Source organism: Molothrus ater, chromosome 1, assembly GCF_012460135.2.
Source record: "Molothrus ater isolate BHLD 08-10-18 breed brown headed cowbird chromosome 1, BPBGC_Mater_1.1, whole genome shotgun sequence".
In the NCBI taxonomy this organism is placed as follows: Eukaryota; Metazoa; Chordata; class Aves; order Passeriformes; family Icteridae; genus Molothrus; species Molothrus ater.
The window spans coordinates 87,002,722-87,074,810 of NC_050478.2; the positions used below are offsets into that span (position 1 = coordinate 87,002,722).

The 72,089-nt window shown below is 41.0% G+C and overlaps 1 protein-coding gene across 1 annotated transcript; it reads left to right on the forward strand.

The window, feature by feature from the left end:
• Positions 1-843: 843 nt before the first annotated feature.
• On the forward strand, positions 844-31,115 carry INO80C (INO80 complex subunit C). The gene is made up of 5 exons (XM_036378630.2): positions 844-1,103; positions 21,123-21,230; positions 24,143-24,254; positions 25,955-26,022; positions 30,388-31,115. The coding sequence occupies exons 1-5, from the start codon at positions 969-971 to the stop codon at positions 30,517-30,519; spliced, it is 555 nt and encodes a 184-aa protein (XP_036234523.1). The 5' UTR covers positions 844-968; the 3' UTR covers positions 30,520-31,115.
• Positions 31,116-72,089: the final 40,974 nt, after the last annotated feature.

Below are 72,089 nucleotides of genomic sequence, written 5' to 3' on the forward strand. Positions count from 1 at the left end.
TCTATAAACGTGACCTAATTTTTATGCCCAAATATCAACTTCTTGGACCTCTGCCTCTCCGCAAGGCATGTGCTGGGACAGGATTGCATGCAGTTGGAAACCTGGCAAACTGGCACTGCGTACAAGCAGCTCAAAAAAAACATGGCAATAAGTTGACCAGCATGTTGAATGCAGGTGCATGCAAGCGCAAAGCTCAGAAGTTTTCTCAGTCACTAAGCAGTTTAAGAACTGTGCAACATCACCTCGCCACCAACCAGTTCTCTGGGGCATGGTGTAAAACAGCACACATGGTAAGAGGACCATGAAAACTCTTTAGAGCACAGTCCAAATCCCTTCAAATCTATTCTACTATGCTTCTCCAGTGCAAAACTATTCCACATTCCAAGAGGAAAAATCACTAGACCAGGCCACTAACCAAGCCAAAACATTGTAGAAGCAACCAAATCTTAAGCAATACGAGTTACCCAGACAGGCAATCACAGTATCAGCCAGCTGTAGAAATTTTTAATTTTAAATTTGCATTTTCAAAGGTTACACAGTTAGAACCATAGAATTGTCAAGGTCGGAAGAGATCTTTAATATCATTAAGTCCAACTGCAAAGGCCTCTGTGCTATAAATGACTCAGACCCAGCGCCTTTTGCAGTCCCGCTCACCCTCTCCGGGGAGAAACCCCTCACCTTGGCACACTTTGCCACCTCCCACGCTCACGGGCTACCCCGGGCCGAGGCTGCCACCGCAGCCAGGTCTCTCAGTAGTGGCCCATGACACTGCAGGGCAACGAGGAGGCGGCAGAGCTGCTTCCTTCCGAGCTCTACGCCTCACAAGCGCCGGCCAAGCCCCGCTCGCCATCGGCCTCCCCGACCAGGCCCGACCCGGGCCGGGCCATCACCGCGCATGCGCGGCAGCAGCACCGCCACAGCTGCCGGGGGACGGGAGCGGTCCCGGCCCGGGCGCGGAGCAGGGCGGCATGGCGAGCCTGGTCCCCGCCGCCGCCTCGTCTCCTGCCGGGGCTGCGTCGCGCAGCAAGAAGCGCCCGGCGAGCCCGGGCACCGGCGGCGGCCCCGCCAAGAAAAAGAAGGCGACGGCGCCCGGCGGCTCACAGGTAATGGTGAGAGGGGGGCGGCCGGCGCGCATGCGCGGTAGCGGCCTGCCTTTGCCCGCCCTTTCCCGCCGTGCTGGGAGTGTGTCCCGCAGCCCGTTCCCGCCGGGGCTGTCCCCGCTCCCGGTGCCGCGGGTATCGCGGGACACGCCCGCCTTCCCCGGCACCCCTGCCTCTTCCGTCCCGTCCCGCCCGTGGCCGCGCTGGGAGCTGCCGAGCCCGCTGCGGTGTCCCTCGGGCCGGCGGGGCCCTTCAGAGGTCGGGACGCCGACTGTGGGGCCTCCCTTCGTGCCGCTGCAGCGTGGAGGTTGTGTCCCCTCCCCGCCATGGGCGCAGCTGGGCCGGTGGCGGCGTTCCCCCCCTTCCCCGGGCCGGTGTGCTTAAGCGGGATGCCGTGGAAGGAGGCTGCGTGTGTGAGCACCGAGATACCGCGTGTGGTGACACACACGTGTGGTGGGCGACACGTCCTGAGCAAGGCGCCCCGCAGCTCTCTGTTCCCTTCCTGCATTCGCCTCCAGCAGCAGCAGCTCTGTACGCGGGGTTGTGCCAGCTCTGTACGCGGGGTTGTGCCGTGCCCGAGCTCCCTGCGTGCCCCCACATTGACAAATCTCCGACCCTGCGTGATGCTGATTTCAGTGTGAGGCAGCCGAGCTGTGGCGGAGGAGGGACTAGTGCTGGACAGAGCACGTTCCAGCAGCTGCTGGGTCTGCTGTGTGCAGTGCACATGGCCTTCTCTCAGTTGGACTGAGTGGATGGATAGAAGATTTACATGTGAAATAAAGATGTAACCTCAGAGCCTGAGTTTTGGGGAACAGGGTCAATCAGGGAGGGAGAAGGGATATTAATGTCAGTTTGTCCTAAACTCTAAACCTCAATCCCAGTGGGTGGTGCAGCCTCATTTTCTGTGTTGTGTCATGCCAGCACCCATCCCCAAGTTGATGTCGTCTGCCTCTTGATGATGAGGTGTAGATCACACCATTATAGAAATAAGCAATTACTCAAAAAATTCTGTTCTTCATCTGCCTCTTGATGATGAGGTGGCATCTCATGCTCCAGAATGAAGTCCTAGAAGATGTTCAGAGTCAGTGTGTACATGACATCTGTATAGACTTGAGATGGTGTTATGTCTTGGATTACTTGCAGAAAGATTTTGGTAGCTACAGTGGTCAAAAGACGGTTGGAAAAAATGGCAGATTCGTTTCTTCCCCCTAGAAATGATTCTTGTCAGTAATATTTCATGAGCTATAACAGTAGCATAGCTACAAAGTCTGCCCTACTCTCAGTTAGGTTGCTTGTTTTCACATCAGGAAAAATACTCATGCATTTTTCAGCAATCTTCTCTCCAGGCAAATAGAAGCCATTTTGCACGCACGAGAGCACAGACACAAACTCTTCCTCCTTTGAACGATGCTCTTGTTTTCACCCCGTGGTAGTTACATGGTTTCTTTTCTGGTGGGCTGATCCTAGGACGGGGACTACACACCACAGTGCTTAATGCCACTAACAAACTGCGCCACAACTGTGAAAAATTACTGCCTGACATGATCATGTTTGACAACTTTTTCAAGATGTGATAGAGATGATGATCTGAATTTTCCAGTGTGGAGCAGTCTGTTCTGTGCATATGTGTGTATGTGTGTGTATGCAGATATAAAGCATTATATATTGATATCTAACTTAAATGTGTATAAAGGAATTCGTGCTTAAGACTTCCCTTCAGCCTCTAAAACTGTTTTCCAAAGTTCACACCAAACTTAATCTTGTGGACAGTTTCCAGTGTTATGAGACAATCCATGATTTCTTACTCAAGCTGGGTTTCAATACTGTGTGACAAACAGTTTTTGTAATTCTTCTCACAAGTCATTTCAGTGGAGAAAGAAGTATTTTCTCAACACAACATCCAAGTCATCGTACGCATTCATTGACTTCAGCAGTGCAGACCAATCCCACAAGGAAAATAAAAAAATGCCTCGGAAAATGTGTAACCTCAGGAATGGGACAAGAAACAGCTCATTCTAGCAATCTCATTCAATGTTGCTGGCTAGTTCTGGAGTAAGCCAGTTCAAACAGAAATTAAATGGGGGCTCTGCATGTTTTGAGTTAAAAATGTTGATTATGCCATAGCACACCAAAACATGTCATACCACAGCTCAGCATTAAATGGTTTGTGTTTTAAGTAAACTGACATTATTTCCTTGGTCAGCTAGCAGACTGCAGGTAAGATAATCCCTCCTGGAAGGTTTAAAACTACCTGCAGGGGTCAACTTAGATCTGGGGACCCCTTGTTGTATTAAGTAGTAACTTCTGCTGAGAACCTTGTGCTGGCCTATGTGACAATACACTTCACATTGTGCCAACTGTGAACATCCCCATGTGTCTGATTCCAACTTTGTGAAATTAAACAAAAAGGGATTTTTGTTAGTTCTGCAAATTGTATATTTAGATTTTCCCTCATGTGCTGTATGTCACAAGCAGCTGTCACAATGCTCACCCTGAAAGACACGCTGGTCTGGTAAAACTGCAAATTTCAAGAATGTGTTCATTTTTTATATAAAAAAATTACTTAAGAATAGCAGTGTAATCAACTAGTTTGAGTGACTGTGTATATCCTACAAGAAGGCAGAATTATCACACACCATACAGATTTTTATAAACCATATTTTGATTTTGTTTCTCCAACGTGTGAATTGCTACTTTCTCTAAGATACACCTTAGGAACATTACCAAAAAACATTCTTCATCTTTTCTTTAGAGTGTTGTGCTAGTAACACCAAGGTTCTGGGTTCAATTCCCATATGGGCCATTCACTTGAGAGCTGGAATTGATGATCTTTGTTGGTCCCTTCCAACTCAGAACATTCTGTGTGATTTGTGTGAGTTACCGACCCAAAGGTATTGAGTCATGTTTGTTTTGGAAGCACATTGCTCATAGGGCTTGTCAGTCATGTCTGCAGAAGGAGACACATGCTTTTTGGACATAATGCCTGTATTTACCAAATGTAATATTAAAAGTGAGTTTACAGGAAAGCATGATTGCAAATTGATTACTTCACTTTCATCAGCATTACACAATTATTCCTCCCATGTTGTTGTGCCACTGCAAAATACCTCAGACTTTGCTTCCGCCCTGTTGAGGATTATTATGTATATTAAATGGTAACATTAATGTGTCAAAACCAGTGCTGTGTAGTGATTTATACAGCACCATTCCCTTAGATATCCCTGCCCAGTGGTTCCCAGTAGCTGCTGATTCAGCTCCATCCCTGGCTGTTGTTCAGACTTGTTTCCAGGTCTCCTGTCTCATTAATTACTATCACTTAACCTGGGATAGAATCTCTGATACTGATCTTAAAATGCCACCAGTTGCTCTCCTTTAGTGTTCACACCATTATTTTTATAAATTATACTGCAACAGGAAGCTTTTAAAAGAGTATATTCTAGATCAAGATGTAAGTAATAAAGTAAAATGCTTTTTCCTGACACCTAACAATATTTAAAAATAGAATTTGCAGTAAGATAGGAGAATGATGTGGAAAAAAGTTTCTGATTTTATCATAGGAAAAATTAAAGAGAGAAATTATGCTAAATAATGTGGTAAATTAAATTTGCTTACATTATTTGTGAAATAACTTCAGACTTAAACTGGTGAGGTATTTATATTGATTTTATCTATAATTATTATTATTGCAGCAGTACTACTGATATGTCTGCTTAATGCTTTCTGTATTTCTCATTCTATGCTTACCAGCAAAAGCTATATAACAATCTTATAAAATAAAATCAAAATGGTTTTGTTACTATCCTGTTAAATAAGCTTGTCTAATGCACCACACAAAAATAAATGGAGTGACTCTGATACAATTAGAACTCCATTTTTATTTTAGATGTATCTGTATTATGATGTTTTTATCTCATAAACTGAAGATCATCAGATTTCACAGTTCTGATAGACAGCTGTAAGTTCAATAAGTTGACTTCAATATATACATATTAACATGGTTACTGTTATGTACTCAAAGGCTGCCCACTAAAGGCAGGGAGCTTATCCTAGTACATAAACAGCACAGAATTTGACCCTAAGTTTCAGTAAATTTAATCAATTCTCCTGTTATGCTGTTTTACCAAGCCTAGCACTCTTAGTAGGAAACCATCAAATCAATTTTAAAATATCTTTTTTTTTTAAAGAGCCCATTTGATCTGGATGTTAGTTCCTGAAAATCAAGACTAGGGTGAATGAGTTTAGCTACAGAATTGGCAAGTACCACTAGAGCTACTGAGCTGAGCTGCTGCTGTCACCATGTTCTGGGACAACCTCATAGAGGACCTCCTTCAGTGTGCACAGTATGACAACTCTCTGAGTGAAAATTAAAAATTACCTACTTACCACTTCAGACCTTGTTTACTGCAACCAGTATGATACCAAACTTATTCTAATTATTTTAGTATTAGGCTTATTAGACTTACAGACTTTCTGCTAGACCATATTAGACTTTCTGCTACAGAAAAGCATGATTCTGCTTTGTAGTTGGGAATTTAATAAATAAGTAGCATTTCTCACCAGTCCACCTGCCCTGAAAGACAGAAGAATCTGACACAGTATACTAGTAAGGAGATATAAGTGCATATCTATTTGCCAGTTTATTAAAAAGCTATAATGTCATTATGCTCTAGACTACACTTTTTGTTTTAAAACCTCTCTCATCCTGTAAGATTGTAACAAAAATGCATTAATTTAACCAGTGAAGCAGTTCCAGTCTGAGGCTACTGCTTGCCTGGAATAGTATCTTTAAAAGATACAATGTGTTCCCACGGGATGTTAATTCAAACCTAATTAACTTGATTTAAATGACACTTCCATTGGATAAAATACAGATACCATGATAGATTGCAGGTGATTGCTAGTTACTGATAAAAACTACTAAGGTGAACTCTTCAAGTTCAGCCACTTGCACAATTGTACCAAACCCTACCCAAGAGTTTTGGCTCTTACAAAACTGGCAGGCGGTTCAAAACAAATTGCCGTGTCTTAACAAGAGATTTAGCAGGTAGCATTTCAATTGGCAGAGCTATCCCACACATACTAACGCGCTCTGGCCTCACAGTACGTGTCACCAGACCACAGAGAAAATCCCCCAGACTTGCAGCTCTCAGATGGAAGCTCTCAGAGGGTCAGTGCTTATATCTAATCCTTTCAGAGTCTGCACCACAAAGATACTTTCTGCAACAAAGCTGATAGTGAATAGCTGCAATACTCTTCCCAAAATACATCTTATTTTCAGGCACTCCTCTAAGGAGAAACGGGATTATCCCGAAGCACCATTTTTTGTCACTTGCACATTTGAAGTTAAATTGTTAAAGAATGAGAATCCCTCCAGTCCCTGATGAGGAAAAATGGTAATTAAAAGACAAAAAGCAGATTTTCTACAGAAATCTGGCAAAATTTATGTGTGTTTTAAGCTTAGCTGTATTTTAAAAAGGGAATTGCTTTTCTAGAGCAATCTAGGTTAAAAAGGAAACTGTCAAAACAGAGCTAAGAATTAACTTTGCTTGACATTTATCACATTTTGAAGGCTTCAGATGATCTATAATCATAAAAGTATGTGAATTTCTAAACCAGACAATGCCAATCTCAAAGAATTACCTACCTCACCCAACCAAATGTGAATAGATTTTAGTTTTACAGTAAACACAGATGTGTTATGTTGTAGAAAGGCAAAAGCATATGTGTGTTGTCTTTTACTATGAGCATCAGTATGCTGGTGTCATGGGTTTTTTACTCTTCTTCACTTGTCCTAGCAGACAATTTTAATCTCTCCTTTAGTTAACATAAAATGGAGTCTTACTATGATCACACCTAGTTTCAGGATTCATAATAAACATGTAGGAAATTTAGGTGACTTAATAAAGATGGTTCTCCACTTCTATCACAAGGAGATAAAATAGGATAGGTTATTTTTTTTGAAGGAGAAAGAGCAATCTAAACCACCTCATACATGTACTTTAGCATGAAATTTTCTCTGGAGAGATAGTACCCCTAAAAAGTGATCTCAGAATCCAGTTAGTGCTGTAAAATATTCAGATTAACAAAAGAAAATTTGCAGTAACTTAACTGTCTAGATATTGTAGATTTGAAGTGGTGTTAGACTGTTTTTCACATTTTTCTAAAGTGCAATAATTGTGTTTGGTAGTAACTTCAATTCTTGCTGTAGCGAAGCATTTGTAAGTTATATCAATTATATATTATATCTGTTTATTTAATGTGTTCATTTTGGATTAGAAAGGCTAAAATAATTTATTAGCCAGGAGGGTTGTGAACACATTTTTCAAGCATTCCAAGAAAACAGAATGGAGAGATTGGCTGTTTATTTAAACCTGAAGAAAGCCATAAAAGCTGTGACACACTGTGTTGGGAAGTATTCCTGGCCCTGACACAAGAATTCATATCCATAAACAGTGTGTGTTGCCTCACTGCAAAGCACACCTGCAACTCTAAGAGGCTCAATTAGGCAAATGGATCAGTTTCTCATTACTGGAATCCCAGTCTCCTCCTATCTTCTTCCCTCTTATCCACCTCCACAAGTCTCAGCTGCATGCTCCAGCTGTGTGCATCATGCCAGCTTTGGCTCTCCCCAGACCTGTTCCCAGTGATAGAGGTCTGCTGTCAGGATTTGCAAACATTCCCCCTCCCCTGGAAGCTGCATTGCTGCTGCTGCCCTGGTGAACTGGATGGATTCCCAGGGAACTCTAGCAGCCGTGGGGTGTAGCACAAGGAAGAGGCACGACCAAGTGGCAAGGAAAACACTTGTCCACTACAAGCGACCTACTTCATGAGCTTGCATACTCCTAATTTCAGATTTCATTAGTTGACTGTAACAGACTAAATAAAATGCTTGGTTCCGTGTCCCTGCCTGCAGGAAGGCCTGGAAAGTGACAGCTTCAGCTGTCATATTGCTTGTCTGTCAGCCTCTAAGTCCCTCAGCTGATTCTGCTAACTGTGAGATGCCACCAAAATAAGTTATCAAGAAATATGTACTGGTCCTAATTATACTTCTCCCTGAAGATTTAGGAAACTCATTCTACTTGGGATTCAGAACCATGAACATCTGCCTTTTTGAAAGCAGGTATTATATCCTTTCTTTCAAAAGCAGAAGCACACTTATGCACTGACACTCGCTTTTTATATCATCTGTCCTTAAACTCCCTAATCTGTCCTCCACTTGATGTTACCTGTTCCTGCCACTGCCTGAAGGGATTCAAACCCTTTTTTCCCAAGCACACCCTAACCACTGGGCTAAAAGCAGATCTGGTGTGGGAGTGTGGAAAGGTGTTCTCCTCTACAGCCAAGGATGGAGGTTTGCTCTCTGCTCCAAAGAGAACAAATCCATAGTTTGGTAATAAACATGGTTATCAGAATGGTCTGCTTATGTATTTTAGGTCTTTATTTCTGTTACATGTTTGGTCTTATGATAATTTTAATACAAAAAACACAGTTCTGCAAACAGGGATCAGAACTTCCTTTCTAAACTCCAAACAAAAAGTGAAATCTAATTTCATCTAACGCCATCTAATAAGATGTGTTTATGTTGTAGTAAAAATGCAATACTGTTAATTCAAGAGACAAATTTGAAATGGATAGAAGGAAACTCTTTTGTGAGTAATACATACTTACACTGTGGCAGAGCCATAATTTTGGAAGGGGTGAATATCTGTGGCTACATGTCTTGTAATTGTCCTGCTCCAGGATGTAAGTACTGGCTGACTCAGGAAGAAAACCTGTCCTTGCTGATTAAAAGACCCTACTGTGGATAAGGAGTGTTTTTGAAAATTAAAAGATAAAATTCCTTTTATAAAGCATTGTAGGCCATTGCTCAGATTTACCCCATGAAAAGAGACTCAGTGTCATATTTGCCTCTTTATCATTTATTAAACAAAGTATGATTTGTTGTGTAACTAATTAATTTTCAATAAACACACAAAAATCCATGCTTCTGTGTACAACCTACCTAATATGTGTACTACATAAAACCTGATGTAATTCAAAAACATAGCTCATTCTGCAAACATACACAGGCCTAGAGGTAAAACCTTCTACACAATTTTAAGCAACTTAGGTTTTTGAGTTCTTGCCCTTGGAGTGTTGACATGCTTGTAGCTTTACTTACCCTAATGATCATAAGGATGCAGTGTGCTCATCATGACAGCCTTATATATTGCTTCCTCAAATTTTTACTTTTCTGAGTTAATGAAAGAACAAGAAGAAAGGCAGGAAAGGCTGAGACACCTATGATAGTTTCTGCATAAATTAGACAAGATTTACAGGTGTGGCTAGTGTCACTTAAGCAGTACAGCTGGAAAGCTCAAATCAAATTTCAGGCATTTAAGTGTTTTCTCATATTTGAAAGTGAAACAGCAACTTCCCAAGCTAAATATAGAACTCCTTCTTGGAGTTTGGTTAGATATGAATCAAGGAGACCATATTTGAAGCAAAGTTTATTGGCATCTCAGGAATAAAGGCAATATTCATCAGGCAAGGGAGAAAGTATTGTGAAAACACTCATCATTTGATAAAGGTGGAGGGAGTTAAAACCCTCTCGGAAACTGTGTGAAAGTTATGTGCCATAAAAAGTCTTTCTGTTGAATCTGTGGTGTATTGGTATGCAGTGCATCCAAAAAACTTGTCCTAATTTTCCAGATAAACTAGTACCTTTAATAAACGATTACTCCTCTACTTAAAAACTTTGCTACATTTATGCCCTGAAACCATCAGGACTACAGCAAAATACTGCTGAATTGGAACATGCGGAAATTAGGGCAGTAATTAATGTGAATTATATGACTGCTTAAGACCAAAAGAGCTTTTTGTTGCTACAACCAGTGTTTTCTATTTTATAAGATATTGATTTCTAGCCAAGGAGACGGAGAGCTGCACGGAGAGTTGTGCAATCTCTGCTCTTGGAAGTGTTTGGGGCCGGCTGGGGCAAAGCCCCATGAATCTAGTCCAAGGTCAGTTTTGACCCTGCTTTGAGCAGGAGGTGAGCTGGTGACCTCCTGAGACCTCTTCCAGCCTCAGTGATTCAGTGTTACTGTGTCACCTTCCAGATGTCGGATTGTGTGACTAAGATGGGTGTGTCCTCTCCCTGAACAAACAGTCCTACACCTCTGTCATAGGCAGATTCAAACGTGAAAACTACCACAAAAATCAACAACTCCATTTAGACAGTATTAAGTCTCCCTATACTGTAACAATGGTTATGTTTTAGTAGAACTGCTCTCCCTTTGAAAGGACAGGACAATGTTCTGACAACAAAATTAGCTGGTAAAGTCAGCAAACTGGAATAGAAGAAGGCCATTTTTACTTGATGTATGCACAGTGTACTCAGGCTCCTCAAACCAAAGTAGTAATCTGGAAAGGTCTTATTCTTTAATTGATTATCTTTATTTACATAGTCTAGAACTAGAAGTGCTAGTTTAAGTCTCACATTAATGACCTTGAATTTCCTCCAGTCAGAAATTCCGTTTTCATCTGACTTTTTGTTAAACCTACTTGTTGCAGCCAGAATTGCCTTTTTTTAAAGACACAGACTTGCCCTTTTTATGCTTTAAAATTTTATCTGTCCAAAAGGTATTTTTTTATTTGCTGAATAATTCATTGTGGGAAATGTCTTAAAACAGGATCCTGTTAAACGCACCACAAAATGTTAAATACTATGTTTCCCCCCTCACCTACAATTGTGGATGTGATACCAAAACTTCACTGATTCTAATGTAGTGGCAAGTCAAGTCTTTTAATAGTTCTGTTTTATTTCAAGCAAAAAAGGCAGTTGGGATAGAAGTTTATTTGAAAACATGAACTGTCTGGCACTTTTCAGATTTGCTGCAGTTCCTCAACTTCAATATATGGTATCAGGGTGAAGTGCCACAGAACTTGCATAGCTGAGTAAACAACCACCTACTTGTACAAATGTTTTTGCAGAAATATGTCAGAAATTTGCCTTCAAATTAGCTCTACCATACAACTCTGTCTTCCCTTTTTCTCCTGAGCAGCCTCAAAATAGTCTGCAAGAGATACTTATATTGCCTTATTTTCATCTAAATTAGAATTTGCCATATGTTTATTTTGGTTTAGTTGTCAGGTTGGTTTTTTTTCATTATCCAGTTAAATGTAGGTATCCATTGGATAATGCAGTTCTGCTGAGTACAGGAAACTGGTGCACTAGTCAAAGTTGGAATGGTGGGTAGTGAGTTTACTAGGAAAGGAAAGTGAATGCAGTATTCAGGGCATGTGCAACCAGATTTTTTTTGTCCAATAATATGAGACAAACAATAAAGATGATAGATTTAGCTTGAAGAAGTTTAAAGTCTGAGGTATAGTTTATATTCTTGTCTTTAAAAGACCTTTGGAGCATCAGATAAAATTACTGCTCTCTGATACATTATACCTTTGATAACTTTTTGGAGGTCTGTAGAAAGAATGTTTTTATTCTCTGTTCCTGTAGCATTGCAATGTTTCATAGATCAGTGTACCCTAGCTTTGTGTTTCTGACATGGTGTTTCAGTATGGCAATCTTAAATACCTGTGCACAAACGGAAAAACCTTCTTCTAAGTAACTTTAGACTGCAATGCACCATGGCAGAAGTAGTGTGGTTAGCAGAAATGAAATAAAACTACAATTTTAATATCCCCAAAGTGACAAGAAAAACAGAATCAAGTGCTAAAATGTACAAAAAATAGGGAAAATGCAAAAGTGAATATTTGTTTTCTGTACTGGTTTACCCAATAGTCCAAAACATTCTAAAGGTAAAATTTAACTCTTCTTATCCAGGTGTGTTTTTTCCTTAGCAAAATAGATGGAATAGGAGCTCTGAAAGATACCCCCTGTTTTCAGTTGAAACTATTCAATTGACTTTCCTTGAAGAAATGTTGTTTTGTTTTTCTTTGTTACTCAAGTGTTATTTCCCATCAGAATGGATGATGTTCTACAGAATAAACTACAATGTGGAAACTGAAGGGGTTTTTTTTTGTTTATTTTTTTCAGAATGAAATTAGTCTCCCATCAATCATAGGTGCTGATAACTTTTTGCTTTCCTTGTCCTTGATTCAGTCACGTGTAGATGAATGGACTTGGATCCTTCTCCTGCCTTGGCTGAAGGCTGTTACTCAGCACAGGGATTCTGGTATGCTCCCTGGGCAGCATTACAATGTTAATGGCACATGAGCATACTGGAATATTGTAATCCTCCACTCTTTTCTCCAGAAGTACTTTGACCTTAGCTGTTCTGTATCAAATGATGTATTTTAAACTTTAGGATGCAGTTTAGCCAAAGTCCTTGACTGATTTTTTTCTGATAGAGAAAGGAACATACTGGCAGTTTTTTTATAAAAATTCAATTGTGATTTACTGTAGTCTTTTTTGCTAGTATGCTTCCATCCATTTTCAGTCTTAAAGCCCATCAATTTAGGAGACCTTTTTATTTAGAGGGATCAAAATATTCTGTTAGCTGAGCTCACTTTTATCCTTGATACAAGTATGACCCAACATGTGCTTTTGGATTCTACATAAACTGAAAGTTTTAGCTCTAGGGCCACTTTGGCAGTGCCATTCAGCTTATGCTTATGAATAGTAATTTGTCCAAGTTACAATTTTCTTAATAAAGAAAACTGTCAAACTTTATAAACAAGGAGCAGTCCCAATCCACCAAATGAAATCTAAAAGTGAGAGATCCCTTGCTATTATTTAAGCCAAAGGGACCTTTGTGGCAAATGCAAATTAAACCAAGTTTTTCTGGGATAGCGTGAAGCTATTCACAGTTGTGTCCCAATTACATTTTATTTGAGACTTTTCCCCACAGGAAATAGTAATTTTTTTTCCTTTAAATATCTGTAAGTTATAAAAATTTGCCTATCACAGTACTTAAATGTCTTTAAATGGGAAAACATATTTGACATTTGAAATCTCTTGAGAATAAATCCAAGCTTTTTACTGAGGCTTGTCATCTTATTCTGTGTTTGACTGCTTAATAATTTTGAAGAGAAGAAATTGAACTTGAGTTTTTCTAGGTTTGTTTGTTGTTTTTTTTTTTTTTTTTTAAGTCAGCAGTACCATTATAAAAGGAGATCTTGTGTCATGAAATTGCTCTGTCTTTTTCCCCCAGGTTTTTAAGAAATGCTTGAGAGGTGGGCAATGTAATTAAAATCTTATTCTCCCTTTGGTTGCATTTTTAATTTTGAATTCTAACCCTCACACATCATAATAGAGCTTTGCATTAGGGTGTTTTATACCTCTATCAAAGTGACTAAAGTAATTAGTATTTTATACATTTTGGTAAGTATTTTGTCACTGGAACCACCAGTGCAGGTGAATGATAATGGTTTTATGCTCAGGCACTGACAGGACCCTAAATGAGAATGTCGCCTTTTAATCAAGAGCACTTGGAGTCTATGGTATTGAAATGCCCTACAGAGAGCATAGAAAAGCCATCCATCACTTTGTGACAGTCCAATCTTTTAGTGCATGAGTAAAATTTTATTCAGCCTTTCTGAGGCAGTTGGAATGTGAGATGTTTAACTCGCCTCTGAACAGCAGAAGTTCAAAAGCATAATGTCGAGATTGCTATCTGGGCAGCTTATGTGGCTTTGTGTATTATCTTTATTTATTTAAATTGCAATTGAAGTGTTTTCCATGTCCTGCTTTAAACACCTTCCCCCATACTCTTATATACCCAATAGCAGAGATTATATCTAAATTTTAGTCATATGTTTGAGTTAGTTTGCACAGTTGATTAACTCTTGATGCTCAGTGGAAATACTCAGCAAGTCAGAGGGAAAGAACCATTGCTTTAGGAAAGGCAGGTTTTATAAGTCTTGTATAGGTAAGTAGTACGTGACTCAAAAATCCTCTGGGAAATGGGTTAGAAGAAGTGCATTTAGTGATACGTGTACTTGGAATTGTAAACTATTATTATAATAGTCCAACAATCTCATTTCAAACTTTGTGCTGTTATGTTTGTTTTAACAACCCTCTTTCAGCTTTCTTGATAAGTGAAAACAGCAGTAGCATCTGAGGACAATGTGGTAATTTAAGCAAAAATATTTTTGTTGTCAGGCCTTTGGGATATTTACTTGTGATGTCAGTGGAAGCAAAAACCTATGCCAGGACCTTTGTCTTTTAAGATGAGTTGATGAAACCCACTGACTTAGATGGATTTACTCCCAATTTAAACTGGATACACAAATGACTTGCCAACCATAGTAGCTGCTTGAAATTGAGGACAAGGATCTGCACTGTTCTTATTAGCTGGATACTACTCAGGATTTCAGGGTTTTTTAAGTAAATTCAGTTTTTCAATGACCTATGGAACAGAATTTGCTGTGAATGTGCAAGATTAGGATTTGGCTTTTTTTTTTCTTCCTGGCATTTGAACATTTTCAAGCTGAACTGGTTTTTGTCCTATGCCCAAAATAAGGTAGGACCTTCTGTGAAGGGAGAACGTTCCTAAAATACTATTGTGTACCCAAATGCTGAGAGAGAAAAGGATGGGGAAGTTGCACTGTGCTTCATTTTAGTGAGTGGAAAGGAAGAGGGAAAAAGTTTTTCCTGCTGAATCCAAGAACTAATAAAATGCAACCAGATGAGGAAGACATGTTTATAAGTCTTACTGAAAAGGTCTTTGCAGCAAACCCTTCTGTCACAGACGTGGATAGAGTTAATCTTGTTCTAGACAGTCCTGCATTGTTACTGAGTCTTCAGTAAGTTTGCTTTCAGAAACGTAGCATGGTTATAATGTTGGCAATGAGAAATTTTTTAACCATCATTTTAACTTGAGCTTAAACACGTCTAATTCTGACACCTTTCTCAGTGAATTATTCCCAGCAATGTAGAGAGCTGCATTTTTGTCTGCCAGAGGGTACGTGTTCAAGTTTTAATGGCCCCTGTCATGTCATCATAAAGTTAAATGATTTAAATATTCAGAATGTGCAAGAGCCCGGGCCAGCCTTGTTATAGTGAGAGCTAATATATTAATCAAACAGCTTAATATATGTTCCAGTATGAGCAGTATTAGCTGGCACTCCGTTAAATAGCTGACATTCAGGTTCTACTCCCAATTTTAAAAAGTCTGCTCATATCATCGCAGCTGTCATCTAGTGACATTTGTGCTCTGTTTCCACATGGCATTCTCACTCACTGTAACTGTCTGCTAGTGAAAATACAGGTATTATCCATCGATTTTATAAATTACCATTTTCTTCCCTGGCTGCATGCCACAGCTCTTGTCAGGATATCACAGAACTTACATACAGCTAAAAGCCAAGTAAGTTGCCACAAGTTGGATATTGGTGCTTTGGAAGTAACCTACTAGAGGAATAATTAGACATGCACCACTATTGAAGCTGAGTTAAAGAAACATTGTAGTATTGTGATTATGAAAATCAGCTGCCAAAAGAAGGTGAAGGTAATTAAAACAATTTATTGAATTTCGCATAGAAAGGTTGAAGACAAGTGGGTTCCTCAGTAAAATGGGTGCTTGGGGCCAGACCCCTCTAATTACTTAATTTTCAATGGTGACATGCAACACTCTCATCATCACTATAAGACAAAGCCAGCATTTCAGAAATACTGAATGCAGAAAAAACCAAACCAAAATCCAACCTGTGCAGTCACTTTCATCTACAGTTCCTGTACTCAATATATTGTCAAAGCTAACAAATTAATGATTTGCAGAAAACAGAAAGAATCAATGTTTTCAGTATTGTTTTTGCATCCTTAAATTAGAAACTCCCTTTCCAGTTCTCATAGAATTTAGTTATGCATTTAAGTTTTGATTTACCAACACATTGTTCAGTTACCTTCTGTTTGTAAATTTTTTTAGCATGTAAAACTGTTAACACCTAGTGAAGCTGGCCACTGATGGTCATAGTATACCTTCAGTGATGTACAAATCCATTTTTTTTTTAAGCCATGACATGCATGGTGTGCAGCGACAGGATGCCAGAAATGCATGTATTTACATCTTGACTTTATGTTTCATATTTTCGTGGGTTTTTTAATACATAGTAAAATCCTATTAGTTTAAAATAATAAAAAAAGTTATAGAATATAATCTGAAAGCAAATAGGTAAGAAATTTTACTTCAGTATATATCAGCTATTCTGATATATACTGATGTTGTGCAATTTTAATCCTTGCTGGGGGATTAAAAAAAAAATTATGTGTGAAACGAGGACTTCCATAATAAGCTAATTTCACCTGGTATTTAGTGTCATTGCAGACACCCATCCCAAACCCCACAATGCTGATTCCACCTAGAAATAGCCAAAACAAAGAAATCAGCTTCCATGGTCTACCAGTTTTGCTTGTCCTGTCTAAATAAAACCAGACAGATGGCTCAGTCTTTGGAAATCATGTGAAAACATCTGCGGTAGGGAATTTGGAACAAAATATACACAAAACATTAATAGATCTACCAAAGCCTAATACTGAAAGTAGTATGTGAATAGCCAGCCTCCCAGTGTGTTTCCTCCCAGTACAGACAGCATATACAGCAGGGTCCAAACTAGGCTCATTCCTGGGGTTTGGCTTTACTCTAAAGAAACCAGTGGAAAGGTAGCAAAGCTTAGCTCAGGTCTCTTCCCCAGACTTGGCTGCTCGTAAAACAAACTTATTAGGACTCCCAAGTGTTTTGCTGCAGGTTTTCAGTCTCTCTCAAATTTTTGCTACCAAGTTCTCTGCCATCTTCCTCCCTTGAGTGACTGTCACCCAGTCCTAGAACACAACAGGGAGGGCATTGTCCCACCCAGCAGGGATGCTCTGAATACTCGATAGATGGTCCTGTGAAAAGAACTGCAAAATAGAAGCTCATCCCTTCACTATTTTTCTCGTCTGTCTCAGGAGGGATAGAGGTTGCCAACTTGCCATACTGTGGTTGTAGTTAAAATTCAGCTGCAGCACATAAACACAACTTTACAGAGGGAATAAAATTGCACAAGTGCTCCTGTAAGAAGTATTTGACCTGCTGCTTATGACTTTTAATACATGCCATTCCAGTCAAGGTAGTTCAGTGCCTGGGGATACTGGGAGGAGGAGGAGAAGAACAGAGAGGGGTAACATGAGAAGTGGCAACGTGGACTTCAGTGGGGATTAATAGCCACAGAAGGAGGTGCTGGGAGAGGATAAGTTACTGATAGTTACTGATGACTTAGCTGCAGTCTTTACTGCAGTGTTTTTATCCTTATTTGAGGTAAAACTAGCATAAGCATGTTCAGCTGTACTGATGTCACATCTTCATTTTTCCATGCAGGTGTAGCCTGTAAATGTAAAGCCACTCTAAAATCTTTGTTGCTATGATCTTCAACAGACTATGGAGAAAAACATACTGCTTAGTGACTAATGTAGCACAAATTCCCTGTAGCCCTAGTTACATAAACTACCATTTAAAAGACACAATTTAGTTATAAAGTACACGTTAAAAGCTGCTCTCTCCTTGAAGTGTATATTGAATTTCCCATAAAGATTGTTTACAAGATCAGTTTAAAAGAAACTTTAAAGACGCTTTTGAGCATTTCAGCCCATGGTTTCACCTTCTTTTCAGCCCCACAGCAAAGCATTTGGGATTATCCCAGGAGTTTGGGGATGAGGGAGTTAGCTAAGAGAGTGGCTCGGTAGGGAAAATGTGCTGGGGATGGGCTGTGGACTGGGCAGGAAGGGGAAGCTGCCCCACACGTGACTGGGGGTTACAGCACACATTGAGCAGAGCGTGTTCCCTGGTGACAGACACTTCCTCACTGTGCTCACGCCACCACCGTCACTTCGCAGGACTACAAAGGGCATTTGAATTCTTCCTGTTTGTTTGTCCCGGCACATGACAGGGAAGGATGAACTGTCTTCTAATCTAAACGACCAAGAGAACAAGCACATTTGGGAGAGATTTGTTCAACTGATATTAAAAGTTAAATATTACCTTTACAGTGCAGTAATTGTTCACTGAGGAATCTCTTTTCAGGCCGTAAATAGCAGTTTGTATTATCACTGTATTATTCACTTTCAGGAAATATGTGTTTTGCAGAACAAAGGTAGATCCATATCCCCTGCCATTAAAAAACTTTCAGAAAACAAACCTGAAAAATTACATGAAGTTTCCTGTGCTTTAAATCCTGATGTTTAAAACATAGGCCAGAGAGATTTGTAGATTTTATTGGCACTTGCAATTTGTGGCTATAAAGCTGCAAAGGATATCAGCTGAGACTTCTGCAGGCTGCACGGGACGAGCTTTTCAAAGCTCTGTACTGCCAGAGTTCACGCCTCTGTGCAATAGCACATTATTCGGGAAGCAGTGCTTCTGCTCAACTCTTTAATGTTTTTCCAGAAAGAGAAGCACATTAGCTGAGCATCTCTCTGCCATGGTCCTGTTGCTAAAAATCAGAGTTTTTGTACAAGCAGTGCTGAGTGAGGGAACTGGCATGCCTCTGCAGTATGTCTTTATCTCAGTTCCCAGCATTTAACTGGAATCATAATACTCAGTCTTATTTGCTTCCCAGTCTGTCACAGGGCTCTGAAATCATGGTATCAGCTGCATACCTCAGTGATATGAAAACTGCTTTACAGCCCTGCACCCTTTGCCTTGGACAGGAAACTGCTGCTCTCAAATTGTCCATGATAGATCCAGAGGCTACTACTGACATTATGTCTCACTGGCACTGGAGGGTGACGTGGGTGATCCCATGAACCTGATGCTTTGATGGGCAACAAACCCAAAAAGCAGCAGTTGCTGCTCTAGATTGTGCTGCCTCTGCCACCATGCAAGGGATACTGGCACCAACAAAATCAACATCTGTCCTGTAATGAGAACTAGCCTGACTCTTAGCAGCTCTAATACCTGAAATCCCTTAGGAGCTGGTACGGAAAAGAAACTACATATAATATTTACATTCAGGAATTGTCCTGCCAGGAACAATTCCTTACTTTCCTTCCCACTGCACCAGCAAGATTAGCACTGAATCCACACAGAAGAAACCACTGAAGACAGTGAGGGTAATATGTAAGTATATCCAGCTGCAGAAATTACAGACTATATGTATAAGTTTCTTCCCCTTTACTATTTAACTATTTTTATTTGCTGAGTCTCAAAGTACTAGCTACTATTTTGAGTTATTGTTGAAATACTACTCAAAGCCTGTTTCATAGAAACCAGAATACTTAGGAGAAGATCACTGAAGGGGCAAAAGCGATAAAGTAATTATCTGTAGAACTGGGTTTAAAACCAACCAGATGGTACCAAAGAAAAGGCAAGAATGCTTTGAAGAATAAATCTGAGTGCTGATTCTTCTACTTAAGAGAATTTACACTGATAATGAGCAGTATCAGAGATAATGAATTCATGAAAAATAATCTTGTATTTCAAGTTTTGTCTTTCTCAAAGCTGACTAATGTTTGCTGCTGAAATCTGAAGTGCTGGAAGCATGCATGTACAAGAATATACTTTGAAACCTAGGAACTCAGTGTATAAAGCCACTTTACTCAGGATTGATGAAGATATTTTCTCTGCTCACTGCCATATAATGTGCATGTTTCTAAACATCCATCTGCATTTGTTCTGTTTCTCTGACAGTCACTGCCTTTTAATGTTTTCTGTCCTCAATGGAAGAATCAAGTTTAAGCTACAGACTTCATGTGTTTCTTCTGCTGATGTTATTATTGCCTTATCTCCTGTAATATGAACTTACAGATTGAAAACAGATTATTTCTATTCATATTTTTATTTTAGTAAGGCACTAGAAACATTGCTTTTTTATTTTATACTTCAAATATTTGAGACCTCTCTTTGCTATGTTGAAAACAGGCAGTATAGAATGACTGGAGTATTTCCCCTAAGAGTTCAACTTGCCTAGTCCCTAATCCTGTAATTACTTCTGCATGTATTAAGAGTAAAAACACTTCCCTTGTAGTCACATGGAGAAAGATATGCTGAATCATGGCCTTTGCTCTATAGCCCAGTTTGTAGAGGTGCTTCCAATAAGCCACAAATAATAGCAGTCCTTTTTTTCATACTTAAATGAGTATTGTATCAACACAAAAGGTTTTTACAGGAAAGCATTTTTTCCCCTAAGTATTATCTGTCTAAACATAACATGAAAGAACATTTTAACCATCCACTCAGTAAATACTGACTTAGCTTTTAGCCAAGCTTTTATTCCAAGTAAAAAAAAAACAAGGTATGAATTCCTACTGACTAAACTACCAAACTCAGTGGCAAAATTTGCACCGACTTTGGGGTAGATGAGGATTTCAAATAAATATTTATGTGTGTAGCATGGGCTAATTCTGGTAATGTGGAGCCTTACAGGTCACTAACAAATTTTTAAAAACCCATAAACTCAGCCGTGCAGAATTATCAGAAATTGCTTAGACTGCCACACGACTTTTTTAGCTTTCCAGTCACACACATCTTTTCTGACTGCTCTTCCTGCTAAATAAGTAAACAAACCATAAAGAAAACCTAGAAAATACTAACTAGCACCAATGTAGATTTTGTGAAGCTTGCATATAAAAATAATATATAATAAAATACTTTTTCTCCGTCCTCGTTCAAGCACAGCTGGCACCAAGGATGAAGAATAAAATTATTAATTCATTTTTCTTTAGAAAGTTGATGAAAAGCCTTTTTATAAATTTTATATATTCCTGTTAATACTTTATACAGAACATTCTAAAAAAGTGTACATTTCTGCTGTTTTCGGTTGCACATACTCTGTCTTGCACTTTATCAAGTGAGATGAGGTGGCTTTTATTAATACTGCAGTAAACCCCATGCAGTTTTACTCAGTGGGCTTTGGCCATTCTATTCCTCTCCTCCCTTTTGTGTGTCAGTTGTAAATTGATTGAGAAATACTCTGTTTCATGCTTCCCCACTCTTGGCATACAACATCTTTAGATGCAAAAGAGATAGGAGAGCAAAAAGGCAGCAGATGCCTCCATCTCTAGTTAAACTTGCTCAGAGTAACAAGCACTAAGACTATTTTTTTCTGCAGAGTGCAGGTGGAGAGGCTGTGAGTGAAAATAAACTTCTGAACACAGACTCCAGCACAGGATCAGAAACTGCTGCCAAGCCATTACCATTCAAAGACCCAAACTTCGTCGTAAGTATATTCTTTGAACAATTTGAAATTTCAAACTTTTCCCATAAAATACTTAAATAGGATTCTATTTAACCATGTTCCTAGTGTAAATATTAAGAAAATAAGCTTAATAGCCAAATAAAAGGTTGACAATTTTTAAGAAATTAACCTCAATCCATGTAACACCATGGTCTAAAGTACACACTGTATTATAGCATGAGAATGGCATTGGTCCAGAGGCAGAACTGTTCTATTAAATTCTGGAACAGGGTGAGGAAACCTGTTAGGTATAGGTAAGTGTGGAAGTTTTATGATATAGTATCTCACAAACTACCATAGCTAGAAGGAACAATAATACTATGAATGTATGAATCCCATGTTCCAGTTCCAAGTCAAGGGAGGCTGCAAAGTAGTTGAGCTAGAAATTAGCCAGAGAGTCATTAGCAAATGGCATTTTGCTCTTCTTCTGGTCCCTGAAACTCTTAACAGATTTGTGGTGTCTTCTTCCAATCATGGCTAGATTTAGAAGCAAAATGCTCTGTGCCCCCTAGAAGTCTGACCTGCCAGCATGCAGTCATGTAAACACTGACAGCTGATGAAATGCAGGCTCCTATCACTCTGAGGGTTAAACTAGGAGAGAAGGTGAAGAAGATTAAATTAGTAATGCTGGGTTTGTTTTTGATATCTTTTTATCTTGCTGTGCCAAGGCCAACTCATTGGCACACTGTACAAATGCTTTCTAGACAAGCAAACCTCTCAGACTGCTGGTCCTAAGCCAGTACTTAGAAAGAAGGATTTTGTCCCAGATTTCACTCTGCATGAACAAGATACAATATCCCACAGCACATAATGAGTAATCAGGCAACGCACAGCTCACTAAGCACAGGTTTGGCAGGGGCTATGAAATTAATCTCTGACATGTGAGTTGCTCTACATCTGCTTTGCAGACAACTTCAGTCAAGAGAGGGGCATTCAAACGACCCTATACTTTGCTCACTAATCCTCCAGCAAGCACCAGCATCTTTGAGAAATGGGGCTTATTGCAAAAGCTCCTTTTGTGCCCAGAGGCATCCCATGTAGCTTCCACATAGGATTTAAATATCTATGAAGCCCTGAGCTGATCCTTCAGTTCTTAGAGGGATGTCACCATTTCCTAAGAGGCAACACTAATGTCTGCATGCTTAAAATAATAATGAATGTACAGGGTCTTTGGCAACCGCTGCAGAAATAATAGGCAGTTATAATAAGAACCATGAAATTGTCCCCTCCAATACAGTAACTAATTTGAGAAGAAATGCATTGCGTGTTAATCAGCATTTCATTGGTATGACCTGGCAGTAACAATTTGGATGGATTTTTGCATCTTTCCAGCCTAATTTGCCTTAAAAGGAAGAAAATAAATCAAATAGTGTCTCTCTCTCATATGTATGCCCAAGTTTGAACCATTAGCTCACTGCAGAGGATAGACTTGAGAGAAGAGAAGGAGGAAGAAATTACCTTTTCCTAAACTTTCTGATTGGAATTTACATCCTTTGGCAAAGGGTGAGGGGAAAAAGACTTTCTGACACTTGCGTAAAGCAATAGCTGCTGTAAAGCAGTAGCTCCACCTGTCCTAGCTCCAGCTTTCTCTGAACTTCGTTTGGTTCATATGTGCTTGGCAGTTGTTGCCTTTTCATTGTAGGTGTGTGAGGTGATGCTCAGCCCCATTTTCAGGAGGCATAAGTTCATATAAAAACAGGTTGGCTTTGAGAGTACTGAACAAAAAATCATTTTGCAGTGATTTGGGGGAAAATTCATGCAATGAATTTGAATTAGTGGTGTGGAAGTACGTGTAGTTTCCTCTCATGCTGTAGCAGTCTCTATTATGCAATGATCTTTAGATGACTAAGGTGTCACCCTCAGAGCAAATATTTGCTTCTGTCTTTTAAATCAGATATCCATCACCAAAACCCATTATAGCATCAGCTTGTGAGCATCTTTTCTGAATATATCTTATGTCTACAAAAAACCCTTTCTCATTGAATCCTTCCTCCTGTCATCCTCATCAATTTAAGTGGTTAATTTATAAACATTCAAAGCAAAAGTGTGTTTACAGAACTTCGCTGAGTTTCAATGAGACTCATGGGGCAAGTAGTAATTATTAACAGAAATAGCAACTTCTCAATTGTAAGAACATTTCTTTTTCTGAAGTTAAGCTGTAAATCTGTGTCCTTTGATCATTTAGAAGTAGTACAGTATGTTGTGCAGCTTCTGTCTCTGGAGGGACATAAATAAATTACTCTGTAGCAATCGCATTTGATAACTGCAGCTGCCATTATAGTACCTGTGGCAAGCCTTCCATTAGTGTTCCTTTCAAAATGCAAAATTGTCTTGGCAGCCAACATTCTATTTATTATTCTTTTTCTATTATTCTGTCTTCTAGCCTTTGATAGAAAAATAAAATTTCCAGAAAGTTTCTCAGTATTCATTACATTTTGCAAGATCAGTTGTGTTTTCTGCAGTCATGGATAGTTTGTAAAAGAGCTGCACCTGTAATTTGCCATAAAAAGGAGAGAGAAAATTTAGCTGTATAATCACAATTTTAGAAACAACTTCATAGTAATAACTTCTAATATGATGGGAAGTACATACAGAATCCTGTAATCTCAGGCTAAGCCTAACCACATTGATTTTCTATTTCCATGTAAAAAACAGATTTTAATTTCCTTCAGTTAATGGGAAACATAGAAGCTTTGACACAGTCCAAAAAGCTTTGTTTTTGCTTGCAACCAAGATTAGAGTGTACAGTATAGTAGCCTGCTGATGAAATAAGTGAGAATAACAAATGGTTCACAACAAGATGAGACATATCAGAAAGACTATGAAATAGAAGTGTCATGCTCTGAAAGAGTATTCTTTATTTTTTTCTCTAAACACCATATTTTTAATTCTAGCACTCCGGCATTGGTGGAGCAGCAGCTGGCAAGAAGAACAGAACATGGAAGAACCTAAAACAAATTCTTGCTTCTGAAAGGGCATTGCCATGGCAACTAAATGATCCTAGCTGTAAGCTGCTTAGACTCTTTGCATGTATTTATAAATAATAGAATCCACACAAATAACTTTCTTTAAAACTAACCTAAATTATTTCATCAGTGCATGCAGTATCCTGCTTGGACAGGGTCCAGTGGTACATTTAAGATTGCTCCAACTGCACTCATCAGCCCGAAGTGGAAAGTGGGGAGAAGCAAATAATTTGAAGTATCATGGCGAAGTTCAAATACATCTGGGGGGAGAGTTTAATAAGGAAAAAATATTTATCCAAACCAAGTCACAAACCCTTATTCCCAAGAGATTTTTGTCACCTTTTCACTGGTTAGGCACCTCTTCCTTTGTACAGTCCAGAGGTCTTTCGGTGGGTGGCTGCTACTTGATTAGCTATATTTGAGTACTTTTCAAATAGTTTCTGCTAAGCCACATACCTGCAGTAGCTTAGACCTCAGCCCAAGCTTCCTATCCAGCTCCTTATCCTAGATTCTTGGGAGATTTAAATCCTACATCCTCTCTTTAGTGCATCACAGCTGAAACTACACTATTAGCAGTGCTGATTAGCAGTCCTAGCTGGTTACATCCACAGGAGCAGAGTTACAGCAGTGGTCTTAATCTAGATACTCTTCAAGTCTGCTTATAAAGTAGGATACTATTGAACGTAGCTGCCAGCAGAATGCAATCCTCAGATTTTATTTAGGCAAGTGGAGGCATTTCAAAACTGAGAATATGCATTCGCTTTTTGTCAGACTTGGTGCTTTATCCAAAAATAGCTTGCCGTTTTTTGAAGTGTTTTAGACGCAACTGTTACAGAAAAATGCAGACTACTGTGTGTTCCTGGCCATTGTAACTGACAATCTGCTGATGTTGCTATTTCTACTCTGCTCTGTTTGCAACCAGAAATTTGCAGTATTTTTTATAAGAAGGAAGGAAAAGAAATTCAGCTTCATATTTAAAACCAGTTGTCTGTGGCATTAGGGTCTTTTGAATTATGAGATGATGGGTTAGAAATTTGATATGGATGGAGTGTTTGAATTGAACACAGCATCTGAATGAATTGCAAGGGAGATCAGGAAAGAGGAAAGAAATCATTCAGGTACAAGATATTTTTGTAAACATCCAAAATTGAGGATTTAACTACTTAAGCATACCAACTGTATCTTAAAAAATGTTTATGAATGATAATTGCTATCTAAAGGGCACCAAAGAACAGCAATTTCCAACCCTCAGTTTAAACATTCAGACAATTTTCTAGGTCATTGACTGGGCTTAAAGTGGTACATGCTTAAAGATTTAACTGATTTAAAAGATTACTTTGCTTTTCTGGATTATAGTATTTCAGAGCTGCAATCTTGAGCAATGTTTCACAGTCTTAACATACAGTATGCATTTGATAATGGTTATTCTTTGCATGTGACTGACTGCAAGGGAATTCATTAAGACTTGGAAGAAATAGACACATTTCAAATGTCTCTGGCATTTTCCTTCTGGAGAGGGCAGTTCTGCTTGCTGAACTCTATTAATAGATGAGCAGGATCAGGTTGTGATTTACATGCTAACACAGGGTAAATGTTGTAGAGGTGATTCTGCTTCATATTTCTTTGCCTTAGTGTTGCTAGTTAATAGAAACCTCAGACAGTAAGTTTATGTTATAGAATATATATATATATATACATATATATGTGAGACACTGAGTTTATGCCTTTGTTTCTCTCTAGATTTTAATATTGATGCTCCTCCTTCTTTTAAACCTGCTAAGAAATACTCAGACATCTCAGGACTTCCGGTAAGTATTTTTTTTTTTCCCTCAAAATTGATATCTCACCTTCCACAATGAAATAGTGCTGGTGCCTTGTTTTGTAAAAGATGTATATGCTGAAGTTCCTATTCAGAATTGGGCTTAATAATTATCCAGTGATTTATGACCAAACCCCAAATACTTGTCACTACATCACAAAATCCTTAGGTTGTTAACAGATGTCAGGACAGACTAAATACCTTGTCCTGCCAAGTAACTCCTCTGACACCTCTTTCTCACCTGTAGAATTTACATTGGTGCCCATGATTTCTAATTCTTAAAATAGCTGCAGGGAAAGCTGGTAGTCCACAGTCTCCATTACTGTTGACTTCTTTGCCAAGGTATACCCACACTGACTGAAACTTTCCATGCTGTTTGCCTGATGTGGATTTATTTCATTGTATCTTGTAGAGGAAGTTTTAAAAAGATGGCTCAGCAATTTTAAATAATAAGATTGGGCAAAATTTTATTGTTTGTCCTCTTTTCCACCAGGTTAAAAAAAAAACCCCAACCTTGTTATCACTGCTCTCAAACTTTGCCTCAAACAAATCAGCCTGAAACAGACACTTGGCATAGACTGTTGAGAATTTCAGATACGTCTATGCTTCAGAGCTGGAAGTTGAAGTTTGGCAGATGTATAGCCTGTGTGTCACAGATGGACTCTTTTACGTGTTTTTGTTAAAGAAAGAGAGAAAGGGAAAAAACACCAAACCACATTTGACTTAGATACAGTTTGCACATACTCCAGAAAGTCTTGGTAGTTACAATTTGGTGCCTGAATTCCCCAAGGTAGCTGTTGACACAAAACAGGAGTAAAGTCATTGAATTCTGCCCAGCAAAAGTTTTGCATCTCCTGTTGAAACTGTTCCTATGTTTCATGAATAATTTTACTTACAACAACACAGGTATTAGTTACAGCATATCTTTTCACTTTTCACCTTTTAACCAGTGATTTATTTTGCAGAAGTCTGTGCATTTCTTACAATTGAAATGAATGGGAATGTTGGATTTTGGAAAAAAAATGCTTAAGTAATGGTTACACTAAATAGATACACTAATGAGAACTTTGTAATATCAAAGAGCCTTGCACAGAATTTCTGTGTCACTTCCCTCAGTTTAATCTGCTTCTCACCCATAGGGCACTAGCCCTAGTAGCACCTTCACAGGCTTGATATCACCTCCTGGAGATGTCCTTAAAGGTACATATTTGTTATGCAGGTTAGCATACCACCCTGCATTCTGTGCACTGAATTAGGCAAAAAGTCCTCATTAGAACAGAAAATGGGTGAGCACTTAACTAAGGGCTGCCTTATAGCGAATATTTAGTGTAAGGCATCAAAGAATAGCTATAGCTCCAACTGTAATCCTGCACCTCCAAGCATTTGATCTTGATTTGGTAGCATATATTTTCTTAGACTTTATTTTTTAAGTAACACATTTAAATGAGGCATCTATGAGGTGGCATGTGTCCAGCCTGTGCCTCTGAATGTGGTTTGGAAAGGCAGTGAGTTGCTCAGATAAAGGTTGGTAACTGTTGGTGTTCAAGAGGGAGTGGAAAAGCAACATTTCCCTCACACATGAACTGGCAGACAGCAAATGGAAGAGAATGCTCACAAACCCAGGGAAGGTAATTCCCTCCAGCCAGACAGACTCCTGCCCCATCTCCAAGGAACCAGATAATGCTTTCCAGCACTAACTTTTGATGTATTTCAAAACTAATGAGTCATTGCACCTATAGTGAGCTGATGGTGCAGGATATAGATGAGAGTGGAGACCACATCCCTACCAGTGAAAGGTCAGTTAAACCTTAGGAAATTCTCTCAGTTCCTCAGCTTTTCTTTACCAGCAACTCTGTTACATCAGTGATTTAAGTACTCTAACTATTCTAGCTTAGTATAGATACTCTCTATACAAATCCATTCAGTGCTGCTTTTGTTTTCTTTTCTTCTCTTTCCACTTTTTCCCCTTTATTTTCCATCCCCTAATTGCACTGTGAGTCGAGTTTCCTATTTTACCTGGCCTGCAAGGTTTCTCCAGACTATGATAAAATTACCACATTTAAAAAACCCCTTTGTTATTAAAATAGCTGAGACAGTGTGCCCTTTAAATTGCTAGGCTAGAAATGTTTCATAAGAAGCACTAAATATGCTTTCAAGATCATGTCCTAGTAGGAGCATATGTGGGACAATAGAATATTGTAGAAATGTGGTATTAGAAAAATGCCCCTGTATTTTCTGTGTAAAATATAAAAGCATTTGTGTAAGAATATATTTTCTGTGGGAATGCTGGATTCCCCTTGTGGGGGGGGAAAGTATTCCTTAGCATTACCCATTTAGGGAAGAATTAAATTGTCTGCTAGGTACAAAAAGAGAAGTGTATTAAAACATTCTCAATCAGCATACTTGCTCTCATATTAGATGCCACAATTAAATTCTACTGATCCCTTCTCTTTCTGTGTGTAGCACAAATGGAATTAAATTTACCAATGGTCTCAGCAGAGCAGCCAATTTATATTTGTAAGGCAGCCTAGAATTCTAAAGCTATTATATGCTGTATTGACACTGCAAAATAAACCTATTATTTCCAAACTTGCAAAATGAATATTTAGATATTTTAACATTCAAAACAGAGTAATTTATTGTAAAGCAGATTAAAAAAAAAACCAAAAAAACAAGAAGCCCAAACCTTCAAATGTTACCATTTCTCTTCCTTTTCTGAAAATGGATCAGACCTGTTACTATAGAAACAGATTGAGATACCTAGTTTATTGTACTTTAAGAGCATGTCTCCATGGCCTTTGATTTAGTTTTTAAACATGACAGAGATTTTTCTTTGCAAATTCATCTTAATTTTATATTCTAATCTCTAATTATTGCTGGAGTATTGGTAAAGTTTGTTTTCAAGCTGAAGCCATGGCATGAATGGCTGGTTATGATACATGAGTGTCTGCAAACAGTACAGCCCAATACATAATACCAGAACAGTCAAGAGCTGCCATAATATTTTTAACCTAGATCAGTGCACAATACAAATTGCAGATATTGCTTAGTTACTCTATTACAGAATTATGCACATTTGAAAAGCAGTCTAATTGCTGAGCTTTTTCTTACATGAGGCCAGATGTAAAGAGTGAAATAAAAGTAAATTTATACCTGCTGTATAAATTTATACCTCCTAATGTTCTAACTTTGCCATTTGTTTGAAACTTAATTGATGGCTTGAACTGTTAGCTGACTACATTTAATTAACCTGGCAGCATTTCTTTGTAAAGAAAACAAAGCTACAAGTAACACTAAATTTTCCAAGTCATATCAGACCAAATGATTGGCTGGACTGTTACCATGGTCAACAGGTGCCTTCCAACATAAAAATGTAGAGAGCTCTGCACTATAACTGTGTGGCATGGGGGACTACTCCAGCTCTTTCTGGCCTTTCCTATTTTTAGTATCAATGCCTTGAGGATCTCAACTGCCTGTGCCTTGCAGCCTGCCACCATCTCGTGCTAAAGAAAGGCACAGAAGACACTTTTGGAGCCTTGGCAGGCACTTGGTTATCCAGTGCTGAAGAGGCAGGGATTGTCCTGGAGGCTGAGTGTGGAGAGGCAATGCCCTGATGCCCGCCTTCCCCCAGTGCAGCCTCCTGGCCTACCCCTGAGCTCAGCCAAGCTCCAGGTTTCTGTAGCAACAAGGAAAGGGAGAGGATAGAAGGAAACTGGCACCACTCCCAGGCACCCAGGGTCCAAATATAGCAGAGGATACGAGCGTAGCCCAGGGTGAGCTGGCCAGGCTGCTATCCTGAAAGCAGGCATCTGGAGCAAACCACAATGCTGGGTTCAAATCTCTTATCAGTTCAGTCACAGAACCATAAGCTGAGACTCCCTAGCTTTAACAACCACTTTAAAGTAAATTAAAAGCTAAGTTGTATGCAGCAAGAGAAAGGCAGTCCAAAGCTATCAGAGCACCCATAATTCAGCCTCTTTGTGGGTAATTTATTGGCAACAGCCTGACTCTTTGGAGAGCTGCCTTGAGAGAGACTGCACAAGGCACAGAGTTGCTAGGGTGAGTTTAGAGAGTTGAGGAATTTCTTTTGCACTGTGTTTTATAGGAAGCTTACTTCAGCCGTCTGTTATGTTTAATGCATTTCTAATCTGATTTTGTAGGGGGTCTGTTAACTTCTCATAAGTCCTCACATGAGAAGAAAGAAAAAAAGACTTGTGGCCACATGGTAGAACAGCAGTGCTGTTGTTAGGAAGAGAAACTCACTGCTTTGTGGTCTTGTGATTAAGTTACTTATTTTGCTATTATGATTAGAAATTTTATTTGAATCATATCTCTACCATTGTTTCTTTTTCAGGCAAATTACACAGACCCACAGAGCAAGCTAAGATTTAGTACTATTGAAGAATTTGCCTATATTCGGATGCTCCCTTCAGATGTGGTTACAGGATACCTGGCTCTAAGGAAAGCAACAAGTATTGTTTCCTGAACAGACTAAATATTCTTGCATATTGCTTGTGAACAGTGCTCATTTGGAGTATCATGGTGGAAACTGACCGTGGGACTGAGATTTTTTAAAACTACCCATGGATTTTTACATCTGGAAGTAGTTGATGATACAGGCATTTGAAGAACATATGGATTTAATTTTCACAAATGCTGATATTTGTTAGTTTCCCAATTTGTTAGCAACTTAGTTTGGTGAACAGAATAACTTAGACCTGTAAGGATATGTATCTGTACTAAAATGTCTCATGTACTATAATTTATATTAATTTCTGTAAAGACAGGATTTCATCTCCACCCTGTATATTTTATGTACTACCCTGGCTCAGAAGAAACTGTCTTTTGATTTAAGGAAAAGGTAACAAGATATCCAAATGTCTTAACCTGCCTTACCAGATGTGCTTGCCACTTGGCTATGAAGTTGTCCCATCTGTAAAATGAAGCTAAAATACCCAGCAAGTGCTGCTGTTGTGATGACTTTTCAGGGTTCTGTGGCACTGTGGAAATGAAGACATAAATGTTTGTATTTAATTAACTGCCAACATAAATAAAGTTGGACTCAAACTTGCTTGTAAAATACATTGCTTGTTACGTGTTCATCTGTGAACATGTGTAACAGGATCCAGTCAAATCACTGTGTAACTCTTAACCATGACAGTTTTTGAGTGCTTCATTTTACAGCCTAAATATTCTTCTACCTTTCCTAGTGATTACAGTATTTATATTAATTAGTATGAAGAAAGTACTAATTTTCCAGTGTTTAAAAAAAAGGTAAGAAGCAGGAGTTCCACTCTCCATTGGCATTCTGACACCCAGATGGCCTTCAGCAAGGCAAGACCTTCTACATTAGAACACTGAACTTAGCACCATGAGACACCAAAAGAATACTTGAGAGCAACAGAACATTGTCATACTTTAGAAGAAGGAGACTCTAAGAAAGTTGGGACTCTTGCTGGGGGAATGGCTGACAGGTACATGCCAACACTCCAGCATAAGAATGACCATGACCTCCTGAAACTAAGTCTAGGGGCAAAGGGGCAGAGGGTTTTCTGCTTATTCTTTCTTTCTGTCTTCTTTCTTATGACAAGCTACTGTCTTCCCACTTCTGAGTCTTTGTCCCAGCCTTAAACTCTTGCTAGGTTGTAATCTGGACTCCAAGTTCAGTCTCAGCTGTACCTAGCCCCTAGTTACACAGCCTTCACTTCCACACTCCATCAGCAGTCCTGTAGTGGTGGCACTAGAACTGGCTGCTGCACAAGTTACCACTTGCTGTGGGAATGCTCTTGCCCCACGTGCAAAACTGCCCAGTGGAACACTGGTGCCATAGTTAGTCCTGGACTCCCCAGGTCCCTGGGGAGGTGAGGTGCTGGTCAGGACACAGCACTCCTGACTCAGCAAACTCCACCATCCATCAGGATCTTGTGCAAGGCACACTCTTCTCTTTGCCTGCACAAGCAGCACACAGTGGTGACTATTCAGTGTCTAAGCTGTGTTTTGAATGCATTTTTCTATAGACATGATAACAGTGAAGATTTTTTTTTTCTGATTGAAAGAATAAATATGCAGAGTGTATTAATGCTAGTTTAATTTCAACTCCAAAACAGGAAAAACAATAACTTTCATTGTTTAATGAAAGTTTGTGGGACTCATTCCTCAGTTTTTGTGATCTAATAATGCCAAAACCAAATTCTAGAAGTCTTTGACATGCTTACAATAGATCCTTCAAAGCCCTAGATATCTATAACGCTACAAGTGTATTGCAGTACAAAAAAGAATAAGACAGGATATCTCTCTGTATGCCAACAAGCATCCAAGCCACATTCTCTTTGCATTGAGTTTTATAATGGATATTTTAAACTTACATTACATAGCAAACATGTGTTTATATGATAAGCTTAACACTGATATGAAAAGGAAACACATAGAACTGCTGTAAGATCATTTTTGTTTTAAATAAGCAGACAGCAGCTCAGAAAATCGATTTCACAAGCTTGTACTCTCCCACAAATATTTTTAACATTCTTTGGGAATGACTGTGTAGGAGCCCAGGCTCCTCCACTGTCAGAAGTGTTCCTTGCACTCCCGCACTCTATATTAAGATGTTGCTTCTCAGCTAATTTCTCCCATGCAGTGTTTATACATTCTATTTTCAAAATCTGTCTCGCTGAATGAATCAGCATCAGAAAATCAAATACATCTTAAATTTGGCAAAAAACTCTTCTCTCAATGCTCTGTGTCCATATGATGGCAATGAGATTCCCTTTTCTTCCCTTCCATATTTCTTCCCTTGTTGGCTTTTTGTTCCTAGTCAGTAGTCCCTCCCTTTTACTCATTAGGTTGTGCAATGGTCTAGCCAAGAGTGATGAATCAGCCACCAGCACCATTCAGCATTATATCAATCAACAACAGCTTTCTATGTGGAACAATCAAACCATGTTTCATTTAGCAGGAAGCTGAGGACACAACAGATCTAGTGGCCAGCATGTGCAATGGCATTCAGTCCTGCTGGGTTCCTTTTGAATTCTACTCTCATCAGTGCCTTCTATGAGAGAACTGAGCAGTACCTCCCTTGCTTTATTTAAGAGAAAATATGTATGAGTGAAAAGCTTACCTGTGCCACAGAGCGGTTTTAAAGTGTTTTATTGACAGTTTTAGAAGAAGTAAAAATTGAGAAGTACATTTATGTGTAAAAGTACTTACAGGATATTATCTAGATAATCATACATGAGTTGAATTAAAATTGAGAAGAGGACAAAAGGGAAGCTTTTAAAAGAGAAACAGCAATGAATACCATTTGAGACTTGGGGAGAATGTGTTTTGGCTAATAGCACTGCCTTATCACTGAAGCAAAAGCCAGCAGTCAGGGTGAGGGGTAATCTGTTAAGAGTACAACCATTACTGAGTGGGAAGTATCACCTGAGTGCATTACTTCACACAGACCATGGATGGTTCAGCCTCACACACATTTGCATTGTGATGTTCCCAGTCATTCCCCTCTAAGGGCCTGCAGCACACCAGTTGCTAGGTGCCCACAGAAATCCCACTGCCATTAATGAGAGGTGAGCTTGTCCTGCAGCTCTCAAGGTGCAGTCCAACTGGCAGAGCTTTAGCCTCAGTCTTGTTGGCAGGTGGAAAGCACGTTTTCCATGCCTCATTTACCCTATCCCAGAGGCCAAGTTCCTGTTTTCCTGTGCAGCTTCCTGCCCAGCACACGCCCCTGGCCCAGTAAACACTGGAGATGGGAGTTGTCTCCAGCCTACCGTGGGGTTTTCTGTTTTTGTTCAAGACTGCTGTAGCTTTGGGTGGATCTGCTTGCCCCCAAGGCCAAGACAAAGCAGGCAGCTGTTGCCCCAGGGCAGCAGAATCAGCATGGCTGAACTGCCTGGTGTGGCCCTGGTGCTGAGCTGGGGCAGGGGCTGGGCCTGTGGGGCCAGGGACTGCAGAGCCAACTGCTCCCAAGGAAGGCATCTGCTGGGAGCTGTGACAGGAATGAAGCAATCACAGCCACAGCTGCTGCCTCTGTGCTCTCAGAGGAAGGAAAACAGGGTGCTGGAGCTCCATGGCTCTTCCCTTGATTATTCACTGCTGTTTCAAACAGCAGGTGTGTGCCCATGGAAACTTCCTGCCCCAGCACTTCCCTCTGCTGCATCTGAAGTAAGAATGACCTTGGCCTCACATCCTAGAAAGCTGCAAAATTCAATTGAGAGAGGCCTTGGGCCAGCTCATTTTGGAGCCCCTCCATTTCACTGTCCTGTATTTCTTGGCTTTCTCCCATCATAGTGTTCTAGATCCCTATGGAATTGCTATATATGGGCTTCCGTGGAGGACAGGAGGAGCAGTCATACTCAAGGAGATGTGCCTTAATCTCCTTTGACAGAGGAAAATTAAAGTAAGCAAAGGGGAGGGTTTTTTACTATTGCAAAATATCAAACTGAAAATTAACCAGTATAAGCTTAAAAAGGTTTTTCCAAGTCCACCCTGTTCAGAAAAAAAGCTTGAAAATCATGATTACAATCATTTTCCTGAAGGGCTAAGTAATCTTTAATAAATTCATGCAACAGTAATTTATTACTAGAAAACTAACCAATGGATTTTAAGGTCTCTTATAATTTCTAATAATGTGTGTGGCTTACATTCTCAAATAGCACATAGTTTTTCTTCCTGAATCACTTCAAGAAAGGAGAGTTCCACAGACTTGATGTCAGGTTTCAGGAGGAAAACCCGGACTTAGTGCTCATTTAAACAAAAGTCAAGTGGTATCTGTGTTGTTACTGAACATTCAGTCACACTATGGTGGTCATACCACTAATACTACAAGTCAAGAAATTCCTTCATTATTCTCTTTTTATAGTTAGTGTTCCCCAATGAAAGACCACTTTGTCTGTGGTCTGTGGATGGGTGGAACATAATAAAATAATACATCTTCAGGCAAGAAAAACATTTTAAGTCCATTTGGTATCTGTCAGTATTGCTTGGCTGTTTTTTGTATTACCTGAGAAGCTTAACAAACCCAGTATTTTCAGGTGATTACACTACTGTAAATCACAGCCTACAGACAGCAATAGCACTAAGCTCTTGGGAGAGGTAATAACAACAACTAACAAACACTGTTTGAACTACTGTAGTGGTTTAGTGCTGCCTGTGTAATTGCACATGGTTTATGACTTATGAGGTCACTTGTACAGACCACTGCTGTCTCTTGACACTGTAGTCTAAAATCAATAATCTCTACACAAAAAGCATAGAACTAGTGGCCTAGACAGTGAGCTGGGGCTGGCTGTGTTTTCTGTTTACCAGTGTGTTCTCCTGTGGGCAAGAGCTCCTCTCAGGTATTACATGCTGACTCTTGTGGATACTTGACTGCAGCATTGCACCCAGCATTGCAGCCCAGGAAACTGCATCTGCCTCATGGACTGCCTGAAGCCTTCTCCAATGTCCCCAGTCTGGGATGTCAACACTACCCATGCCTCAAGTGCAGAAATCGTTTACAAGTCAGAGCCCATGTGAACAGTGTCCCTTTTCTCAGCAAGTCTTGAAGCCAAAGCACAGTTTTGTAAAGGAGAAGACAGCTGCCTACCTGTACATGGGAAGAAAGTGTTTCCTGCCTCATCATATAGAAATAAATGGGGTGTGTGTGCATTCAGTGCTGCTGTACAGAGCTGATAAATGTAGAGCAATAAACCCTTGTGAGCAGAGAGGCAGGCCTGGTCTGCTTGGCTGATGCCTGGTATGAGTTGGGCACCGAGCAAGCAAGGTAATAGGGAGTTTTTGAATTTTTGCTGAAATCCTACTTATATCCTGGGGAGCAGCAGCTTCTCTCAATTCTCTTCTCCCAGGAGGAAGAAATGCCTTTAAAAGGACACCATAAATACACATACATTGCCTACATACTGTGTCTGGTCATTAGTTCCATGACTAATGGATAAAGACAATGCAAAGGGGACAGAATTAAGGATCTTTAAATAAATTGTCTGTGGGCCCAAATCTTGTTCTTGCAGCGGAGGCAGTGTGAGATCTGATAATAACCTTAATGAAGAAGAATCTCAGGAATTTCAGCAAGATTTGGACATAGACTAAGGTGGAAGGACAGGAAGTAGGACTGTAGAAGCAATTGCCCTGACAATATAAGGCTATGTTGAAGAGAAATCATTTATAGAACACTCTGTGGTGTGATCTGTAATCCTCTGAAGTAATACATACAGCATTATGGTGGCCTTAATATTTGAAATAAAGAATATAAATAGAGCTTAAATGACCACTTCAAACTGTGCCTTTTAAGAAGGTGTATATATGTCATAGCTGGTGATGTGAAGTCAATGGCTGACATCAGTCTCATGTGCACAAGTGGCAGCAGCTAATAGGCACAAACCTTATTCTCCTCCAAATAAAGTGGCTTGTGTTACTGAAACTGGTGGTAAAGCATAATCAACCAAAGATTTCTGGCCTCTAACAACCAAGAATTAATTTGTTATGCTTCATCTCTTCTACCAGGCTGTACAAAATCAGAGAGCTAAGAAATAAGTACCAGCAACTCCTTTCCAGTGTTATGTGAGCCCTTCCCATGAGCTATGCAAACTGAGAATTACCATCACCATTTTAGTGAGGTACAAGGTGTTCTGTGTCCATGGGTTTGGCCCATGCCTCCTGAACCCTTGGGAAACAGCACATTTGCTCCCACTGTGAAACAGCCCTGAAACACATGAAACAGCCTTCTCCACATGGGTATAATTTACCTAATTATGAGTTGGAAGCCAAAATCTCTGTGGACCTTGAAATGTCATTCTGAAGCATCACACCGGGACAGGGAGTGCAAATGCCATTCTTCCTGTACATTTCCTGTATACAATGCCACTGGGACCCACAGACTTCTCCAGAGCCTTTAGGCAGTAACTGTCACCCCAAGGTCTGTTTATATCTTTCATGAACAGTAGGCATAAGCCACAGGGATGATTTCTGGCAGAAGCAGTGGAATCCTGCTCTTCCACCTTTCACACACATGCCTTGCTCCCTGCACTTCACAGATTCTTGGTTAATCCCTCCAACTCTATGAATCGGAATTGCATCCACTGCAAAACAGTTATACACAACCCTGGAAGTTCAGACATGCCCCAGAGAATGGGAGAGCTTCTTTCAATCTGTTAGCTGAAAGAAAGAAGCTGAAAGATGAGAGGACCAGGCTGGGTGCAGGGAAGCATCCTCACCCTGGGTGGTGGGGTAAGGAGAACAGGAGCTGCAGCAGCTGCAGCAGCATCCCTGCTGTACTTCAAACAAAGGCAGTAGCCTACAACAGCCTTTCTGCAGATGCAGTCTGGAAGAGCTGCCTCGGCTGCTGGGGGACAGACCTGGCACTGAGCTGCTCAGTTCTGCTGAGGCTGACATGCCTCTGGGCATGCTGAAAGGCAGGAGCTTCAGCTAGCTTGGTAACACCAATTCATGCAGTCAGCAGCGCTGTGAGACTAGAGGAATGCAGATTTGGGCATAGGCTGTCTAAGCTCCAGCCCAGATTCTATTGGGGATCTGCAGCTCTCTGAAGATTTGGGAATCAGTCTTACCAGTTCAGTGAATTTTGACTCAACACCTTTATCATCTGACCAGCTCACACAACACACACTTCTGGTCACCAGAAGGCACATGGTGTTGTGCCCAGCACTGGATCTGAAGTGGTGAAACATGAGCATTAGAGAAACAAAGAAAATAAATTAGGTCCGACAAGGGCCCTCTTATCATTCTCCCAGAACTTCTTTGCCTCTGAGGCCATGTCCCCATTACCTTCATGATCTGTGCTGCACTACCCTCTACCTCCAGCTTTTGCCAACTTGACATGGATAAGACATGGACAAGGTTAAAAATCCTGTCCTACCACATACATTTCTAAGGAGTTCTCAAAAGACAATCTGAATCCAGCAGTAAGGTGGGTTCTAAAAGAACTCCTTTGCACCTCTGTACCGCTATAGGTGGTAAAGTTTTGGCAAGAGGAAGGCTGCAGGCATGGCAGCTGTTGGAAGGGGTTCAGGGGCTGTTAGGACTCATAAGAATTACAGAATTGCAGTTCCCTGAACCCCTACAAATGAATGTTTGAAGTAACAGCTGGCTTTTGGGTCATACAGAAAGAGAGGCTTTATTTTGTCCTAAATAGCACATAGGAGTTTGATCAAGAACTAATTATATCTGAGGCCATGAAGTAATAATCTCCAAGGCATAATTAGTAACAGCACCTCCCCTGGGAGATGTGATTCCCTCCATCTCTTACTTCCCCTCCCTGCTCCAACAACCCCAATAAGCAATCAACCAAAACCCTTCACAAACCACAACTCTGTGATGTTCATCTTAAGAATGAGGACTGAAAAAAACATGACTGATTCAATAAAAGGAAAGAGTTTCTAGAGTGCCTAGAATTCACCTGCAGATCTGCAGAAACTGCTTGCTGAAAAGAGAAAAGAAGCACTATAAGAAGAAAACTCCCAAGTGAAAAGCAAGAAGAAATGCTGAAACCACAAGAAGAAAGCTAATGGCCCATTTTGCCAAAAAGACAGACTTCTACAGAGGATAAACAAAATGCCAGGGTGGGACAAAGCCAGAAGCTTCACCTGAAAATAAAAAATGTCTTGCCATGGGCCCAACCAGCTGTCCTAATGCAGGACAAGCATACTTCAGCAAGTGTAATTCTCCTGCCCAAGGCTTACAGTTACCACTTGAGAAACTTAAACCTTCTTAAGTAAATAAAGAAAAAGACACATGCACACACTCCAGGCTCATTAAAACCCTCCAGGCTTCACTCAAGAAGGCACATGAACACTTATTCTGTTCTTTTAGTGTTCCTGTACTTATTCTATTATTTTCCTGCCAACTTGTCTAGATAGGGATATTTGTCACACTGTAACTATATCTACAAACCCCGAGTGTAAAATGTACGTACAAATCCTGAGTGTAAATATATACATTGTAGAGACTTTGCCAGGAAGTTAATAGTGCATGAGCACTTCAGGCTTATCTCTAGGTAAGGACTTCCATTTGATTCTGCTAAAAGTAATTCTCATCTAGACCAGCCCACATCCGGAGCCGTGCATGCACCAACCTCCAGCCTTGGCCTCAGGCTCCTGTGGGAAGCAGTTCTGGGGATGGCACAGTGATCATAGTCACAAGAGTGACAGGAAGATTCTTTACTGGAAGATTTATTTTTCTTTGCTCCAGCTTCATTCACTTCACATCTCCATACAGAACCCCCCCACATGACATTTTTAATGGTACGTGTCATATAAAACAACATGACTGGAAAAAGCATCTGCATGACATAGGGTTGCACCTTATAAATAATTTATTGTAGTTAAGCAAAAGCTAGGGGTTAAACTTTGATTTTGTTTGCTAAAATATAATACCTGAAGCTGCTAATAAGTCACTAAGAGCTAATCAAGAGTCTGCCTATTATAAGAAATGTTACTAGGACCAGGACACTCAAGCAGTTTATGGCCATCTCAGTTATCTGGGGAAAGGTGAAATGGGTCTAAAGTTCTTGAAGTTTTGTGGGGTTTTGAGAAATCCAGACATGTATTTTAATATTTGGAAAATCCTGAGATCAGTAAGACTATTGCCTGCAGGATTTAACCACAAGTTGAACCTACCTCCTAGCAAGACTGAAAGTCTTAAAATTGCTATTAAAAAAAAAACCACCAGCAACAAAATACCCCACCAAATAACCCCAACCAAGCAAACTAAAAGACCCAAAACAAAACACAATCTTTCTTCTAAAAATGTGCACATAATAATGGGATTTGTGCTGTAAAACATTTATCTTTAAATGATAGAGTAGAATATCATAATTCATGCTCTCTTCATAACCAAGCTAACTGGATGTGTCACAGTGACTGATTTAAGTAACTTGCAGCTTTTCGCCCACTTGTCTGCAATGTGTGAGAGAGGTGAGAACATCTGAAAGGCTCTGCAAGACTCATAGGCTCAGAAAGCTCTCCCCCTGCCTTCTAGATGGTCCTGTCACCCAGCTACCATCACATCTACCTCTCATGGTGGGATACTTTTTAAACATGAGTTATGTGGTTCAACAAAGAGGTGCTGCATGTACACAGCAGTGGTTTTTGCTGTCGGGCACAGTCTTCAAAGTTTAGCATTTTCTCTCTTGTTACTTGTCCTTCTACATTTGAAATTCAGGAAAAATGGGAATGCAGGCCCAACTCTTCACAATATTTGAGATTTTTAATTGAGGGGGACATTGAAACAGCTCCAACACTGTCAGCAGGGACTTCCAACTAAAAACATAATAACACAATGACTTCCCTTTCGACGTAAGAATCAATCATGTCAAGCACTCAGATTTACACATCCATTCATATGTACTAATCTACACCACCCTAACTGCTTTACACATTTCTAGTATTTACTTTGGCTTCCTACATCCTCTGTTAATCAAGTCTTATTTTTTCCATGACACAGGCAGCTGTCTTGAACTTTTCTAGAAGCTTATTATGACACACTCTCCTTTGGAAATCAAATCATGGATGCACAGCTACTGCAATAGCTACAGTAGAGTCACTGCTCATTAAAAAGTGCAAATAGATGGATTGTGCTGTGTGGTGCAGCAGTGCTGTGGCAGCAGTACAGTACTGCTCCAAAATGAGAGAAAAACCTGGAAATGTTAAAGCCATTTATGGCACTTATCTCCAACAAGGACACTAATTTCAGGTAATTGGAACAAAGAACACAGTGTACTTTACTCTTTTTAAATCTTTCTGCTTCTAGACTGGGCAAATTAACATTGTTTTCTTACCACAAACCTCTGGAGACATCATAGTTTAAGAATGTTTTTCTGAACTCTCACGCTAAAAAGCAATCAAGCAGCTACTGAGCTTTGCAAGAAGGGGGTGGCATCTTGGTTCATAAATCCACCTTAAAATAAATTTTCCTGCAGAGAGCCAGGCTGGGTGAACTGAGGCTAAACAGAAGCACTGCAAAATCTTCTCCCCTCCATCCAGAGCCAGTGCAGCTCACTAAAGCCAGTATTTCACATGCACCATACTGATGAGCTTAGATTAAAAGACATACACTCCTCTTCAGCATGCCTTATCATTATCTAAACACCATATGCTGACAAGAAAAGTAGAGAGGCATGATGTCCCTCTCTCCTCCTTCTCCATACAGGGGGACCGCTTCTATTCCAGAAGGCTGGCCGGCTGCCTGCTGTCCTAGCCCAGTCCCAGTGCAGCAATGCGTGATGGAAGTTGCCCAAAACTTCAGTGATTGGAACCCTACCACAGAAAAAATGTATGTGCATGGCTAAGAGGGAGAGAAACAGAAAAAGGAAAGAAACATGACTGTCATCCAATCTGCAACACATTTCTCTGGAGAAAAGTAATTTTTCAAATATATTAACCATTATATTTGACTCTTTTTTTTTTCCTTCATCGTGGCTAAGTTTTAGTGGAGCAAAGCTTTAGTTCGTTTCTGAGAAAGGAAGCAGAGGTTTGCTGCCTTGGCAGGGGCAGTGGAAGGGGGAAAAACCTAGAAAATACCCTTTGAACTTTTCCAGCAGGCTCACGCCTGCCAAACCCACCCCAAGCCGAGAGGCTGCGGGGCAGATCCAGTGCTGTAACGCGTCTATGGGAACCTCCCAGAACACACGGATGCTGGGCTTGCTATCTGCCAGACAGATAAGTTTCCGGGGAAAACCCGTCCCTTCCCCCGCTTCCGTGCCTCCCGGCCGCCGTGGAGCGCAGTTCGGAGGGGACCTTACAACCCAGACTTTGAAGCCACTTTGTGGCTAACAGAGTACCTGTGCCCTGAAGTAGGAACTCCCTGACTGAAAGTTATGCTTGCTAAGATGTAGGGCACCTCTGGATGTGTGCAGTTTTGACTATGAACTGTTTCTCAGCTGGTTTTGTCTCTTGATTTTTGGTGTAGCACCAATTTTAATGTGTTTGCTGCCATCTTTTACCTGTTGGTATTTTCCTCCTGTGGGAGAAAGTATCAATGTTTTAAACATACTTGAGGGCAAAACAGAAACTGAGCTGTCTCAGCAACAGGGGCTGTTTCCTTTTCTGGATGGTCTACACATGCTGCATTGCTTTTAGTATTATTATTTGTATTATTCTGAATAAAATTAAATGGAGACCCCTACCTGCCAGGCCTGAGGCAAGCAATTCATGGCTTGAATTGGCCACCACACGTCCGACACTGCTCGTAATAATGATTCTTCTTTGCCAGCACTGTTTGATTAAGATGCAGGAAGGAGATGCTCCAATTAATGGTAGCAAATGCTGTATGAAAAGGCAAATTTCAGAAAGGGAAACAAAGCACAGTTCTTCCAAGTGGGGACCAGCTGAAGCAAGGCCTGCAGAGCTCAGCCTCAGTGGTCGCTTCCCTCCTATTTCCGTCTGCAGGCTCTTTGGCCAACATGAGGAGTGATTCACAACTTGGAGCTTGTGTCCCCTCACCCCCCATCTCTTTTTCATCACTGGTCTGGCAGGGGAAAGGCTTCCCACATGATCCTTGAGCCAAATCCTGCTGGAACTGCAGTTGTCTCATGGTGGTTTCATCCCAAGTATCTTAGCTGCTATGCTGCCTTCTGTAGTTAAGAACTGCTCACATTTTCTGTTTTCTTAGTAGAATGCATCTATTGATCGGCACAGTGAATCTGAGACTGGGAGCAGGATTATGGCCTGAGGAACAAAAAGTCCAGTATTGCACAATTGGTTCACAAATTTTCCAAAGATTTCATTTGTAATGCCCTCCTGGAGTTAAAGCAAATCCACTGCCAAGTACAGTAACTGAAGTATTCAGTAAGGGTAATTTGTTGTACTTGATACTTCTGACCACAAATGGATAACATTTCTTACAGTCTTTTCTGATGACCATGTGGTGGAAGAGGTTCAGAAAAATCATTTTTTTGCCTACGGCTTGCTGACGGTACCAGCATCTCCAAGAATTTTTGTTCAGGATTCAAATATGCTATGTGACTGGTCACTGGTGTTAAACAATATGGTTTCTATTCCCTACCCAGATTCTTACAGAGGCCAGGACTATCTGGAAAATATAAAAAGGCTCTGAAAGGAGGGAGAGAGTAAATTTTAGAAAATTCAGCAGTCTTCCCTCCTCTTGCAAAAGAAAGTGCCTCATATAAACCTGGACATGTGCAGTTCAGACTTGAAAATACCCACCCTTCTTTCTGTGCTTGCAGATACACCTTCCAAGATGATGTTTTATCAAGACATCTACTCCAAATCCTTCCTTGTACATGCATACCTCGAATTTTTTATTGCAAAATGTGCAAACAGGTGAATTTACTGCTTTGAAATACAAATGCCAACTTGAAGGTTCACAGAAATGCTTACTTTCATATGGCACATACTTCAAACTGCTTTACACATTTACTGGTTCTCTGAATGGGGTTGTCTGCTTTATATCATGGTGTGGCTGGCTAAGTACAGCACTTGAGGTGTGTAAGGGGCACAAGAGGGTCCAGGAGCCCAAGGGCCTTCTTGGTTGCTGGGAACTTCAGACCTCACCTAGCTCAAAGTTCTCTCGTTGACTTTTTGCCACCACAAAGAGCAACAATGAGCTGGAAGCAATTGAGGCCCTTTGATGTGGTGTCCAGACAGAAGTCTCCAAACTGGTGAGAAAAGTCAAACAGGGGGAGACTGTTGTCTCCTGTCAGAGATTTCTGTCTTCTGTGTTTTTCTGCTAAAGAATGTGTGTTTAATCTTGTAGGCAGAGGACCTTTCTTTCTCCTCTATCACCCATCTCTTCATCCTGCTTTTGTGCACCCTGGTATTCAGGTTAACAAGTTTTAAAACACATCCTAAGATGTATCCATTAGAAAACATGATTAACACCCAAATTCAAGCAAAAGCACAGTCAATGAACTAAACTGTCAGCCTGTCCCAAAAACCTTATCAAAACAAACTGTGTGCTGTCTGTGGCTGGAGGCAACTTTATATTTCATCTTGTAATGCAAGCTCTGTGACTTCTCCTTCTAAAGACTGCCTAGGATACTAAAACTAACAGCTTCCAGTCGGGTGTTATTTCTAAATCTACCAGTCAATTAACAAAGGCAAAACAAAACAAAACAATCAAACAAAAAACCCCAAAAACAAATGAAAAACCAAACAAACCCAAAACAAAACAAAAAGACACCTATATTTTGATTGTTAAAGCCTGTAGTCTGCATCTATGACTGGTGAATATGTTGTTTATTAACCTCCAAGCAGTAACTACTTTGCTTTCAAGCAATTTCATAGAATCACTAAGGCTCCCTTAGTGATTGGAAAAGATCTCCAGTATCATAAAGTCCAACCTTCGACTGAGCACCACATGCCCCCTAAACTATATCACCAAGTGCCACATCTCCTTGTTTACTGAATACCTCCAGGGACTCCACCATTTCCCTGGGGAGCCTGTTCCATTACTTAGCCACTCTTTCAGTGAGGAAATTTTTTCCAATCGGACCATTGCATGGTATATAAGGATTTGCAAATTTCTGCAGTGTGTGTGCAGCAGCCAGCACTGTTGTATTGGATAGTTTTCTGTAGCTTCACAGAACAGATAAGGAGCAGTTCATTTTGATAAAACCTCTAGAAACACAGTATTGTTGCTATTGGTCTTTAAGTGGTAGCTGGCTCTGAGTGCTGACTATCTATAGTAACACTGCATCAAGCTCAGCAAATATGGATAAAGTTTAAAAGTCCATGTTTCATTTATTTAGACTTGCATAAGCATACTTAAAATATAATCCGCCCCTAGCTTTGTATTTTTTATCTTGAAAACATATTTAGGCTTCAAATAAATATTTTCCTCAAGATACATAGGCTGCTGCAGAATATCAGCTGTAAGGATTATACATACAAGCCCTCAAAAAGTGAGGCAAATAACAAATGAGAAATATGCAGTGCTGAGAGTTCAGTACTGAAAAATAACCTCAATAAACCTTGGTTTACATAACCAGCTGTTGGGAAAGCATATCATATGTTGAAAAGAGATTGAATAACAAAACCTGAATCCTGTCTGCCTTTGCTACTTATACAGGTAATCTTCTGGGGAGCTCAGACTACTTAAATACTGTTATATAAATGAAACTGGAAGTTTAAACACCCTACATGGGTTTCACAACCTCTACAATATTTTAAATGCTTTCTCATATAAAGAATTTGGTCAAGCTAGAATATTATATCATCAAAAATTACATATTTCAAACCAAGATTTGGTTAATAACCCAAGCAAAATCTCTTCTGTATATCAGGTAACAGAATACACAAATTGAACTCTTTGAAAATTGTGAAAGAAGGAGAAACTAGTAAGCATGCATATTATCTGTACCATAAATTCAGTGACAATACAACATGTGGTATGAATGGAATCTATTATTAAAATACATTTCCTGGGCACCAAAGCAGAAAATGTGTTATCATTTTCTGGAACCAGTGTAAATAAATATCTTCCAAAGATTAAAACAATCTACAAGGCAACCTTCCTGTGTCTAATGGGACTATGTGTTTAACAATTTTTCTTTCTTCATATTGGTGTTTGAACTGGGTCACATACATTGCTCTTAAGGTGACAGTTTAGAACCTGTTTATAGATACTCATCCTGTCTACAACATCTTGTTTCAATTAAAATTTTATCTTGAAACAGGCAGAAGGATGGAAGTAGGGGGACACTGTTGTAGCAGCTACTGATGATCTATTAAAAGTTTTTTCTGCCCCTTGAATGGAAGGCTTATAGGAAAACACCAGCACTGAAGCATTGCCCTGAAAACCTGCAAAGCCTCCCTCTGTGGCAGGAGGACAGTCCCAGTTGCCTCCACCCCTTCCACTGGCACTTCATGCTACCCTGAGCCTTTTTTGAAGTAAGCTTTTGCTCTGCAGGCCCTGTTGTTCACATGCCTTTTGTCTTTTTATGCAATGCTTTTTGCTCCACTTCCCTGGGTTTTTCAGAGTGTGAGACCATTGTCTAGTTTAGAACAAGATTTTGCATTTCAGACTTTTATTTATCAAAGGGCTTTGTAGATTTCTGTTTCAAATGTGCTTCTGGGACACAGGTAGGCTCTTCTGAGTGTCACTGATCTCAGGAATCCTAGCTAGTCTGGGATATTTAATCTACTCCTGCAACTCCAGTTCATGTCTTCCAGTCACAGTGAACTCAACCTTCCCAATAATACTGCCACTTCTCCTTTCCATGGGTCTCCTCCCTGATATGTTACCTCTGACTGACTCCCAAGGTCCCTGGGTCCCCCTTGAGGAGGACTGAGATCTCACATTTCAGTCTGGCTGAGACCAACACATGTGGACATGAGCAGGGTCAGGGATAAGATAACATAGGAGGAGGAAAAATTGATAGAAACACCAAAAGGCCTAAAAGGATAATCTGTACATTTACAGCTATGGCACCCCCTTGTAAGAGAAAACACCTTCAGGTTGCATATGGTAGAGTTCACACTTTAAAATAGTTGTGCTCTTTTGAAAAAGGCAGGGAGATGTGCCTTGAGGCATCTGGAAACTCCCTCTGATGGAACTCCATTTCCACACAAGCAGACAGTACTTTAATATCTAGTGACCCTCTGCCCTCTCAAGTGAGGCTGAAATCAGCCAGCTGGTTCACAACCTGCTGGAGAAATGGTGGAGAGAACTTGCACAGTACAAATGTAAAATAAAACCCTCAACACTGCTGCTGTCAGTGCCTTCACCAAGCATTGGCAGTGGGGAGCAAGGGGATTCGGGAGCACTGTCCTGAGCTGCCAAGCACAAGCCTGGTCTCAAAACCACAGCTCACACCTCATGACAACAGGCACTCAGAGCTGCCAAAACACATCATACACATTTCATACCAAGCCTGAAGAAGAGAGAGACATTTGAGCATCTCTACTGTCACTCCTGGGACTCCTGATGGCCCAGGCCCCACACCTCTCCTTGCCTTGTGCTGCCCTCCAAGGTCACAGCAGCCCCCAGCTGACCTCACAGCTCCTGCATCCCACATGTGGGGGGTCTCACCATCCCAAGCCTCCTTGGCAATTGCACCCATCCCATGCTGGACCAAGTGCTCCTGTCTCCTCCTTCTGCCTCTTACATTACCCCAGACTGCCTCTTACATTATCCCCTCCTGCACACAGACACACACTCTCACATTTCCTTCCTCCATATTTCTGTCTCTGAAGTTAGACAATTTTAATGTTTTTATGTTAATTGCTTTTGAATAACAGCCTTTCTGGATAACAAAAGGTTTCCCAGAGTACTGGTTTCTTTGGAAACGTTCCCATGGCCAGCTACAAGCTGAAATAATAACAGTAATAGGAAAATTTCCACATAAGTATATAAGACTTTTTTCAACAACTGGTGAAAAAAGTTGTGGAGTTCTTTTTGGTTGTTTGGGGTTTGGAATTAGTTTGTTTTTTGACATTTTCAAGCAGGTTTTCCCCTCCAGCCTTGCAGTTCCCCCCTCCTGCCAGGACAAGGGCACAAAGCAGAGTCTTGTTGCAATTTGCTTCAAGAGAGGGAGAGGCAGCGACCTTGTTTACCGAGAGCAGCCTCAGTGTGTATGAGCAACGAGCTGTGTGGAGAGGCTGCCTGCCTTGGCTGCCATTCCTGTCTTGTTAAAGACCACAGGAAATGATGGACATTTCTAAACCGGAAAAATTTGCATGCAGGCTTGGGCTAACCACAAGAAAATAAAGCACATGGCAGGAATCACAAGGCTCATGGCAGAAGAGGAAAAGCTGACAACTTTTGATTCATGCACTGTTAAAGGTTATGATGCTGCCATCTAAAATTATGGAAATAAAGCCACTCTTTTGAACACTAAGCAGGTAGCTGCTTCAGCAAAAAAATGCAGGGTTTGCTCTTTCCATGTATTTGTATGTGAGCTGGTGGTGAAGTTGGGCTGCTCTCAAAGAGACAGTGACACAGGGCTGGAGAGGGCCAGCTCATATGCAGAGCATACAAGCCCTCTCTTGCTTTCCTGGAGCCAAACCATCTAGAGCACAAGCCTGCTGAAGCCTGCCTTGGTCTGGCTTCCATCTCCCTGAACTTCTGGAGTCTTAATGCCCCCTTCCTCCTTTATAAAGTGAGGGTCCAACAGGCAGGGGCACAGAGCTAGCAGTCCCATTACAGTCAGTGTGAGTGGGTGAAAGATGAACAACCATGTGGATGCAATCCTACCTTTTTGCCTTTTGCTCTGATAGCCACAAACTTGAAGATTTTCCTTTCAGTTGGTTCTTCTCAGCTTGTCCTGTCTTTCTCTGTTATGCTCCAGTTCCACAGACTTCTTAAAAATAATAAAGACAAGAAAAATAATTTAGAAGGTGTTGTAAAGAGAGGCATACTTTACACACCATCTCATTTCCATGTAGGATTTTTCTTACAGCATGCACATGTTTGTTAACTACTAAAATATCACAAAGAGTACAACCATTTCATATGTTGTGTTGGCAGAAAGAGAGGAAAAGCATTTCAAATCTTAGCTTCCACCAGTGACTGGCACACTTAGGGGCTTGGCAAGGAAAGGAACTACTGAACAACCTTCTGCCAGTGCAAAGATTTCCCCTGAGCTGGCTCTGGCATGGCTGTGCTGGGGGTTGTCTACACATGGGGCTGCCAAGAAAGAGGGGAGAATCATAGAAGGAAAGAGACCCTTAAGATTATCTAGCTCCATTCCCTTGCCATGGACAGAGACACCCTCCACTGGACCAGGCTGTTCAGAGGGAAGAAGGCTTTGCTCATCACCTTCGTTCCAGAGATCCCAGGCATGCACAGGGATGGAGGAAGATAAAGCAGAGAAGCACAGTGGTACTTGGTGCTTTACAAATCTCTACCTTCTGACAGGGTTGATGGGCTTCTTGAAGGTTTCCCAGCACACTGCCACATATGGGTACCAGAAAGAAAGTTTCTGTGTCCTCTACCAAATTTTTCTCGTGACCAATTATCTTAAATCACCGAGGGCATTAAAAGGAAAGAAGAAAGGAGTCCAAAGGTGAAAAAAGGACAGGAATACTTGCAAGATGAGAGAGAGAGAGCACACTGGCAAGCGACAGCTGTTACCAAATAAGCCCAAAAGGCTGCAGCTGCTCATTTTTCTCTAGGTTTAAAGCAACAGCTTGCAGGAAGGCTGCTGGAGCTTTGCAGGGGGCCAAAGAGTCAGGCAGGGATCATCAGCTATTTTCAGTGTGGAATATCAGTACAAGCACAAAAACCAGAAGATATCATAGAACGGTTTGGGTCGGAATGGACCTTAAACATCATCTAGTTCCAACTCCCTAACCCCAGGCAGAAACACTTTCCATTAGATCAGGTTGTTCAGGGCTTCATCAGCCTGGCCTTGAACACTTCCAAAGATGGGACATCTACAGCTTCTCTGGGCAACCTGTTCCAGTGCCTTGCCTCACAGTGTTTTTACTCCTTTCCAAAAGTATTTTCTGTGTGCAGTGATAGCCTTTGTCTGCCTGCTAGAGTAAAACTTCCATGAGGTTTGTGAAGCTGCCTATCTTGATTCCATCTACAGTAAAAGAATGCAGCAGACTTCCCTGTGGGTAGATGAAAATATGTTTTCTAAGATGGTCATCCATATGAACAGTGTTTTGAGACTAAGCCTGTTGTTGGAGAGGAGTTTCCATTTCCTTGGACATCCAGCATTTGCACCATGCTAAAAAAGAGACAAACAGCTTGCTGTGAGGCCGCAGTGCTTGCTTGACACCCACTGGGTGTGCATCCAGACTTGAGTGCTGACAGAATGGTAAGGCACAGGAGGATCACCTGTGTCTTACCAGCACCTGCTGCTGGGAATTGTGTTAGAACAGCATCCAAAAAGCCCTCAGTAAGAAATTCCTCTCCCATAACTACTGTCCTGTGTTGTCTCTGCTCATTCTGGTACAAACTGGGTGTGGATAGACAGACAGAGATACCACAGACCCTGGTACTGTTTTTAGAGCAGACTATTTACACAGACATCAGGGTCTGTATTCCCAAAGGTACTCAGGAATCTTGTACACACCACAGCCACAGGGGTCAGCTTCCCATCTGCTACATGTCCCTATTCCCATAGTGGCTTTGTCCTTTCAGATCCCAAAACCCAGGGAATGGATATCAATGTGTATCTTACACTGAGTATCATTTACAGTAAAGGTAGATCCTCAAGGTATGAACAGGGTGGTCAAAGTTGGAGGGAAGAGTCGACTGAAATGACAAATATTTGGGAGCCTGAGATTATGAGCATACAGCTGCTGAGAAAAAAAGCTTTATTCATTTCTAGATGGAAAAAATAAACAGAAAAATCAAAACACTGTCCCTCTGTGCTGTACATACCCAGATGAAAATAATTAAAATGCATCTCTCTGCCTCCTGTGCAAATTTAGCAAAGCATAAATGCACTGTGCTCTTCTACTACTCTGGAGGCATGGAGGAGGGATGAAGCAGTGCCAGACACCAAAATGGGTGAAGTAGCCACTTCAGCTCTGCGAGCTAGCACAAAGCAGTGTGATACAACCACCAGCCATGTGTAAGCACCAGGCTGCCTCCTGGCTGAGTCAAATTCCAGCATGCAGAGAGCACAGAGGGACAGGCTGGTGCTGCTGCAGATGGATCTGCACAACAGAGGTGCACACTCACTGCAAGGCAGGGAAATGCTGATCGGGCCTGGAGACGTGGAGAGATAGAGAGCAGAGAGGGACTTCTGCATAATGATCTTCATCATTGTAGGATTTTCCCCTTAATCTCCCCCCCTTGCCAAGAGAAGCTACAAGCAACTCAAGTTATTTAAGTAGGGGCTGTCTACGTGCTGTCAGCAAACTGTTTGAAGTTCTTGCTGTTGAGGGATAAGCAGCTTTTATGCAGAAAAACCTGGCACTTCAAAACTTTTAAAAATTCAGACATCACACAAGGAAGTCTTTAAAAGCTGCCACTGATAGAGATTTTGTGTAAAGAACAACTGCTTTTCCCTCAAACAGCAGGGAGGTAAAGAAATGGCACTCTCCTCTCCTAGTGTGCTGAAAGCAGCTCTGGGCTAAACCTGTCAATTTAAAACAGAAACTGAATGTAAATGCAAGAATCCAAAAATACATTGGATGACATGCTATATAAAAAAAAAAGGTTGTCAATAATTTCTACTAATTATTATTGTATATGGAAAGTAATGAGTGCTCAGCCCTCTGAGACTGAGTTACTGAATTGTCTCAACTTTGGACATCCACACACCAGTGTGTTATTCACTATTGGTTACAGGCAGCTTGAAGAGTGCCACAGTACAGATAACCCTGACCAGCTCTCCTGCACACTCTCAATCATGTGGGGAGTAAGCAGTGCCTGCTCTCTGCCCTTACCTTACTAGAAATCAGTCCTTTATTAGTCTGGGGAAAGCCCAAATCTTTTCATGGACACACATGAATCATGTTCCACCTGTGGGCTATATACCTATTCTGCTGTTTAATTTACTGCCCTTTCACTTAGTATCAACACTATTCACATTTTGCAAACAGGAAAACTGAGTCAGGAAGTTTGGGAACTTCTTTTATGTCATGGATTAAAAAAATACTTAAAACAGCACATCAGTTCCTGTATTGAACAATAGACTAATAAATTCTAGTATTGCATATGCTATACAGTAAAATTTAACAATCCCTTATTCTTTAGATTAAGTGTCTCCTCACACAAAGTACACCCTGAAGCGCTCAGTAACAATATTTTTATCATCTATCCAGGTACTTATATGGCTCCCATCACTGCAGCACCTGCTTTTATGGTAGCTGTGAAATACAGAGCCATAGAATCTATTATGGAATCAGAACCAGGAAACATTGTTTGTCCAACTACTATATAAGTCAACAAAGGAAACTAAACTAGAATTCCAATGAGCTCTGAGCTCTTTTTCTGATGCTGGATCAGCTGACATTTACTTCATTGATCACAAATTGCTGTTGTTAAGATTAGGTATAAGAATCATCTTGAAGAAAGTTACCATTTAGTGAGACTTCATTTTGCAGAGAAGGAGGGAAGAGTGTGATTCCCATTTCTTCTCTTACAAACCCCTCAAAACAGAGAATATTTGTCTTGCTGTCGACCATCAATTGGTATGAGTCACTCCTAACTTTTCTTCTGAAAAAAACACAGGGAAGGAGAAATGAGAAGTGCACACAAGAAAGTAAGTGCACGTACATCCCATCTGTTATGACCTGCCTCTCAGAACAAAATGGTATTATCTCCTCAGGGAGAGACCACTTCATTTTGCTCCCACAGTCATTAACATCTTCAGAAAGTAAATACAAGAGACAGCATTGGGCATTGTTTTGTACTCTGCAGGGATATGATTGATGGTACGAGACTGTGGAAGAATCAAGACTGTGAGAAGATAAAGCTTTCATATGCCCCTTTCTCTTGTGAATGTGGTGCACTTTAGTAATGAACACGCTCAGGTATTCCAATCTCAGACAAAACCAGGAGTTTTACTTCTGAGGAATCATTCATGTGAACAGGATGAAGCAGCCAATGTGTGGGGCTGAGGTGCAGCTCTGCCTGCAGCTGCAGCACAGCAGAGCTGCTGCAGAGAGTGGAACTGCACAGGCATTGTGTGGAAAGTACCCTCAGAGCTGAGAACAAAGCGGATGAGAGGTGAAGTGGGGTGGTGGTGTCCCTTTGGCAACAGGGAGATGTAGGGAGCAGTATGTGCCAGAGGGAAGGGAGGTTGGGAGTAAAATGGGCATGATGTAAAATCAGCCTGGGAACACTGATTACCTAGAGAAGAACAGCTGCCATGCATATGGAGATGCATTAAGATTTCGCCTAGGAGATGTTCCCCGGGAACCCCCACAACAGACAGGCTGCAGCAGTCAACCATCTGACCAGTGGGTCAATGGAATCACAGGAAGTTCTCCCAGATTCACCTCACTAGGCCATGATCAACATGACTTTGTCAAGGATCAATCTCAGCTTTCATGAGTGTCTCAGACAAATTCTTACTCCGCAAAACACAGGAAGTCTAGGCAGCAAGACAGAGAGAGAGCCACCCACCAGAGCAAATGTGAAGTCAGGGCCAGGAGGTGCTTAGCAGGGAACTTCATGACAGGTCAGAAAACATGCAGAAGCAAACATGGGGCTTGAGACAGAAACAGCGTTTGTGCTGTGAGTGCTGGATTTAAGTCTGTGTTTCAGACAAGACACCTCTCATATGCTATAGCTAGCTCTAGGGTGACCAGCCTGTACATGAAATCTGTCTTACTTGATTAAAATACAGGCCAGAATCTTCTTAGTTCACCCACTGAAATGTCAAGGAGCAAGTGGAAAAGAAGATGTTCCTTCACAGGAAAGATATCTCTCTGACAGTGTCACTTCACAAAGGTGTCAAAATGAGACAGGGAAAACACCTGCAGTGGTGTCTGTTCTCTGTTTCTGAGGCAGGAGAGAGAGAAGGAGAGAGGGCTGGCAGATGATGCCATTTTGAAAGCAGCTTTTCTGCGTCTGAGTTACCAGGCCACCCATGGGTGTAGGTGATGCCCATGCTGACGAGACATTGCCCAAGGGGGAAGCCAGGGAAGGAGGCACAGGTTCTGCAGCACCCAGGTTCACCCAGAATGAATCACTCAGGGTGGGAGAGCATGACAGAAGTCCAGACCCACTCTGGCTGTCAGAGTTCCCTTCTCCAGGGGATTGGGTCCCACCTGTGCTCCAGGGCTATGGAGGGTTACACTTAGAAGCAGCCCTACACAAGGGGGCAAGCCGCAGTTTATATAGGGCCAACAATTAACACTTGCCATTCCTTAGCTTGTATTGAGGCTTTATTGTGGCACCCTAAGTGGCAGGAGGGGTGACTTCCTCTAAGGCCCTGGTGCTCACCCTGTTCTGACATGGCAGCTTCTGTGTGGGTGCTGAGGGAGAAGCTGGGGAATTCCATCTCCACTGCAAGGTGCCTGCATGGTGGAGAGGAAGAAGCACATGGGGTTGAGGGTCATGGGCCTTCAGGGACTCACTTGAATGGCTTGGGTCACTGCTTCTAGAGAAGAGCCTGTTTCAGAAGCAGTGACATGACCTCCCTCCTGCCCTTCACTGGCTCTGGTCGCTCTCTCAGCCACACCAGCTGGGAACACTCTTTTTCTGACCTCAGGTCTCAGCCTGTGTGACAGAGAGAACAAGTGAAGGAAGTTTCTACTTCTTCCAGAGCTTGGCTCAGGAAGAAAAAAAAATTAGAATCCCTGGGTTTCTCTTCTGTCCTCTGATACTGGCACCTCTCCTCCCTGGAGAATTCAGGGAGGGAAAAAAAAAGATCAAAATAGTCTGGCTAAGCCTGTGTGTCTTTTTACCGCAAACACCTTCTGTTCTGGCCTTTGCAGTTGCTTTCACAGCTGGAAAGGGAATATTTTTTTACCTTAAATAAAAAGAAAAAAATGGCTGGACTGTTTTCAGAGTGCTCTAGGGAGCTTCAGGAAGCCACACAAAACTAAAATGCTCTCCCATCACACCTCTGGCACCTCTCCACAGCTCCCTGGGTGTCACTGTGAATTAAGTTATGTTGGCTACACTTACAATTTTTTGCAGGACATAACTCATCAAAGGTAAACACATGGAAAAAACTTCTGGCTTTGGTAGTAATTAATGGAGACATCTTGATGGCAAAACCACATGTTCTTCCCTCAGGCCTGGCCCAAGGCCTTCTGCCTTAGTGTGCTTGCACCATGCTCCAAATTTTGACCCTCAAAAGAAAATTTCTACTGCCTGCCTCAAAGGCTGGATGAGAAAGTCTAAGGGGAAGCTGAAACCTGTTACAGCTGAGATCCTGCTTTCAGAGCAGATGTCAGGTTCAGAGCCCTACAAGGACACAGGCAGGAGGGAACAGAAAGCGTGTGCCTGGTCTTTATAAAACACTCCTCAGCCATCTAACACTCCCTGTGATGTTCTCCCACCAGAACAGCCAATCCCTCCAGTAAGCTGGGTGACAGTAGTCCTTCCAGCCAGTTTCTCCTCATTCTTCTCTTCCCATGAAGAGCCCAGCTCCTTCATCTGCCTTCCCTCAGAGAAGTTCTTTGGGTTTTTTTTTCTTCCCTTGCTGGCACCCCCACTGGCAGTGACTCAGGATGTAAGCCCAGGAGCAGCCCACATGGGAGCACAGACAAGACTCTTTTGCAAGGACTAAACACTGCAGCCAAGAGCTCTGTAGAATTCATGTGACTTATTCCTGAGGAAAGATGAGGCAGGGAGAGATGTGGCCATGGCTGCTCTCTTTCCAGGTGGATATTCAAATAAAGAAAGTTTCTTTCCCGTGCAGATGTGCGGACACGGTGGTTAGCATGGCCTTAATTTATACAGGGCTGGGGGACTGAGAAGTTTACATTTTCTCCCTCTTTTCATTACATTCTTTTGAAGAGACAAGTGTTTAATGTACTGGGACCGACCCTGACCTTATACCAGTAGAACTTGGACTTCACTGATATGTATTTCTATTTATACTGGAAGAAGAAAACACAGAATCACTTTCTTCTCGTAGCAGCACTACAAAGATGAGAAGAAAAAGGACTGTGAGCTGCTTTAAGACTAAGTTGTCATAGCAGCATAATTACATTTGAGTCTACTTTGTACAAAAGCAGACTGCCAGAACCTCATTTTGGAGGGAGAATTGCTGTCAGGAGAAAAGGGGAGGGCTGTGCTGTTCCCACTAAATTGTGTTAGACAGCAAACAGCAAACTGGATCTGCATCTCCCTACAAATGAGCCTCCTTGTATGAAACCTAGCAGGCCATTTTCATCTGTTGTGAATTTAGAAAGAGATCACGTGAAACACTTCTTCATGGACTTTGAGGGAAGTATATCAAATTTTAAACTATGAAGCATAACAATCTATTAATTATAGATGCAAGCAGTGTTTTCCAGAGGTTACATTGTCACTGAATTAAAATTTAAACAATGATGAATTGGTGAGATAAGTAACTGTTGAATAAATCATTTCAGTAATCATGTAAATGATGGCTTCCCTAACCAGCAGCTTACAATCCCTGTTTTAGATGCTCTGATTATGTAAAAAAATCTCAAACAGAATATCCAGAAAAAGACAAATTAAACCAAAATGCACCCTGATTGCTTATTCTCTGGTATGCATATAGGCTGGCTGCTCAGTGCAGGTTTTCATGGCATATCTCAAAGTGAGACTTCTCATGGATGCCAGCTCTGGCAATTTTGTACCCCTCTTTGCATCTTGACAAACTATCCTAAGGAGAGACATTTTCCCACTGTAACATGGCCATATTCACACCACATGCACAGAGGTCAGGAGAGATCAGGTCAGACTGGCTTTACTGCACACATCTCCAATGAGCATCTCAAAACCCTCTGGCTGGGGTGGAGGCTGCAGGCAGCGCGTCCCCTTTTCTTCTGGGAGCCTCCTGCACTGGTAACCCTGAGTCAGCAGAGCAGGACAATGCACACTTAGTGCTGTCAGGGCAATTCCTTTCAACAACTTGAAAATCACAGAGTCACAGAATGAGAATCATAGAATGGTAGAAGATACTTTAAAGATTAACTAGTTCCAACCCCTCTGCTGAGGGTAGGGATGCCACCCAATAGACCAGGTTGCTCAAAGTCCCATCCAGCTTGGCCTTGAGCACTTTCAGGGATGGTGCATCGACAGCTTCTCTAGGAAACCTGTTCCAGTGTCTAACTATGCTCACAGTAAAGAATTTCTTCCTAATATCCAATCTAAACCAAATCTCTTTCAGTTTGAAGCCATTCTCCCTTGTCCTAGCAGTGCGTGACCTTGCTAAAAATTCCTCTCCATCTCTCTTTATACTCCCTCTAGGCACTGGAAGATGCTATAGGGTCTTGACAGAACCTTCTTTTCTTCAGCCTGAACAACCCCAGCTCTCTCAACCTGTCTGCATAGGACAGGAGTTCCCCCCCATTATCATCATCTTGGCCCTCCTTGTGACTCATTCAGAGTTTATGTTTTGTATGAATAATTTGAAAACTGTCTTTTTTATAAAGAAACAGATAATGACTGACGTAAAACAAAAACTGAAACATGCTCCAGATGGCACAAGATTACTAACCAGAAATAAGTAGACACACAATTTCTGCAACAACCTGGAGCAGAAGAAAGCAAAACTATACAAAGTCTGAAATTGAAGGTCAGGGAAGTAAAAGAAGGGAGGCTATGTCAGCAGTAAAGCAGAAAGAATATATTTTCTAGCAGAGAAATTATTATTGCTAACCAAAACTTTCATCCAGAGTAAAATAAAATTCCTCAGTAACTGTTTTTTTTCCCTTCATTTGACACTATTATTTCTTTTTCAGAATATAAAGACTTTTTTTGGTTGATGGTTTGTATAACCTTTCTGCTTTGCTTGTGAGGAAAATCTTTATCATGAAAAAAGGTGTAATTGATGTGGTGTCTGAAAACAGCACCTATCATATGCTGAAATAGTATTTCTGAATCATAAGCAGCTTCATTCATCTCCAGAAGACATTTGTGCTGAAGCTTCACTGTGACCATCTAAGTGTCAACATCATTACAAATTTTGCAGCCACTTAAAGTTTACTTTCAAGAGAGGAGAAGTGTCCTACCAATCTTTCTTCCTATATTGATGGCTGCATCTATATTTCTGAACAGTCAATATTGCCTGTGCTATTTTTTATTTTTGTGGTAAACACTAGATAAAATGAAAATGCTATTAGTTTTCTCTTGAATTTACCAGTCTGGCAAAATACCCTGACTCACTTTGCAGGTAAACATTCACATTAAAATACATCTTAGGGACTCCTACATCTTTATTCTTGTCATTTTACAGTCATTAACATTATCTACCTCTGAGGCAAACTTCTTTTTCTTAGGAGTGACATTCAAAAAAAACTTCAAAAGTTTTGTTTGGTTGGTGGGTTTGGTTTTTTACAAAACATGGAGCTGGAGCTTCCTGATTGTTAGGTCGGATGTTGTACTGGGGTGGAGTAGGCCGATATTAAAAGGACAACACCAGCACAGCTATCAAAAGAAGACAAGACCTTTTTTTTCAACCATTTGGTTCCTTTTTCAAAAATGCTGCAAGCCCAAGTTCCTTGCTAGGGCCAATGGAAACCTTGGAATGTCCTTGGGGAATCAAGACTGTGAGGAGACCCACACTGCTGCCCAGTGCTGCCCCACAGAGCCCTGGGGGCAGAGGGGAGGTTGTGGAACCACATCAGACCTTAATGCCAGATACAAACTCCTCTTTCAGTCAAATCATTTGCTCCCATCTCTAGTAAGGATTGTTCCTATACTCTCCAAATGTTTTCTAAACCTTTATCTGATCACCTTCTCCCTCTTTCCCGTCTGTTTTGCAGCATAAGAAAACACTGAAACCAACAGCTGTGTGCTCGAGCAAGAAACAGCAGCTGCCCATCACATCCTGGGGACAGCAGAAAAGCCACTGTCTGAACACAGCTGGGAGCCACAGCATGGCCTCCCCCCTTGCAGTAGTTCTAATACATGCAATTCCCCAGTCCCACCGCTGCAATTCCCAGGTTGTGACAGGGAGAAAAGGAGAGGTTATTTAGAGCTCTTAATTGACATCACCACGTCCCTGTTTGCATCCAGAGCTGCTCTGAAGACCTGGTGTCTGAGCATGTAACTATTTATTATTGGCTCTCTCAAAGAGATCTGTGTCTGCTCACAGAGCTGCTTCCGGAGGGTTCCTTCTCATCCTGGAATGAGCCAGAGCTGTCACAATGCCCTACTTTCCCCTGCAGCCTAGATCTGCCTGTAGGTCCAAGGACACAGCTTCAGGTCCACTTTGTTCTCTTCTCTTCTCTAATGATCTCATTCTTGCCCCACCCTGTGCTCTGCCTCTAACTGTACTTTCTAAGCAGCTCAGCATATCAAATTAGGAATCTGGTTCACCTGGGAGAAAAACACATTATGTTCCCCTGTCTACTCTTCAGCTGGATCAGTTTCCCAACATGTTCCACTAGATGGACACAGAAGTACTTCAGCTAGCCTGAGTGTAGGGCTACTCTGGGGTCAGGAACAAGCAGCTGGGGGCCAGGGATATGTTTTGAGACAGATCAGCTCCTTTAACCAGATCTCAAGATGTCTATCCCTGCATCAGTGTCTGCCCAGTGGAAGAAGCAGGAATAAGGGGCAGAGGAAGAGGAGTCTGGCAGCAGCTTGGTCTTGGATTGACTTAATTAAACCAACTTCAATTACTAAGGAAAAGAAAAAGAAGAGACTTACCAGTTGCTTACATTTATTCTAGTTTCCAGGAAAATCACTTAAAAAGATTGGGTAGCTGGACACCCTCCAATGATCATGACCTTGTAAATCTTCGGGGTTTTTTTTACTGTTGCTTTATCAGACTTGATAAAAATCCCAAGGCTTGTCTATCTTTCCCTTTTATATTACTGGATGTAAAAGAAGAGGCTATACCTTTATGCAAAGCTGGTCTCTGTGTTACTATTCACACTGATCAAGAACACAAGGAGCCCACTTATTTCTGTGGGCAGAGGGGCAGTTCCTGGCTTAAGGAATTCAGGACCTAAATAAACTCTGAGGGAGGAGGTCAGGAAAATTATTTTGAATATCAGATTCCAGAGAACAGCAACAGCAATTGAAGTCATAGCCCAGAAATGGCCAGAGCGCCATCCAAAACTGTAACTGATCATCTTTTGACCAATTTAATGACAGGGTTTTGACAGAAGATTGCTATGTCAGGGCTACCCAAGGTTTGCTACTGCTACAGTGACCCATGGCAAGGGACTGGCAGAGAGAAAGCACCCTAAACCTAATCCTAACCTAAAGAAAGCAGCCTCCCCAACATTGATCATTAATGGGTCCAAACAGGGAGAAATTAATGGAGTAATGGCCAGAGCTTTCTTAGAAACCCAGAAAAAACTGATCCTTGTTTGTTGCAACCTTAAATTGGATCTTGAAGCAACTAAAATACACCTAGTTTACCAAATGATCTCAATAAGTGTAGCTAATTCTGAGCCTCATGGGTTTTTCCAAGTCAAGCACACTCCAACATCTGCTTGCAATAAAATCAGATGACAGTGCTTCTACACGTTCAGCGGAAGATGTCTGCCCCGTAAAAGAGGAGCCCTCCCATCCATTAAATAGCGTGTAACTTCTGACTTGCTTCCTCCAGATATCAGTGGATGTAGCTTAGAGGGTTTGAGATCTGAAAGAGAAGAGGCTAAGATGATCTTTTAATATCCCATTCTATTGAAAGTGGGGATCTTGGCGACAATGTCTGATTACTCAGGTGGGTGAAATGTGGGTAAAAGTGCATGGAAATATGTGTCCCGCTCCACAACAGACAAACCCACCCACACAGCAGGGAGAAAGGATTTGAGTGCGTGAGTGGAGCATGGTTATTACCAGCCAGCTTCAGCCTGCCTGATGCTGAGTTAACATGCCATTTTCCCTGTGCTGTCAAAGCCTTTGTCACGGTAATAGCCTGTTTCCTCTTTTTGTTAATATCTCTGTCAAGTGAATGAAGCAGCAGAATTGAAAGTGCCATGGTGTGCGATAGCACCGTACTGCTCAGGCTGCGCTGGCAGCCTGCTGTGTTTTGATTAACTGGATGTTCCTCTAAAATTTGTATGAAATTATTTTTCCATGGAAGCGCAGGGTGATGAAAGGAAGAAGTGGAGGGAGCTGGAGGCTGGTTGTCTGGTCACTCAGGAGCAGGCAGGGCTGATCAGGCTGTGCCTGCCTGCATCTTCTCCTGTGCCTTGCCCATGACCTGAGGTCTGGTGAGGAGAAACTACTCTTTTCTCCTCACAGGACACCTCCAGTTTCTACTCAGCTCTCCCAAGAGGAGTCTGTCAATAAATGCAAATTGTGACCTGAGGTACATGGATGGTAATTTGGAATGAAACCCTTAAAACCTTGAAGCACAAAATCTTTAGCTATCTGGCAAGCATACTCAGTATATCAGCCTCTATGTATAGACACTGTCATGCCCACCACACATAAACACCACAGTACAGGGCAGAGGATGTGCTGACTTTCAGTTCTGCAAATTTCTCAGAGACCCCATATCTTGCTGAGGCCCTGCAGCACAATGCTGCTGGCATGGCTGACATGCCTCTCCTCTGGCTCTCCTGCCAGCAAAACCAGCAAGGATTTTGCCAGTGCAGGGCTTGGATTTCCTTGCATGTCTGGTTGGGCTTTGCAGCCCCCACCAAAAGAAACCCACTTCACTCTGCCTGCTCTTGGCCTCTGTAACTGAATGGGACAAAACTGATGAACAGGGAGCTCTAATTTTTATTTGCTTGGGCACCTCACCACTCTGGAAACAGGGATCCAGAATCCAGGATCCCATTTCTAAGATTAGGCACAATTCACAGGCAAGGTGCAATGAATCTGAAAGTCTGGTGTAGAAACTGCTGGTGCATAAGACGACCAAGGTGTTACTTGCTGCAGCTTGGAGAAATGGACAGAATAATCCAAACTGACACATTTTCATTCTGATTTAGCACCAGTGCAAATGACACAGGATGTAAGATAGCCAGGACTCAGGCATTCCTGTCATTGATCTCTGGTTTTACTGCCTCACTGAAGCTGTGGAGGGCTTTTGTGTTACAATCTGATTGGTTTTCTGCTCAGAATTCATGAGTAAAACAGTTCTGACCTGTGCAACGTCCATAGAATTTTTTTTACTTGCATCTACAGACTGTAACACCATTGCTCTGCAATCAATTCAGATTCCTGGTATGAAATTGGTATGAAATTAACTTTCCCACCACTTGAGTTTGTACTCAACCTCATGTTTCACAAAATATTTCAGTCAAACCAAATGAGTTGGTTTGACTTTTAAATCTGCATGCTTATTATAGATATTTCAGAATATTTTATATATTTTATATATTAATAAAAATATTATTCCAAATGCAAATTTGTGATTATACCTCTCACACTCTTCTTCCCCCTTTCCCCTTATTACACATGCTTGGTATTCTCTCTACTCCAGCAGCTTTGTAACACATAAGAAGTTTGAAACATGGGGTTTGTTTTTGTAACTTAAAGAGCTATATATATAAAAAAAAAAAATTGAGGACTGGAGAAACACAAGTGAAACCTGATGTCTGACTACCTCAAGAAATTATGCCCTACTCCACACAGGCAACTTCCAGCTCTCCTGTCTAGGGCCAGTCCTCCCACACCCGTCCCCATGCAGAGAGAGGACTGAACATGTCTTAGACCTCTGCAACTCACCATAATAGGAAAAATTAGTTTATTTTGTCACCAGTTACCATTTGACTGCCTAACTCAATTCAAAGGAGAGCATGCCTGCAGAAAACTTCATATCCTACCTATAGCAGAAATTGCAAGTTGTTGCTCTGTATGAGGTTTGACTATTGCTAACTTGCATTAAGCAAGCACTGACAGCTGGTTTTGATTTTCTTTGGAGTTTTTTTTTTTTTTGTGTCGTTGTGTTGTTATTTTGGTTTTTCTTCTTTTTTTTTTTATAATGAACAACAAATATTGGCATGGGATGGAAAAGCAGGATGCCATTTATATGACACATTGTACTCTAAGGACTTTTACCAGAATGCTGAGACATACATCCTGAAAAAAGAGCATGCCTGGAAATCCAGCCATTTCCAAGTCAGAGAATACTGTGCATTTAAGCACAATCATTACTGTAATGCTTGCAAACCACTGTTTCTTACTAAAGATCAAATGGGCAAAGACAGAAATGAAAATAGTATTGAACAAGGCTGCAATACAATAATAGCACAAATAGCTCATGACTCTGGAAGACACAAGAACTACAGGTTTGTCAGAAATTAAGTATGACAAATAAAATGTGTGAAAGGAGAACTTACAAATATCAAATCCAACAGAGGTGCACCAGAAGAAAAAAGAAAGAAATGTTTACAAGGAATGGGCTGTTTTTGCATTTCAAAACACCAGATAATTGTGCTGGATAAGAGGAAACAAAAAAAACTTATGGGAAAGATGTGGGAAAATGACAAAGGAAGTTTTGCAAGAGGAAACTGCCTTGGCAGAGAACGTGGATAGGATAATGTGTGTCTATGGAATATAATAGTTAAGTGCCATAAAGCATTCACTGCTCATAGCCAAAAGAAGCAAACCTGCATGGCTAGGCTACAGCACGAGTGGGAATTTTGGGTCACAGCAGGAAACACCACACACGGTATTTTGTTAGGCTGCTGCAGTGTTTTGCAAACATAGAGAGGAGGGGGAATTGTAGATATGAAAAGGCAAGGCAGGTTGTTGCATTTGTTTATATTGAAAATAAATAGCTCTTGAAAATATGACCGAGTCAGTGAAGAATATGAAACAAAATCCTCTATTTGTTATGATTTAGCAAGTAGGAAGCAGAGGGAGGTAAAACCCATGCAACAAATGCACACAAGAGCTTTCAAAATTCCCCTCAATCCACAGAAATTCTTTCAAGAGATCATGCTAGTATTGTTCTAAGACCAGCTTGCTTCAAAATCCAGCAAAAATAGGCAGGTTTTTATAAAAGTAACAACAGCTCCTGCCAAAGACCAGGCACAGCACACGCCTCAGGAAGAAACACTGCCTAGCATGATGCCAAAGGAGCTCAGTGGTAGAAAGCCTCTGGCAGTGCGTTGTGAAATGAAACCAGAGCACCCTGAGGGACTGCAAAGCCCTGTCAACTGCCCACTCCCTGCCCTTGAGCATTGTGTTGGTTTAAGAACATAATTCTCAGGTTGTTTCTTCTGGTATCACTGTAGCTTTTCCTAATCTCAAAAAGTTACTCTGTCTGACCTCCAAGTGGCAGAGCTGTGATAATCTCAGGATATAAGTGAGGTAAAACTCATAGAGAGAGATAATATCTTTTATTAGTCTAACCAGCAGCAGCTGAAGAAATCTGCCAAGTGTGGACAGAGCCTACATTCATTAGAAGCAGATACAGTGATTTCCAGCTTTGTGCGCTTCAGGAATGCTGAGACTGCAGTTTATATGGGTCACAGGCAAGCAGGCCAGCTCAAGCATCACACCCAGCCTAGCTAATTCCTTGTGGAGCCTCTGCAGCCAAAGTTTGAATGGCTAGATTGCTGCAGATCCTAGGCTGGGTAGGTAAAGCCTAAACTGTACGCTCTGCATTCTGGGAATGGATACTTGTGTTGTCATCTTACTGCAGGGGTTCCATACTGGTGTCTCCTTATCACAAAAGTTTCATACCTTCTTGGTGTTTCTCGTGGGCATCTCCTCAGAGCACTGACTCCTTCTTCTTCACAAAGCAGCCAACTGACTCCAGTTCCCTTCTCAACCAGCCACCCCACTCTTTTATAGCACTCTTCTTCTCATTGGTTACAGCTGTGGCCTGCTCAAGTCAGGCCTGCTCCTAATCTCTGCTAATTGGCCCAGCTGCAACTCCTTAGGGGTAAGATTACTTTCTGCACTAACTTTATTTTCTTATATTCTATCCCCCTCCATACTTGGGCACTTTTGTCCCAGAAGAGGAGCAACAGCCTCATGCAGTGACGGGGTCCTGCCCGGCCCAGACTCCCCCTGCTCCTGACCCAACTATCAGCAGGACTGAATCAAGACTGGGGCGGGGGCGCATTTTAGCAGGGCTGTTTCTCTGAACTCATTCAGCTACTTCATTTATTTCTTCCTTTCATTTGCACACCCTCCAAAAGCACTGTAAATGTACTCGTCGCATTTCACAACACTCAGCAGATGGGAGCAGGATGAGGCTGGAAGCTCAGGTTGCAGTGATCTCTTTTCCCAGAGGATGAGCATGGTGGAGGCTCTCTAAATGTTACCTCTTGAGATAAATCATGAAGAGATTAGAACTTACTAGATGAAAAAAACTACAAGTTTTTATTAATAGGAGCCTTTGAAAAACTCCAGAGCTTGGTTTTAAGTCAAGACCAAGAGATATTAGCAAAATTTTTCTTTGTTTTCTTTTAGATATTTTTGACTTTGAGGTAATGATAATATAACTGCTGGGTGATATGTTCTCTTTATAGTTTCATTATCTGAAATCCATAGACTTTCATCCTTCTCAACACCTTTTGTTGCAAATATATGTATACAAACTTGCATATATTTATACATGTGAAGTAAAGCACATTTCAAGAGTAAACTCATAATATTATACAAAGGGATGAGACCTGAGAGACTTTTAACACTAAAGGTTTCACCCTGTCCTTTGAAGTACCAGCTTTAAGGGGTGAATTGCCATCTTTCTTTATCTTTAAATTAGAAAGTGCAGGTAAGCTTTAAGTTCTGGCTGCCTAGAACTATCTCCAGTACTCCAAGGAAAATTATTTCCTTCAGGCACACAAATTATAGAGCTGAAATCATATCTCTCATATATTAACTTGATGATAGGCCAGGATCTTTGTACTATGATCACATAAAAAAGGATGAAGAATTTCTCACAAAAAAAGCACTTGAGCAGTAATCATATATTTGAAAGCAGAAAATGAAAGTGCTCAGTGTTACAAGCTTCAAGAAAAGACTGAATCCTCTGTTTAAGATCCATTACACCAATAAATGAATAAATTGTCCCCAGACTATGGGAAGCATAGTAGCTGCAGTTTACAGTAGGGAAGTCTCACCCACATAATTGCAATGGAGTAGAAGCAAAAGAGGGGTGCACTATATTCAGGATGATGTGATCACTTTAATTTTCCTTTATAAAAAGTTAGTTTTATAGAGGCCAGCCTAAGGAGCCGATGTGTTGGTTGTGGCTCTCACTCGGACTGCGAAATTGAGAGCACTCTCTAGATTGTGAGAGCAAAAAAGACACTGCAGGGCCTTCTCCCAGCTCATGGAGCTTTTTGTGTAGCAGGTACACGGAGCTTGTAGGTGTCTCACTATCGATTACTTTTGCTCCTCAATGCAGGCAGAGTCAGGAAACCTGTAGCTTCAACTTTTTGGAAATCCTGGCCTTTGGGGGATATCAGGATGAGCAAATTTTAAAATCAAAAATAGAATTAAGGCCAACCCACTGAAAGTATGTATACATACATGTATACACACACACACACACGTACATATATATTTGTATAGCCTCAGGACAGACAAGGCATAGCTCTTTTTTAATTGCTTCCCTATTTCATTGTTACCAATACTGTAACTCTACCTGTGTTACTTTAATGAAAGCTAACACTGAAATAAAAATAATTATGAGCCTTCCTCCTCCCTTTTAATATTCTTTTTTCAATACCTGGGGTGTAGAATAAATAATATAAACTGTTTATTGGAACATGGCTATAAATTATAAATTTCAGGCCATGCTTACTTTTAAGGCCAAAGAATTGTGGAAGGTAAAATGTGTAGTTTTAGATCCTCACAGGAATGAGTTCTTGTTTTAAACAGAAGAATCTTATATCAATTCCCTCACCAGTCCGTTAACCAGTGATGTAGGTAGGTGCTTCCATCAACACTTAATTCTTCAGGGAACAGCACAACACCATTTTTGTTGTTTTGTAAAAAAAGAAACCAAACAGTTTTGTCTCATACAACAGCCCTGTGATTATCACTGAGGGTCAGAGAGTTCATAAATGAGGTCAATTCTTCCCTTGAAATTTTTCAGAACAGCACAATGAATCATTTGCAACCCAAGGTCTAACCAAAATAACTGTGGATCTGCTTTTTCCTGTTTTATCATCCCTCTTCTTCCTTTCTGACATTTTAATGAGCTATCAGATGTTTCCTGATTCCCAGTCTGTAGGCTTAGTGGCAGCATTCAGAAGCACCTCATGTGTAGTTTTTAAAGCATGCCTATTTTATTAATTTAAACAAGCTCATTCCTTGATCATTTGAATGAATTCCAGTGTCCGTACAGAAGAGATTTGGTGCTATACCTGTCAGAATAGAAAGTGACCTGTAGTCAGGAGGAGGTTGTTCACAATGAATTCCAGTCCTTATCATTCAATAGGTTTAATTATTACTCAGATCCAGCTGAAAAATGGCTTATCTAGTGTCCAGGTACAAGCAAGTACACATGTGCTTCTTCTAGCCACTGTGTTTCTCAGCCAAAAAAATTCTAGAAAGTCAATTCCATTGCATTCTTCCCTTCAGTTACATAGGCACAGAAGAAACAGGTTGAAATTAAAAAAAAAAGCCTAAATCAAATCTCTCAAAACAGCTGTTAACTTATAATGCCAGGCTTTGAATTAAGTAAAAAAAGCCCCAAACCACCAAACCCTTCCTAAATGTCTGTTTCTAGTCTAACATGCTTAGAAATAAGTCCTACTGTTTCTGGTCACCCTCCTGGAACAGATATATGGCTTTATGATCAGATTCATCTGCTTTAATTCATCACAGGCACATCATACATGTCACTTAAAGTATTTGCTGCAATCTGGAATTGTCACTAATAAGGTGTCTGGAAAGAGTTAAAACTCCACCCAGGACTTCCCACCCTTGTTACCCTTATCTCCTACCATGTCTTTGCAATAAGTTTCTGCAGCTGACAGAAAATTCTGCAGCTGCTATTCTCTCCATGGTTCTGGCTCTTTAAAATGAGTTTGTGCTAGAAGAACGCTTAACAAACAGAAGAGTTTTTAAGTTGTCAAGATGTTGTCATCTTGATAGCTGCCCTAATAAAAGCACAGTTTTTACCTTCAGGAAACATTGTTAATGGCAACACTAATCTGTTTAGGATTTAAAATTAAAGGAAAATTTCAAAAAGGTTCCAAAACCAAAGAGGTCCCAGAACAGTGTTATTTATGAAATCCAGACAGAAGTGGCACAAACAGCACTGAAGTTGTCAAGAATCCTGAAGCAGAAGCTGTGAGAATGCAAGCAGGCACCACAAGATCTAGTTAAGCTGTGTTTGAGCACTGTGCCATAAGATGAGGGCAAACTTCACTGTAATCCATCTGTATAATTTATCATTTATGCTGCTTATAACTCCAGCTATGCACAGACCCAACACACCATGCCTTTCTTCTAGCCATGGTCTGTTAGTAGGAGACAGGAGCTGAAGCTCAGCTTCCCAAGTTGCTGCATCTGTTGGAGGGACTTCACCTGCATGGAAGCCATAGGCACAGACTGATGCAAGAGGGACTATTTGGGGTAAAGTGACTGAGCCAAGACACTGAGGGACCAACACCCACTTTTCAGCTTTATATTGTGGGCAACACCACAATGTACTGCAGAAAAACATTACGGATGCAAGGGATCAATAATTCAATTGACCAATGATTGTCAGATCTAGGATTGTTTGTCCGGCACATTTAAAAGGATCAAGTGTTTCTGAAGTAAGGACCATGGCATAAGCTTCCCAGCACACTGAGGGAAAGTGCAGATGGTAGGAGCTCTGGCAGGTGAGTGTCACTATTCAGGAAGCCTTGGTATCTCTGTGAGGTAGCTTCGTTAGGGAATTCTGATGGAAAAACTTTGAAATTTTGAGGATAAAATCCACTAGGAAGGCTTGGCTCTAACAGATCTAAAAGACAAAGAATTTCAATTAAAGCCACCTATTCTTGATCAAACAATTCTACCTTGCATCCCTTATCCTTACCCCAAGGTCTCATCTTGCCACTATCTCTATGCTCACCTGCACCCTCCCTCTCCCACCATCACAAAAAATTCTGCTTTACCTTTTCAGTCCATTCACTACTCTCCCTCATCAAAGGCCAACATTCATGGCACTGGCCACTTCTCTCTCCTGTCTTCTTGCTATCTGTAGCCTGTTCTGGTAGCACATGGGCTACCTGGCCAGAACCTCTCTCCTCATAGCAATCCTCCTCATTTGTGCTCCTCCAAGACATGGAAATAATTTGACCTCCCACAAACTGAGTTGCTTTGGTGCCTGTGAGCATTACTTTCCTGTGCCCTCTGAAAACAAACCAAAGGAAGCCAAGATGATTAGGAATAAATAAGAAAATAAGCAAGAGCAATAAGAAAATAAGCAAGACATCACTCCAGTATTAACAGCAATAGGGTTTTGTAGGGTAAAAAGTGGATCAAAAGTGTTTCCAAAAACCCTAAGCTGCTGAAGTTTAGGTTAGGTGTGGTTATAATCTTATGAGATACGTGGAACAAGAAGATGGTTCCAGAGGAATGCATTTGCAGATATTGGTTAGCCAATGCTAGCTGCTCCACTGAGCAAAGGTCAGGCAAAAAGTGTCAGTGTCTGCTCTTGGGTTTCAGTCCTCCCTTCTCCAAGGCCAACTGCTAGCTCAGTGTAATATCCTTTTGGGATATGAAGCTGGAAAAGCTCAGCACAGCTTTGTTGGCTGACTGGGCTGAAAATGAAACGCTTTATTTTCAGATCCAGCACATTACACACCTGCTTCCAAAGCTGACAAGACTGTATATTCTTTTGATTGGCAAAAGAAACATTCTAATATTGTCTTTGAAGGCTGCTAAATGTACAACTGGAATCATCATGCTTTAAATGCTGTGGTATTAGCTGATACTGTGATCACTGTCAGCAAAATACACGGACAAAAGTATCTCCTTTCACCTCTCAAAAGTGCATTTCAGAGAACAGATGGAAGCAGAAAGGTTGGGAATGGTGGAGAAAAGCCAGTAGTAGACCTAGTAGCCTCAGAGGGATGCTAGGAAGTATTTTCCACTCATGAAAAAAGGATGATTTCACTGAGACCCTCTCAGTAACTGTGAAATCCACCTTACTAGGGAATGTGCCCAAAAAAAGGCTTGAAACTGTCAAGGATACCTGATTGCCAGAAGGCCTCCAGAGAGGTCAGCTAGCTTGTGCAGTCACCTCTGTAAACAGTGGGAAATCTCAAAGTAAATAAAAATGTGAACTTCTATTGCCCCTAACTATAAACCAAACTGTTTACCCCCATCTCTTCATCTTTTTTTTTTTGGGGGGGGGGGGGTGGGAGAGGGCACAAATAATTGACTTTTCAGTTTTCCCTATTCAGGAAGATGTTTTTTGTTTTTTCTAGCACACTTTCGCTCTCTCTACCTCCAACAGACTGTAAAAACACAGAAAAACAGGTTGGGAGGACGTATCTTTTAAAGGGTTTATGTAGGTTACAGGAAGAGGCTCTGAACTGTTGGCAGGTGCAAAACCTGATTGTGGGTGATCCAGCCCCGATGACAATGCTGGGAAAATACAGGGGAATAGCTGGTTTGCTCCATAGCACATTTCTGCTTGCCATTTCTTTAAGGACAAATAATTAGGATCTAAATGAAATAAGTCCAATCAATATTTCTTCACAAGAGAAAGATTTTGGTACTCTACAGCTATGACCCATGTTGCTTTTATCTCATATAAACTAGCCAGATGCAATTGCTTCTTTCCAATAAACTTTGTGAATCTATCACCATCTCATCATTCCTACCAGCTCACTTGGTATGATTTAAGCTAAAAGCAAATACCTTGTAGCCAAACCCTCTTCTTTAAAGGGAAATATTTCTCCTTTCTACCTTTAAGAGGTTTATTTTCTAAACAAGTCTTAATTGGTCCAAAACACCTTAAAACATATGCTGTGAATTCACATTTGGGAAAGTATGCCACTGTCCGTGTTTAAAACCAAACTCAAAAATACTTTAAAACTCTAAAAGAATGCAGAGCAGTTCAATTGATTCCAGCCACATTAACAGTCGCAAAAATCTGGGGTGCTTTACTAGGGAAGTAATGGGTTGTGAGTAATTTATTTTTTATTCCTCACTTGCAGGTGATGGGGATTAACCTGGCTATTTCAAATGAGTTTTAGATTATTTTAGAGTGCTGAATAATATCCTGTTTGAAGGCAGCTATTATATGTCAACAAGGCAATGTTTGTGCAGCAGGTCATTCAGAAGTGAGAGGAAATTCTGACCACATACTCAGAGTTCAAGTGCTGAATATTTTATGAACTTTGCCTGTAATACAGGGAATAAACTCAAACTGCTTTTCTTCATTCCTGTTTTTTCTTCTCCTAATTCCCCTTTCTTCTATGCCTTTTAACACTCTAGTGTCACACTAGGTGCTCCTCTCTGGAACCATAAGAATACAATTTATCACCTCTGTTCTAGTCAGCATTGCAGAAGTTCCAACTCTGAAGCAATCCTACTTAAAATTAAACATAGCTGTCACCAAGTAAATATCTCTGCCTTATGGTTACGGCTGCAAAATTGCTCACTAATGACCAGGTGAGGCTGCTGGCAGGAGCAGCTGTCCTTGCTCACAGAGGAGAAGCACTGCTTCCATGCCACAGCTGGACCCATGCCACGGAGCTGATGCAAGCAGGTGTGCCTCCAAAATAACATCTAGCAAGGTAAACACATGCAACGGAGCGTGGGTATGGGATTACTTCTCAAAACTCTGAACGGTCACAAAAACCATTTTCCTGCTGTTTTTCATATATCTGCTAGTGCTGTTCATCATCCTGCTTAGCTCTTGTCAGGATTCACCATTTCTAAGCTTGTCTCCTTCCACAGAGTTGTTGAATATCAAATCAGTTACTTGAGCAGCAAGGAATGAGAAAAGTTTCTGCAGTGAAGTCTGGACAGAAAAAATTTGCTGGCCACAGTGGCATTAGTAATCTCAGCCATCTCTCCCCCATTTGCTAAAACAAAGATTCTATAAGGGTTTCTGCAGAGATTTTGGGGCAGATTTTGTCACATTAAGTTCAGCTTTCATTTGATCAGAGGGCCTAGAGCAGCTCAGATCTCCAACACAGTGTTCTCATTAACATTAGGTTTGGGTTTGCTTTAAGTATGCATGTATGTATTAAGAACATCCAGATATGGCCTATTCCATTTCATTACTACTGAACAAGAACATTGTACACACTTCCCTTATAGGAAACTGCTATTAATAGAGGAAGTGATTTTCTTATTGGGTGTAAAAGCAGACAGAAAAGCAAAAACCCAGCCTCTCTGAGCCCTCCTGATTGAGTCTGGGCAGGGGCAACAATTCTGCTTCACCCAGACTGATTTTCTTACAAAGAAACACTGTTCAGACAGATCTTAATTCTCTTTTTGGCCATTTTAAAGGGACAACATAGTTAATAGATTCTGATTTCCCTGAAGTGATTAATATCTAGGCAACCTTGAATTTCTCCAGGCTGCCCTAGCACATACCTGAAGGCAAGACATTTCTGCCTGAGGGAAGATGCAGTCCCATACGGACATTAATAGGAGTATTTGCTCCCATTTTTTGTTACCTGAGCAAGGGCAGAAGGAAAGGCATGT

What these genes read in the sequence shown, in the direction of transcription:
- INO80C (XM_036378630.2), top strand. Translation starts at nt 969, where the DNA reads ATGGCGAGCCTGGTCCCCGCCGCCGCCTCGTCTCCTGCCGGGGCTGCG. An exon ending in CGGCGCCCGGCGGCTCACAG is followed by an intron (nt 1,104 to 21,122) that starts GTAATGGTGAGA and finishes TTTTTTCTGCAG; the next exon opens with AGTGCAGGTGGAGAGGCTGT. An exon ending in TCAAAGACCCAAACTTCGTC is followed by an intron (nt 21,231 to 24,142) that starts GTAAGTATATTC and finishes TTTTAATTCTAG; the next exon opens with CACTCCGGCATTGGTGGAGC.